This window comes from Lactuca virosa, chromosome 6 (assembly GCF_052849685.1).
Source record: "Lactuca virosa cultivar CGN04683 chromosome 6, Lactuca_virosa_CGN04683_v6, whole genome shotgun sequence".
Lineage (NCBI taxonomy): Eukaryota > Viridiplantae > Streptophyta > Magnoliopsida > Asterales > Asteraceae > Lactuca > Lactuca virosa.
The window spans coordinates 193,612,189-193,684,277 of NC_136431.1; the positions used below are offsets into that span (position 1 = coordinate 193,612,189).

At 36.9% G+C, this 72,089-nt stretch overlaps 5 protein-coding genes across 6 annotated transcripts; 3 read left to right on the top strand and 2 right to left on the bottom strand.

Annotated features, from left to right (window-relative positions):
• Window positions 1–29,152: 29,152 nt before the first annotated feature.
• LOC145120356 (phosphatidylinositol 4-kinase gamma 2-like) lies at window positions 29,153–31,936 on the top strand. 2 transcript variants are annotated; one of them, XM_079056183.1, is made up of 3 exons: window positions 29,153–29,459; window positions 29,778–31,165; window positions 31,311–31,936. In XM_079056183.1, exons 2-3 carry the CDS (start codon window positions 29,921–29,923, stop codon window positions 31,686–31,688), a joined length of 1,623 nt encoding a protein of 540 aa, XP_078912309.1. In that variant the 5' UTR covers window positions 29,153–29,459; window positions 29,778–29,920; the 3' UTR covers window positions 31,689–31,936. The 2 variants fall into 2 exon arrangements, with proteins under 2 accessions (XP_078912309.1, XP_078912308.1); XM_079056182.1 differs by having other exon boundaries at window positions 29,153–31,165.
• A 1,275-nt stretch (window positions 31,937–33,211) lies between these two features.
• LOC145120358 (Late embryogenesis abundant (LEA) hydroxyproline-rich glycoprotein family) lies at window positions 33,212–33,966 on the top strand. The gene has a single exon (XM_079056185.1). The coding sequence runs from the start codon at window positions 33,280–33,282 to the stop codon at window positions 33,859–33,861; it is 582 nt and encodes a 193-aa protein (XP_078912311.1). The 5' UTR covers window positions 33,212–33,279; the 3' UTR covers window positions 33,862–33,966.
• A 739-nt stretch (window positions 33,967–34,705) lies between these two features.
• LOC145120357 (photosystem I reaction center subunit II, chloroplastic-like) lies at window positions 34,706–35,497 on the bottom strand. Its single transcript, XM_079056184.1, has one exon. The coding sequence runs from the start codon at window positions 35,398–35,400 to the stop codon at window positions 34,792–34,794; it is 609 nt and encodes a 202-aa protein (XP_078912310.1). The 5' UTR covers window positions 35,401–35,497; the 3' UTR covers window positions 34,706–34,791.
• A 339-nt stretch (window positions 35,498–35,836) lies between these two features.
• Window positions 35,837–38,984, bottom strand: LOC145120289 (UDP-glucose 4-epimerase GEPI48-like). The gene is made up of 9 exons (XM_079056109.1): window positions 38,365–38,984; window positions 37,714–37,763; window positions 37,489–37,624; window positions 37,317–37,418; window positions 37,021–37,248; window positions 36,852–36,930; window positions 36,669–36,751; window positions 36,468–36,559; window positions 35,837–36,248 (listed from the first exon to the last, which is right to left on the bottom strand). Exons 1-9 carry the CDS (start codon window positions 38,551–38,553, stop codon window positions 36,167–36,169), a joined length of 1,041 nt encoding a protein of 346 aa, XP_078912235.1. The 5' UTR covers window positions 38,554–38,984; the 3' UTR covers window positions 35,837–36,166.
• A 23,433-nt stretch (window positions 38,985–62,417) lies between these two features.
• Window positions 62,418–64,937, top strand: LOC145122190 (uncharacterized). The gene is made up of 3 exons (XM_079057833.1): window positions 62,418–63,732; window positions 63,810–64,285; window positions 64,362–64,937. The coding sequence occupies exons 1-3, from the start codon at window positions 62,418–62,420 to the stop codon at window positions 64,935–64,937; spliced, it is 2,367 nt and encodes a 788-aa protein (XP_078913959.1).
• Window positions 64,938–72,089: the final 7,152 nt, after the last annotated feature.

Below are 72,089 nucleotides of genomic sequence, written 5' to 3' on the forward strand. Positions count from 1 at the left end.
GAGTCTCCCCAAACTACCACATACCATACAATAATATATAAAGCAACTACTGGGCCTTGCCCACTGCATCGGACCGAAGTCCGGAAACTGCATCGGACCGAAGTCCGGAACTAACCAGGGCCTTGCCCTCTGCATCAGATCGTAGTCCGGAAACTGCATCGGACCGTAGTCCGGGACTAACCAGGGCCTTGCCCTCTGCATCGGACCGAAGTCCGGAAACTGCATCGGACCGAAGTCCGGAACTAACCAGGGCCTTGCCCTCTGCATCAGACCGTAGTCCGGAAACTGCATCGGACCGAAGTCCGGAACTAACCATGGCCTTGCCCTCTGCATCGGACCGAAGTCCGGAACTGACTGAACATAGCATAGCATAATCATAACTACTAGCATAAACACATATACTGCATACTGCATCAGACCGAAGTCCGGAACACATAACACAAAGACATACTTGAATCACAAAGACATCAAGTACACTGAACTACTGCATCAGACCGAAGTCCGGAACTACTGCTAACTAAACGGGCCGGCATTGTGGCCATAGACCCGTTCCTACTGGAAGAAAACTTACCTCACACTGTTGAAGTCCCGTAGACACAATCCCATACTGCTGAAGTCCCGCAGACCCAACCCCAGCTGCTGGATGACAGATTCCCGAACTGTCAACACCAAAATAACACCCAATTAATAATTGGGTTCTAACACATAACTATAAGTGCATACTTTGGATAATTACTACATTACCCCTAGCTTGGCTTACCCAAGCCCAAGGCCCAATCCATAGGCCCAAAGTCAACTAGGGATCAAAGCCCAACATATGGCCCAACTTTCCAAATTGGGCCCAAACCTCTACATGGACTTCCCTTAAGGCCCAATTGTTCAGTCCAGTCTAACATGTCTCATTCTAAGGGCCCAATATCATACAACCATCTAGGCCCAAACTATGGCCCATCAATGGCCTAATTTTCCTAATTGGGCCCAATCCTTCATATGGGCCTTACCCTAAAGCCCAACTAATTACTCTAGTCCATTTGATTATTCTTGGATGGCCCATTAATAAACTAATTGCCAAAACCCAATCGAAAGGCCCAACTCAAGGCCCAAGCGAAACTAGGGTTTCACATAAAATGACGATTAGGGTTAAGTGTTTCTTACTTAACCCATTAAGGACTTAATCCATTAAGTCCTTTACTCTAATTTATCAAAGATATGGAGAAATTGGGCTTACTATACAATCCAATCTCAATAGCCCAAAAGTGGGTCCATTAAGTCTAAGGCCCAATTACTCACAATTAGGGTTTTCTAAACCCTAATTAGGGTTTCCACTCAAACATGGCCCAATAGGCCCAAAATTAATCTTTAAGCCCATTAGGGTTTTGGCTAGGTCCATTAGGGTTTTGCTTGAGGAGCACCACCCACTACCACCCCGGGTAGTGGTGGTCAATGGCGGCTCACAGCGGCGGCCACCACCTTATGGTGGTGGTTACTATTATTATTTTCATTATTTCATGCTATTTACAATTACAAGGCTTTTATCCAAAATACACACACTAACTAATACACACATTAACTAATACACACACACACACGGCCACACCATGGTGGCCGGCGGTGGCTCGTGGCGGCAGCCAGCGGTGGAACGGCGGCACGCAGCGGCAGCAAGCAGCGGTGGTGGATTTTTCCTTCCAGTTCCTGTCCAAAGAAGACCTACACATCAGTAACCTTATGAAAACGGCGTACACATAACCAAATCACACACACAGCCACCCTCGCATGGTGGCTGGTGGCGGCAGAAAGAACGACGTGGCGACAGAACACGGCAACAAACATTGGCAGCCACCACCGCATGGTGGTGGCGGTGGGTTCTCCGTCCAAAACTGCACCTAAGACCCCACGAATGCGGTAACCAACATGTACACTCGAACATACGCCTATACAACCACCGCCTGGGTGGCAGGCGTCGCCGGAAAGGACGAGAACCACAGCCCAATGGCCACCGACGACTGTAACGACGTCGGAGACGTCGTATCTATAGAAAAGAACGAGAGAACGAGGAAAGACGAGTTTCAGCCGGACTTACCATGCGATTCCGGTGGTTCCTGACCCTCACACGACGCACACAGAACCTCCCTCGGTCTTCAATGCATCCCTCGGTGGTTCTCGGTGTTGCTGGCAGCGGGTGGTGGTGACAGTGCTTCAACAACACGGTAGCGAGCGGCGGACGGTACATCGACATTGCGGCGACTGGGAGATACCCTACCCATGGTGGTGGCGGCTGGAGTATAGCGATTAGGGTTTTGCTATTTCATTAGAACGAGAGGGAAAAGAGATACGGGGTTAAACGCGTGTCTCATTTCAAACTTTTGTGCCTTTTTCCAAAAACAGTCCCTCCTCACAAAACCTTTTTCAATTTAAGTCCGAACTTTACCCTTTTAAGCCCAGCCATTTAAAATCTCTTCAAATGAAGTCCTAATATTACCGAATATACCCTTGCTTTTAAAATTCTTCTCAAATCAACTCCGTAACTTACTAAACAACCCTCCAGTATTAAAATTCTTCACAAATTAATCCGGGAATTACATTTATTAATTTATTTAAATAAACGGGGCGTTACAACTCTCCCCCACTTATATTAGATTTCGTCCTCGAAATCATTCCTTACCATTTCTTATACGCCAAACCACTCTAACAACATGGTCACCATCACGGGCACACCCTAGCCTTCTCAGGGTAGCCATGACCAATCTTGCAAAGCCTTAAGTTCCACTGGTGAACGGATTCCTCACAACAGTCTACATCTACTCTGTCTGATATCTGCTGCCTTGAGATGGTTTGATCCCCTGACAGACCACTCATACTAAATCATTATCGATGACACCAGCCTGCTTATCTCTCAACTGACCCCTTAACATCCTGCTAGCTCGAAATTCCCACTACAAAACAGGTTCACAAACCTAATTATCCTTGTAGATCACTTATACTTGGCCAATGCTCAGCTATTTCCATTGTGAGTGACTTTTCACTTCCCAATAAACCAGCTATCTTGTCTGTACTTGCACTTAGGGCACAATTACTAACATTGCCCAAACGCTGAAACTGCCCGAACACTGAACTGCCTGAAGCAGTATGCTGCCACATGGCTGCTCTCCAAAATCTAACGAGACCTCCCTGGTCTCAGTTCGATCACCAATTATCTGAAATATCGGGTTCCAACCCAACTATGGAGCCAAAGGACTCCCTACTTAGCCGCCTCGCACGACTTCTGAACGAAATCCTTCTATGGATCTAGTTGCTACTAACTATCTTGTCACTGTGGCCCTAACGACCTTCTGATCTAATTGATTGGTTCCATGCGTCGAATCCTGACGTCACCAAACCCAAGGCTAAAGTGATTGCTACATGACCATTGGTAGCCTCATGTCATTAATGACCTTAAGCAGTCCACTGCTTCCTTGCTTTCATCTCTGTAGTGGCGCTTCTACAATCTTATCACTGGCTTAACCAGGTCCAATCCGTCTGGGAAATTTCAAAATCCAATCTGTGGATTTCCATATCCTCACTGCTACACCCGAACTGGTGGGTACTACTGTTCTTTTCGCGTCCTAACAACGCACTCACGCTATCTACCAACCTAGTGAATGTTGCGGCTACACCCACAAACTTACATCACTCTAGCACTATCTGCTAATCTTGTGAATGCTACGGCTACACCTGCAGACTTACAACACTCTATCACTATCTGGCTGCTAGTGGATGCTACAGCTACACCAGTAGATTTACAACACTCTGATACTATCTGACTGCTAGTGAACGCTACGGCTATACCCGCAGACTTACAACACCCTATCACTATCTGGCCGCTAGTGAATGCTACGGCTACACTCGCAGACTTACAACACTCTGATGCTATCTGACTGCTAGTGAATGCTACGGCTACACCCGCAGACTTACAACACTCTAACATTATCTGGATGCTAGTGAATGCTACGGCTACACCCGCAGACTTACAACACTCTAACATTATCTGGCTGCTAGTGAATGCTACAGCTACACCCGTACACTTACAACACTTTAACACTACCTGGCTGCTAGTGAATGCTACGGCTACACCCGCAGACTTACAACACTCTAACACTACCTGGTTGCTAGTGAATGTTACGGCTACACCCGCAGACTTACAACACTCTAACACTATCTAACTGCTAGTGAATGCTACGACTATCTCAGTCGATGTTTATTAATCCGAACGCATCCGACGTCGAGCATACACGCGACCTCACCCAAAACTGAACCCATGTCCCGACTGGAATCCTTTGACTGATTCCCTAAGGCTTGCTAGCAAACATTTCGAGAACGCGATCTCATCATTGGCAAGTTTTTCCGGACTTCCATATCACACTCTCCTCGAACCATACAGCCACATGGGCTGTCTTCCTTTCAGACAAGGATGCAAAACTTATCCTAGTCTCAAAACTGCTCCCACTTCTGAATCCTTGGGCGATTCTCCCCCACTTAGCTTCAACTAACATTCCACAACACACAATACTGGAAGGATTCTCAATCCTTCTTACCACCCATGACCAATCTGGTAGAAACCACGCCTACCATTGCTAGTGTTCAAAACCCAACTAATCCAAAAGATCACACAACTTATAAAAATCCGAATAAATCTTCGGTAATAACCTGCTAGACCCAGGAAGCTCCGAACCTCAATTGGAGACCTCGGAATCTCCCACTGCATCACGGCCTCTATCTCGGCCGAATCGACTAGTACACCCTTCTGGTTGACAGGGTGCCCAAGGAATTGCACCCCGCACAACCAAAACTCACAATTGGAGAACCTTGCGAAAATTCTCTCCCTCCTAAAAGTCTCTAGCACCTCCCTCAGGTGCTTCTCGTGCTGCTCCTCAGTCTTGGAATAAACCAAGATGACGCTGTACTTTCCCAATCCCGTAATTTGGGGAATTGCTCTATCACAATTCGCTAATGCTTCTCGGCATGCAATTGGCATATGACATCTCTCGAAAATATAATTCAGACACAAACCAAGGATAACTCAGGGCTACACTTACTCAAACCCTTGAAACGAAAGGCTCCCTTATGCAGTTTCCCGCAAGTGCTACACCGAATCTGGTCCTGGTGGCCTCTCAGAAGCTGATCTGAAATCTACGGTCTCCTCCCGAGACCCCTCACTATATGCAACTGATCTGGCTCCCTCTTACCAATGTGCTCCAATACAGTATGTTCTGATAACTTACCTTCTTCATTTCCTCATCTGCTGCATACTGGGGTACCATATAAGCTCTTCCCCGAGACTTGGCAGTGATCTCTGCCACAATCTCAGTCGTCTGGTGGAGATCTAACAACTCTTGCGCCAACTGCTGCGCCTCAATCGCCTGGGCACGCTCTGCCCAGAATCTGGTTTAAAAGTCATCCCATGACATAGCATTAACCGCATCATCACTCAACTCACTACCAACCTCTTCCTATCAATCTCGTGCTCTATCCCTCAGTAGACAGGAAGTAAGTCAGATCTTGTCTCCTTTCGAGACAACGTCTGGTACGAAAAGTGTTGGCAACATCTGCCAACCATCTGTTGCTAACAATGGGGTCCCTAACCCCCATGACAATCTGAAGCTTCACAAGCTCTGAACTCCCGAAATATCAATGTACGCGTCCCTATCATGACTGCCATCTCAGTGCGGAATGCACTCTGCCTCTCATCACAAATCTCTAAACTGCTCTCCTTGATCACTGCGAAGATCATAGGAGTCTGATCAATGATACTACGCGTACTCTTAGATGGAATGAACTCCCTCATCTGATCATCAATCTGCCCGGCTCCAGAGTCCGAGCCTGATCCCTCGTCGACTCCAGAACTACCATCTGGTCTACCACGTAGCGTCACTATACTCGGTAATATACCACCACTAACATCACAATGCTCATCAAAACTCGAGGGATCTTACACACTACAAGTTTCCTGGATTCATCTCAGCCTTCCTTGATTCGAGTACAGATCCTCTGCTTTCAGTAGTACGGGCCCATACTACCTTCCACATCTATCCGTACTTTCCTCAAGTACTGCCTCGACTCCACCAAGTCACTTATACTACTACTGATCTCTGCTACTCTCATCCTAGGCTTGCCCTAGGGAAATCTCTGACTCCACCCAATCCAGTCCTCAGCTGCTGAAGGCCTCCTTGTAATGCCAATTAGCCATCACCTGAATACCATCACATGTGACGAGGCTCAGATAATCCTTCGAGTAAAAGACTCGTCCCTACAACGGTTAGACTCAAACGAGAGCTGCGCAATAGGGCCAAATCCAACACTCTGAGATTATTCAACCCTGATCACATGTGACGTGACGTATTCACCTAATGGCTAACTCCCATCACTCCGAGTCCTACAAAGCACGAAGCAAGCAGCATTCGGACACAGGAAACTACTCAAGCAAATCTATCCTCATAACGAGAAACTGTACTAGCATACAATGCTAAGCTCATACTATCAGGCATAACCTAAACAGGCTATCCTACTGCTATCTACTCAATACTAGCATGCATATCTCAATAAGCTGAAACACATATAACAGGCACATAAGGCATCCTCCTAGATCCTTAGTCCTATTCTAGCATGCTATTCTACTGAAATTGGAACTGATAATTATAACATAACATGATCTTGTATGAGTAATTTGGGAGTACTTACTTGAGCTCGGCTGATTGCATGCACCACACCCTTTTCTCCTTTTCAAAATTCTTTTCGCTTTTTCTAAAACTCTTTTCTTTATACTTTTTCTAAAATTGTTTTCTTTTCTCAAAATCCTTTTGTAAACATGGTTTTTCTTTTGAAAACTTCTTACCACTTCCTTAGTTTGAGTTCAGACACACCCAAAAGTGTGCCCGAATCCCTCAAACCAAGGCTCTGATACCAACCTAGTAACATCCCAAAAACACAGTCTGAAAATTTCGTTTAATTTAATAATAAAAACCATAGTCGATAAACATCATATAATAATCATAAGCAATGTATCTCAAAATATTATAACAATTGTCAAGTATATCAGAGTATAAACATCCCAGGCTGAACAAATGGTGTGTGTACTACAATCTTCCCGAGCTCCTCTTTTGAAAACTGAGTACCTGAAACCAAAACTGAAAACTGTAAGCACGAAGCTTAGCGAGTCTCCCCAAACTACCACATACCATACAATAACATATAAAACAACTACTGGGCCTTGCCCACTGCATCAGACCGAAGTTCGGAAACTGCATCGGACCGAAGTCCGGAACTAACCAGGGCCTTGCCCTCTGCATCAGACCGTAGTCCGGAAACTGCATCGGACCGTAGTCCGGGACTAACCAGGGCCTTGCCCTCTGCATCGGACCGAAGTCTGGAAACTGCATCGGACCGAAGTCTGGAACTAACCAGGGTCTTGCCCTCTGCATCAGACCGTAGTCCGGAAACTGCATCGGACCGAAGTCCGGAACTAACCAGGGCCTTGCCCTCTGCATCGGACCGAAGTCCGGAACTGACTGAACATAGCATAGCATAATCATAACTACTAGCATATACACATATACTGCATACTGCATCAGACCGAAGTCCGGAACACATAACACAAAGACATACTTGAATCACAAAGACATCAAGCACACTGAACTACTGCATCAGACCGAAGTCCGGAACTACTGCTAACTAAACGGGCCGGCATTGTGGCCATAGACCCATTCCTACTGGAAGAAAACTCACCTCACACTGCTGAAGTCCCGTAGACACAATTCCATACTGCTGAAGTCCCGCAGACCCAACCCCAGCTGCTGGATGACAGATTCCCGAACTGTCAACACCAAAATAACACCCAATTAATAATTGGGTTCTAACACATAACTATAAGTGCATACTTTGGATAATTACTACATTACCCCTAGCTTGGCTTACCCAAGCCCAAGGCCCAATCCATAGGCCCAAAGTCAACTAGGGATCAAAGCCCAACATATGGCCCAACTTTCCAAATTGGGCCCAAACCTCTACATGGACTTCCCTTAAGGCCCAATTGTTCAGTCCAGTCTAACATGTCTCATTCTAAGGGCCCAATATCATACAACCATCTAGGCCCAAACTATGGCCCATCAATGGCCCAATTTTCCTAATTGGGCCCAATCCTTCATATGGGCCTTACCCTAAAGCCCAACTAATTACTCTAGTCCATTTGATTATTCTTGGATGGCCCATTAATAAACCAATTACCAAAACCCAATCGAAAGGCCCAACTCAAGGCCCAAGCGAAACTAGGGTTTCACATAAAATGACGATTAGGGTTAAGTGTTTCTTACTTAACCCATTAAGGACTTAATCCATTAAGTCCTTTACTCTACTTTATCAATGATATGGAGAAATTGGGCTTACTACACAATCCAATCTCAATAGTCCAAAAGTGGGTCCAATAAGTCTAAGGCCCAATTACTCACAATTAGGGTTTTCTAAACCCTAATTAGGGTTTCCACTCAAACATGGCCCAATAGGCCCAAAATTAATCTTTAAGCCCATTAGGGTTTTGGCTAGGTCCATTAGGGTTTTGCTTGAGGGGCACCACCCACTACCACCCCGGGTAGTGGTGGTCAATGGCGGCTCACGGCGGCGGCCACCACCTTACGGTGGTGGTTACTATTATTATTTTCATTATTTCATGCTAATTACAATTACAAGGCTTTTATCCAAAATACACACACACTAACTAATACACACATTAACTAATACACACACACACGGCCACACCATGGTGGCCGGCGGTGGCTCGTGGCGGCAGCCAGCGGTGGAACGGCGACACGCAGCGGCAGCAAGCGGCGGTGGTGGATTTTTCCTTCCAGTTCCTGTCCAAAGAAGACCTACACATCAGTAACCTTATGAAAACGACATACACATAACCAATCTCACACACAGCCACCCTCGAATGGTGGCTGGTGGCGACAGAAAGAACGACGTGGCGGCAGAACATGACAACAAACATTGGCAGTCACCACCGCATGGTGGTGGCGGTGGGTTCTCCGTCCAAAGCTGCACCTAAGACCCCACGAATGCGGTAACCAACATGTACACTCGAACATACGCCTATACAACCACCGCTTGGGTAGTAGGCGTCGCCGGAAAGGACGAGAACCACAGCCCAATGGCCACCGACGACTGTAACGACGTTGGAGACGTCGTATCTATAGAAAAGAACGAGAGAACGAGGAAAGACGAGTTTCAGCCGGACTGACCATGCGATTCCGGTGGTTCCTGACCCTCACACGACGCACACAGCACCTCCCTCGGTCTTTAATGCATCCCTCGGTGGTTCTCGGTGTTGCTGGCAGCGGGTGGTGGTGACGGTGCTTCAACAGCACGGTAGCGAGCGGCGGACGGTACATCAACATTGCGGCGACTGGGAGATACCCTACCCATTGTGGTGGCGGCTGGAGTATAGCGATTAGGGTTTTGCTATTTCATTAGAACGAGAGGGAAAAGAGATACGGGGTTAAACGCGTGTTTCATTTCAAACTTTTGTGTCTTTTTCCAAAAATAGTCCCTCATCACAAAACCTTTTTCAATTTAAGTCCAAACTTTACCCTTTTAACCCCAGCCATTTAAAATCTCTTCAAATAAAGTCCTAATATTACCGAACATACCCTTGCTTCTAAAATTCTTCTCAAATCAACTCCGTAACTTACTAAACAACCCTCCACTATTAAAATTCTTCACAAATTAATCCGGGAATTACATTTATTAATTTATTTAAATAAACGGGGAGTTACAGTTTTGAGTTTGCCACTAACCTTGCCTTGTGATTATGGTTGTGACAAATTCTTATAAATGGGAACACATACACCATAAAATCTAAGTGTCATAAGGTTTCTTTCCGATTCATGAAAATGATGGTGAGGAAACACTTTCACTAAGTAAATTTTAAGCAGATAGCAATTGTGATATTTGCATTCTCAAAGTCGTTAGTGGAGCGTGTGTGGTTAACCGGCACACTAACATGGACTTGTGAGAAATGGCAAAAAGGTCTAAACATTATGATTACGACATCCCTCTTCATAATTGTTTAGACACACATGTGAGCTATCTAAGGAAAGATGTATGAGTCTGAGAAGCTTAGATAAAGTTTTGTCGAAGCATCTCGTATCAGAAGTCTGAACTGTGGTGATGAAAGTCAATAAAGAATTGATTTCTAGAAGTCGATTTCTGAGTATATGTCAAAGCTAGTGGGAGCATAATTGTTATGCTAAATAATTATTATGCTAGTGGGAGCATAATCAATTATGATAAGTATTTTTAATTATATAAAACAAAAGTTTCGCTTGGAAAAGGTTGTTTTGCTATAATTAAGGGGGAGGAGATTATACTTCATTTCAATCCTAAAAGTTTAGATTGAGATTTCAATCATCTTTAGTCAAGGATATATATATGAGTTTTATGTTGGAATGGTTCAACATAAGGGAATTCTATATATTGCGTTCTCAAATTCGATTATGATTACGACATCCCTCTTCATAGTCGATTTTTTGAAAACATGGCAAATAAAAATATTGTAGCAAAAGACTGATCTAGTATCAGGTCTTTATGTGAGACATCATGAATTGTGTCCCATATGCTTCGGGTATAGGATCGATCACATGTGCTATAATATTTATCCGTTCTAAAATTTTCAAAATGCTTAGAGCATTAAGAGGGAAAAAGGAATAGAACCGGATATGACTGAAATGATTAAGCAATTGTCGAGAACAATCTGAGGTTTACCTAAGATTGGTTTCTCATGGACAGTTGGAAGTATGATGTTAAATTCTGGAAAGGGCCATATTGACATATTCTGAAAAGAGGTTGCTCTTGTTCAGAAATGATAGTCAAAATGGGAATATGGAAATATTTTCCATATTGGGAGTTGGATTTTAAGAATCTATGATAAAGTTAGAAACTTTTATGCAAGAAGGATATTCAAAGGAATGTACTTTGAATGTGAGACTTCGTTTCCATGGAATTAATCTCCACTGGAATACTTTGTAATGTCTGTTGCCAGGTCTTTGTGACTTTTATGCATAGTCATTGCAAGATGATCAATGCATATGAGTTTAAAATCTAACAGATTACAATAAATGACAAGAATATGATATTCTTACATTTACGGTAAGGATTTGGGATTATGAAATGAGCATCATTGGAATCATGTTCAATTGATCTACTTTACAAAGTAAGGATCATATACAAACATAATTTGCATACTTGGAGTATGGCATGACTATTGTTTAGAAAACATAGTGTACATGCTTGGAGCGTGGGACAACTATTGTTTTAATTCAAGTGTTAAGTTGATAAATCGAAACAGAATAATGTGTAATCAATATGGTGATGAATAAAATGTGTTTTATTTATATTCATAAGTGCTGAGACCATATTGGATTCAATTATTCTTGTGTTTCACTTTGCATGTTTTGACTTCCATAATAACTAGGTTATTCTTTCCGAATGACTAAGTTATTCAAACTTCCATAGTCGGTTGGTTCCTGAAGTCATATCTGTAAATATAGTTATCTAAAATGGCGCTTCATGGTTCAACAGAGTTTTGAGAGCTACGATTGTCGGTTGGTTCCTGAAGTCATATATGCAAATATAGTTATTAGACTTATCCAAGTGGGAGACTGTTGGATAAGGTGTCTAAGTCCATAACAATATTTGAGATGCACTTGACCCGACTCGGCATGGTCCATTTGGGTTGCACTTCACCCGAACAATTTATATGGATAATCTTTTGAGAATAATATGTTTATGATTTGTTAATATATTATAAGTTATAACATATTAATATGAAATCATATTATTTAATTAGTAATTGATCTTAAATTAATTAAGAATTAATTTAGTGATAAAAAAGGTGACTAATTAAATATGGGCTCTTGTATTTTATATAGTGTGGGCTAATACTCATTTGGAATGGGCTAGGCTTGCATGGGAGTCCATGGATAGTCCATGGAGCTTTTAACCCATGGATCCTTGGAAAGGAAGAGTCATGGGTATTAGGGTTTACATGGATGCAACCCTAATCCACCACACTATATAAAGGAGTCCTTGGCACTTGATTTGGCACTAGTTGTGTGTGAACAAGAGTGGTAGCCAATTTCAAGAGTGTGCATTATTCTCTCAAGAGTTTTCCAAAGTTTGTGGTGATTTGTGATTTCCATTTGAGGCATCCACACTATTGGTGCTAGGCTCTCAAACTCCAAGCAATCAACCACTACTAAAAGGTATGTCATTCTACTAGTAATTTTATGATTCAAGTTCCCCATGCCATGCTAGTTAGGATGTAAACCTTGGAAATTCTTATTTGCATGTATTTTAGAGAAAAAATAGATCCAAGGTTTATAGGGTTGCATGTACACCTTAGGAGTGTTAGAATGCTCTAAACCCAACAGTTATTTGGCTTAAGTGGTGGATACGCATGTTGGAGATCAAGTTTCAGTGTCAGAGATCCCGGTTGTCAGGGAGTTAGCATATGTGTTTTCGAAGGAGTTACCCGGTGTGCCTCCTGAGAGGCAGGTCAAGTTCAGGATTGACCTCGTGCCAGGTGTGGCCCCGATTGCCAAGGTGTCATACCGCTTGGCACCACCTGAGATGCAGGAGTTGTCATCTCAACTGCAGGAGCTGCTAGGCAAGCAGTTCATTAGACATGGTACTTCTCCGTAGGGAGCGCCAATTTTGTTCGTCTAGAAGAAGGATGGTTCACACCGGATGTGTATTGATTACCAGGAGTTGAACAATCTAATAGTGAAGAACCATTATCCCCTTCCGCGGATTGATGACCTCTTTGATCAGTTGCAGGGTGCATCTTGGTTCTCCAAGATAGATCTGAGGTCCGGATATCATCAGCTCATGGTAAGAGAGGAGGACATGGAGAAGACCACGTCCTGGACTCGTTATGGGCATTACGAGTTCGTGGTGATACCATTTGGGCTCACCAATGCGTCTGCGGTAATTTATGGATTTGATGAATCGAGTATGCAGGCTAATGCTCGATCGTTCAGTTATCATATTCATTGATGATATCTTGATATATTCGAAGACCAGAGAGCAGCATGAGGAGCATCTTCGTGAGCTTCTGGGGTTTTGAGGCTGGAACGGTTTTATGCTAAGTTCTCGAAGTGCGAGTTTTGGTTACGAGAGGTTCAGTTCCTTGGACACCTCGTTAATCAGGATGAGATATTGGTCGATCCGGCCAAGATCGAGGTTGTGATGCAGTGAGAGGTTTTGAAATCTTCCTCGGATATCATGAGTTTCTTGGGTCTGGAAGGGTACTATCGTAAATTCATTCAAGATTTCTCCAAGATTGCAGTACCCCTCACTCATCTGACGAGGAAGGGGGTGGATTTCCGGTGGGGCCCTGAGCAGCAGTCAACAATTGTGACCCTTGGGCAGAGATTATGTGAGGCCCCGATTTTGACTCTCCCATTGGGAATTGAGGATTTTGTGGTATTCTGTGATGCATCCATCACTGGTTTGGGGGCGGTCCTCATGCTGAGAGGACGGGTGATAGCTTATGCTTCGCGACAACTGAAGCCGCACGAGACGAGGTATCCCACGCATGATCTGGAGTTGGGGACAATGGTTTTTTCCCTCAAGATTTGGAGGCATTATCTTTATGGGGTCTATTGTACTATCTACACGGACCACGAGAGTTTAAGACATATCATGGATCAGCCGAACGTGAACATGAGGTAGCATAGGTGGCTGGACGTAGTCAAGGATTATGACTGTGAGATCCTTTACCATTTGGTTAAAGCGAATGTGGTGGCGGATGCTTTGAGCCACAAGTCGGATGGGTCTTCAGATGGGTATCGTGTATGAGGATATTAGTGGATTCTCCGCTTTTGGTATTGATTAGAGAGGCTCAGGTCGAGGGTGTTCGGGAAGATAACTGGAAGATAGAGAGGATCAGGGGTGAGACCGCCAGATTTGTTCTGGATAGTCGTGGATTTTTAACCCGTTGTGGTCGGGTATGGGTTCCTATGTCTGGTGGGGTCAGACATATTGTGGTTGAGGAGGCTCATAAGTCTTATTTTTCAATCGATCCGGGGGCCACCAAGATGTATCAAGATATGAGATTGAGCTATTGGTGGCCGTGTATGAAGAGGGAGATCGCCTGGAACGTGGAGAGGTGCATGACCTGCAGGATGGTCAAGGCTGAGCATTAGAGGTCGCATGGCAAGCTGCAGCCTCTGGAGGTTCCTATGTTTAAATGGGAGCAGATTTCGATGGATTTCATCACCAAGTTTCTGAAGACGACAAAAGGGTTTCGATGTTATTTGGGTCATCGTAGATCGATTGACCAAGAGTGCCAACTTCCTGGCGATTCGGGAGAGTTCTTCGGCCGAGAAGTTGGCCGATGTGTATATTCGCGAGATCGTTGCTCGCCACGGGGTTCTGGTCTCCATTGTTTCAGACCATGATGTTCGGTTCACCTCCCGTTATTGGCAGAAGTTCCATGAGGAACTGGGCACGAGGTTGCATTTCAGCACAACTTATCATCCGCAGACCGACGGTCAGAGTGAGCGGACGATATAGACCCTCAAGGAAATGTTGTAGGCCTGTGTCATCGATCTTGTTGGGAGCTAAGACTCCTACCTCCCTCTTGCAGAGTTCTCCTACAACAACAGTTATCACTCCAGCATTGGTGCTCCGCCTTTTGAGCTCTTGTATAGGCGGAGATGTTGTACCCCGGTTTGCTGGGGTGAGGTTGGTAACATGGTTATGGGGGGACCGAGGTGGTCCTTCAGACTACGGAGATGATTCAGCAGATCAGGAAGAGATTACAGATTGCTCAGAGTCGGCAGAAGAGTTATGCCGACCGGCGTCGATTCGAGTTGGAGTTTCAGGTCGGCGGCATGGTGTTATTGAAAGTCTCACCTTGGAAATGTGTGATTCGCTTCAGGAAGAGGGGGAAATTGGTTCCCCGATATATTGGGCCATTTCGGGTTATTTCTAGGGTTGGCAAGGTTGCTTACAGATTAGATCTTCATAAGGAGCTCAGTCATATTCACATCACTTTCCATGTTTCGCAGCTGTGAAAGTGCGTATTGGATGAGGATGCAGTGGTTTCCCTGGATGATATTCATGTTGATGAGCGCCCGAACTATGTTGAGAGGCCAGTAGCTATCCTGGAAAAGAAGGTAAAGGTTCTGCGTACCAAGGAAGTACCTTTCGTAAAGGTATGATGGCTACATCGGAGGGGCTCCAAGTGGACCTGGGAGCCGGAGGTTGAGATGCGGGAGCATTATCCAGATTTTTTCGCGACAACAAACTTCAAGGACGAAGTTTAGTTCAAGTGGGGGAGAGTTGTAACACCCTAGTTTTCAGGTAATCTCAAATTCATCCGTTGGTTTTAAATTATGTCATTTTGGTCCTTGGATTGGAAGGAAGTAGCCCTAAGAAGCCCTAGTGGAGAAATGGTAATTTTGGGGCAGGTGGTGTACGCTAAGCGTACATGTGAGTAAGCTAAGCGTACTAGGGCGCGCCCTGGTACGCTGGGCGTACACATATGTATGTTGGGCGTACTTATGTCCGAGTGAAACTCTAATTTTTAGGGTTGTGGGGTATTTAAGCACCTTTATGGATCATTTACCCTCATCTTTTCAGCCTCCAAGCCCTTGATTCGTTTGTGGAAAACCCTAACCCCATAAGAGAGTGTTTTGAGCTAAAAGTGTGTTCTTTGTGTGCTTAAGGAAGAAGGAGTTGCATCAAGGAGCTTAGAAGTTGAAGCAATCTTGTGGATCTTGGATCATCACCTTCTTGGGAAGCTCCAGAAGGTAAAAAGTTCCCACCTTGATGTTTTGTTTGATTGGATCTCATTTTGGTAGCTTTATGATGTTCTTTTTGTCTCAAAAGTCCCATTTCAATGCATGTTTGGTTTTGGACATTTTGTGTTGTCCTTTCAGACCCTAGGAAGGGTTCTAAGCCATAAAAATGAGGTCCCTTTAGCTAGTTTGGCTCTATGCTTCTTGTAGAAGGTCTTAATGGATTAAGACCTTGCATTAAGGACTTTTTGGACGTGAAAAGTCATAAAGTTGGGAACTTTATGACCCTAGTATGCCTCTAGACCTTGGATCTGAAGTGTGAGCTCAAGTGCTAAAGCCATTAAGCACTTAATGAAGGAATTGAATATACAAGGGTACGCCCCGCGTAGACTGGTGTACGCCCTGCGTACCCGGTCAGCCACCCTGATGGTGGTTTCTGCGAAGCCTTGTGTACGCTGCGCGTACCTCCGGAGTACGCCCCGCGTACTCGTATGGATTAACCATTTTCGAGTTAACTCGGTTAGGTTGACTCGGCTGGGTTGACTCAGTGGGTTTATGGACTTTGACCAGTTGACTTTGAGTTTGACTAAGTTTGACCATGTTTGGCTATTGAGGGTATTTTGGGTATTGTTGGGATTTTGATGGAAATGGTCACTTGGTGGTTGTAAGCATTTGAGTTGAGAGCTGAGATTCAGAGTCGGGCCTTATCAGTTCTGTTCAGTTTGTGAGGTAAGTTTTCCTCACTATACTTTCGGGTCGAAGGCACCAAGGTCGGCTTATTGGTTGATAATTTGATATTGTTGATATGTTGAGTATTGAATAGATATGCATGCTAGTCTTGATATGCTAGTTTGGTAGATCTGTAGGACTACCTGTGATACTGTCTGTTTATCTGTTTATGATGTTATCTGCTATATGTCGACATATTGTGTGGGTTGGGTTGAGGTTGTACTGCTCCGTGCTGTAGCCAACAAACCCTGGAGCAAACCAGATATGAGTTGAGGGCCGGGGAGGGCATGCCAGACTTATACTAAGGGCTCATGAGCATTCCAGATATGAGCTGAGGGCCGAGAAGGGTATGCCAGACTCGTACTGAGGGCTTAGTGGTATTCAGTCCGAGGACTGATCAGGCCGGGGAACAAGCCAGACATAAGCTGTGGGACCACGGGGCAAGCCAAACTTATGATGTAGGCTCAGGGGTAATCCAGTCTGTTAGCTGTGGACCCATTGCATGCTGTTATTATTGTTGGATTAATGTCTAAGTCCATAACTATATTTGGTATGTACTTGACCCGACCTGGCATGGTCCATTTGGGTTGCACTTCACCGGCACAATTTATATGGATAGTCTTTTGAGAATAGTATATTTATGATTTATATTAATATATTATAAGTTCTAATATATTAATATGGAATCATATTATTTAATTAGTATTGATCAAGAATTAATTTAGAATTAATTAAGTGATCAAAAAGAACTAATTAAATATGGACTCTTATATATATGGAATGGGCCAAGTTCATTTAGGTTGGGCTAAGCTTTCATGGATGGTCCATGGAGCTTTTAACCCATGGATCCTATGTAAATGAAAGGTCATGGGTATTAGGGTTTACATGGATGTAACCCTAATCCTCCATAATATATAAAGGGGTCCTTGGCTCACAAAATTGGAACAAGTGTGTGAAAATAAGAGTGGGCCGATTTTAGTGTGCATACATATTCTCTCAAGTTCTTCCAATGTGTTTTGGTGATTTGTGATTCCATTTGAGGCTTCCACACTATTGGGGCTAAGCTCTTAAAGCTTGAAGACATCAAGCTACATCAAAAGGTATGTCATCTAACTAGAACTTTGTAGTATAGGTGCTTCATAATATGCTAGTTAGGATGAAACCTTGGAATAGTTAATATTTGCATGTATAATAGAAAAAACATAGATCCAAGGTTTATAAGGTTGCATGTACACCATAGGAGTGTTAAAAAAATTGATTCAAAGTTTTTATGGAGTTACAAAATTTGGTGTTAATGTTTTAAAGATTTCCATAACTTGTTCTTAAGTTATGGAACATGGAAAGTTTCATCATAAAACACCATTAATTCCATAAGTTATGGAATCCAAAGGTTTTCAAGAATTACAAAACTTGCCCTCAAGTTTTGGAATTTGAGAAAAGTTTTTTATGAAAAAAAAATTGAATTCTAAAACTCTTGGGTTCATAACTTAAACAATTAATTAAATGGTTTTAATTTTGAGTTTAATAATTGGAATTATGATGTTTTGTTGAATAGTTCAAATTAACTCTTATGGACTTTATTAATAGTTAATTAAAGCGTTTAATTAAAAGAGTATTATTAATCCATAAATATATGGTTTGAGTTTAATTAAATTAAAAGTCTAGTTTAATTAATAGATTAATCCACCAAGTATTTTAAATGTCTAAAATACACCCTTATACTATTATAATATTAAAAGTTTAATATATTATATGTATAAGAGCAAGTCGTCTTACCATTAGTAGACCTCATTCACGAAGCCGGTCTATAAGGGGGGTATAAGGTTACTGCCTATAAAATGGCAGTTTAATGGGCGTCCACTCTCACTCACCGCTTCCTTGACCGGTGGAGGGTCGTTAGCCGAACAGGTAGGACAAGGACTATAATTCTCCCTTCATTATAAGTATAATGATAAATACTAAGTAACTAAACACTTATAAATTCTCAATCTTAGTTACTTAGGAAAATGTGAATAAGGTGCTAATCCATGAAATTACACTTTGCACTTTGTTTAAGCTGTTAGTGGAGCGTGTGTGGTTAACCGGCACACTAACCTGGACTTAACAAGGTAGGAAAAGGGTAACTTAATGTTTATCATAGTATCGTTGGAGCGTGTGTGGTTAACCGGCACATCGATTGAGGGGTAAATATTAAGGGTACCACGTATATTTGCATGGTTACTTCACACCTTGTTTTGTGATCCTCGGCATCCCAGTCACAAAACCTGAAGGGCACACTCGAGATTGAAACATGCCATTGAAAAGTTCAATGAATCTCAAAAGAATCTAGGAGTTTCAAAACCAATTAAAACCTAATAATACATTTCGTTTATCTTGGTGGAAATTGGTGAATCGTCATTCACCTACCTTCAAATATTTTATAGCTTGGATTACGGCATCCCTCTTCCAAGTTATAAAATAGTTTGTTGGGTCCTAGCCTTAATATATCATATTGGGTGTTATATTAAGGACTTAAATCAACTTTACGTGAATTTCTCCCATTGTTGATGTCTGGTTTAGACAACAATGATCTTCCCAAACCAAGCTTTCCTAATGAATATGACTTCCCGAGTTTGGCTCATGGAAGTCATACTTCTCTTCCTCCACCTCCTCCAATTATTCTCCCTAACCCACAAGTTCAAGGTCACTCAAGTCCTAAGGGCAAGCAAGGTCTATGTGTGATCACATCTTAGAGATGAAGTCACATATTGACAAGCCGGGAGAGTTGGGTGTCAAAGTCTTGAGAAAGTTGGATGTTCAATCACTTTCTAAGTCACATAGTGAGTTCCTTTGGAACTACTATGAAACAGACTATGACATGAACCTTAATGATCATATCTATTTGCTTGGTGCTGCTGAATCAGCAATGATTGGGAACGATAGTAAAGCAAATTTGATTAGAAGATCAACTTCCCAAAAACTTTATGGACAGTGACAATGGTGACACTGGAAATCCAGAAAAAGCATTCTCTTCCCAATGGAAAGGGATTGGCCATAGTCAACCCGGTTGACCAAATGGTAAAGAGAAAGGCTAAGTCTGAGATAGTCCCATTACCAAAGGGTCCATATGTTTATTTTGCCAAAGGAAGGGGCGTTGATTGCAAAGCTGCCAAATTTACCTAAGGATGCTAAAGTCAATAAGTTTGACTCTACATCAGATAGAGCCCATTATCTAACTCTGTTAAGTTCTATTCTGAGATCCTCATTACATGATGTGATTGGGTCACATGTTGATGTTTTAAGAATCAAAGAATAGAGAGAAATCTTAAAGGAAGTATATGCTGATTCTGATCGCGAAGGTGGATTTCGATCGCATCAGAATTTTGAGCAGTTGCTTAAGAAGTTATGATATATTGCTAAGGAATAGATAACAACAATTTTCCATGTGGATTGTAAGGATAAGTTTTTCCGCAAAGTTTTAAAATAAAAGAAAATTGTTTAATTTTATTTATTTGAAGTATCCTTACAATGGCATTTGTGGAAAATTGTTGCTTATATGATTCCACTGACAGCAATATTGGAAAATGGATTTGATTCTTTTATTTGTAGTAGTGTCTAAATTTACCAAATCAGGAAAGTTCCTCATCCCCCAAGTTTCAATTGGACCGAAACTTGGAATCATGCAAGTTGAATAGTATGATGAATGAGAACTTTCAAGCATTGGAAAATCAAGACTAATTACTTGTTCACATGGATGTGTGAGTCAAGTGAATGACTAAAGGGATCGAGTACACATTCTTGTGCACTGGTCATGTACACATTCTTAGGCAGAAAGATAAAAGTTTCTCAAATCTGAAAAGATGGGAGAGTACTTTAGTATCATGTTTGTGATCATCTTAATGATTTAGAAATCATATCACAATTAGTCCTCTAAAAGTCATCTTAGTGCATTCTTATGACTAAGAAGAGGAGTTATGAATTGTTGAAATGGTTAGATCAGGAAGATGAGTCAGACTTCGTTCCAAAACAATTCTTAGAGTCATACTCCAAGATTGTAACTTGAGTGACATATCTTAAAGAAAGGTTTAAAACACTTGTCAAATGTAAGAGTAAAAGTGTCTTACTCTTGTACATTTGAAATTGGTAAGTTGTGATGTTTTGGATAAAACAAAGACCAACTAAGGCCAATTGTGTGAAGTGTTTGTCTTGATAAAGAATCCGCACTATCTCTTGAATATTTGGCAAGATAGTCTTATATGTCAAGAGGATAGTGGGAGTCTTAAAGATCCTAAAAAGAATTTCAAGAACTAATCAAGAATAAAACCTGAGGTTCTTCACTAGCACACGACTTGAGGTTTATAACCTATCGTGTTGACATATTTTGTGCCCATTCCAGTTAAAGTTGGCTTTGCATAAGAGTTCTGAAAGTTCTCAATTGGTTGCAGAACAACTTGGAAGCAATGGCAGGCCCTGTACTGCCAGGTGGCAAGAAGTTAAGATTGCATAAGTTCAGTCCATATGAGTTTGGATTTGTCATTATCCTTGTCTTATGACTATGGTTTTGACGATTCACATGGATAAGAACACATACACCATAAAATCTAAGGGTCATAAGGTTTCTCTCCGATTCATGAAAATGATGGTGAGGAAACACTTCCACCAAGTAGATTTGAAGCAGATGGCAAAAGGTCTAAACAATTGAGACTATGATTACAGCATCCCTTTTCATAGTTCTGAAATTGTTTAGACACACGTGCATGCTATCTAAGGAAAGGTGTATGATTTTGATAAAGTTTTATCAAAGCATCTCGTATCAGAAATCTGAACTTTGGTAAGAAAGTCAATAAAGTATTGATTTCTAGAAGTCCAGCTGATTTCTGAGTACATGTCAAAGCTAGTGGGAGCATAAGTGTTATGCTAATAATCATCATGTTAGTGGGAGCATGATAATTATTGTTAGTGTTGCAAGTTAGCAATGTTAATTATAGAAAACAAAAGTTTCAATTCGTGAGGCTGCAGGGATTGAAAAAGTTGTTTTGCTATAATTAAGGGAGAGGATATACTTCATTTCAGTTCTAAAGGCTTAAATTGAGACCTTAATCATCTTTAGTCAAGAATATATATATATGAATTTCATGTTGGATTGGTTCAACTTAAGGAAATTCTATATATTGCGTTCTCAAAATTCGATTATGATTACGACATCCCTCTTCATAGTCAAATTTTGAAAACATGGCAAATAAAAATATTGTAGCAAAAGACTGGTCTAGAATCATGTCTTTATGTGAGACATCATGAATCGTGTACCATTTGCTTTGGGTACAGGATCGATTGCATGTGCTATAATATTTGTCATTTCTAAATTTTTCCAAATGCCCAGAGGCATTAAGAAGGGAAAAGGTCTAGAATTGGATATGACTAAAATGATTAAGCAATTGTCGAGGACAATCTGAGGTTTACCAAAGATTGGTTGCTCAGGGACAGTTGGAAGTATAGTGCTAATTTTGGAAGGACCATATTGACATATTCTGAAAAGAGGCATCTCTTATTCAGAAGTGATAGTCAAAATGAGAATATGGAGTTGTCTCCATAGGTGGAAGTTATCTGTGTAAGATTAGAAAACTTAATGCAAGAAGCATGTCCAAAGCAATGTACTTTGAATATGAGACTTAGTTTCCATGGAGTTGATCTCCATTGGAATACCTTATAATGACTGTTGACAAGTCTTTGTGAATTTGTACATATTCATTACAGGAGGGTCAGTGCATATAAGTTTAAAATCTAAACAGATTTCGATAAATGATAGGAATTTGAAATTCTCACATTTTTCGATAAGGATTTGGGAGTGTGAAATTAGAATCATTGAAATTATGTTCAATTGGTTTATTTCACAAAGTAAGGATCATAGACAAACATAGAGTGCATACTTGGTGTATGGCAAAGCTATTGTTTAAGAAAAACATAGTGTACATGCTTGGAGCATGGGACAACTAGTGTTTTTAATTCAAGTATAAAGTTGATAAAACCGAAACAATGAATAATGAGTAATCAGTATGGTGATAAATAAAAGTGTTTATTTATATTCATAGGGTTTGATACCATATTTGATTCATTTATTCTTGTGTTTCACTTTGCATGTTTTGACTTCCAGAATAACTAAGTCGCTCTTCCTGAATGATTAAGTTATTCAAACCATCCACAGTCGGTCATATGTTGGAAGTAGATATGAATCAAGACTGTTATGGGTTGGTTTGTAGAGGTCCAAGTTTGTGGACAAAGTGGTGCTACAACACTCATGAGTGCTCATAAGTTCTGAGTATTGGATTCAACCCGCGCTCATTTGAATCACTTCATGGATTTTATCACGAGTGATCATGAGACGATAATATCTTATATTCTTCAAACCTAGAGATATGAGTTGTTACTATGAGTTGGTTATACATTGATTGCACGAAAACGCATTTGGTAACTCGATGTTATAAAACGTGCCTTTGTGTATGATTCAACAAGTAGTAGAACAAGCCATATGAGTCGAAGTTTATCCATTCCTTTTACCTTCGGGATAAAAGCGATATCTGTGGGCCCCTCGATGATTTAGCGATGACACATGTGAGTGCTTGGCCAAGCCAGGACTGATTTGATTTGTTCAATCAGTCAGTCATCATAAATCGAAAATCGGGAAACAACAAATGGACAGAGAGAATGATTATAATCCATGTCTCAGTCCATATGATATCTAGAATGGAGAAATATATGATCCCTTATCTAATGGACAAGTCATTGACAAGGTCAGAGTTCGACAGCGGCTTTAAGAGCTACGATTGCCAGTTAGGTTTTGAAGTCATACTCAATAATAGTTTTAGACTTATCCAAGTGGGAGACTGTTGGATTAATGTCTAAGTCCATAACTATATTTGGTATGTACTTGACCCGACCCGGTATGGTCCATTTGGGTTGCACTTCACCGACACAATTTATATGGATAGTCTTTTGAGAATAGTATATTTATGATTTATATTAATATATTATAAGTTCTAATATATTAATATGGAATCATATTATTTAATTAGTATTGATCAAGAATTAATTTAGAATTAATTAAGTGATCAAAAAGAACTAATTAAATATGGACTCTTATATATATGGAATGGGCCAAGTTCATTTAGGTTGGGCTAAGCTTTCATGGATGGTCCATGGAGCTTTTAACCCATGGATCCTATGTAAATGAAAGGTCATGGGTATTAGGGTTTACATGGATGTAACCCTAATCCTCCATAATATATAAAGGGGTCCTTGGCTCACAAAATTGGAACAAGTGTGTGAAAATAAGAGTAGGCTGATTTTAGTGTGCATACATATTCTCTCAAGTTCTTCCAAGGTGTGTTGGTGATTTGTGATTCCATTTGAGGCTTCCACACTATTGGGGCTAAGCTCTTAAAGCTTGAAGACATCAAGCTACATCAAAAGGTATGTCATCTAACTAGAACTTTGTAGCATAGGTGCTTCATAATATGCTAGTTAGGATGAAACCTTGGAATAGTTAATATTTGCATGTATAATAGAGAAAACATAGATCCAAGGTTTATAGGGTTGCATGTACACCATAGGAGTGTTAGAATGCTCAAAAACTCAACAATTATATGTATGTTATTTACTTGTGTATTGGTATTTTAGGGTAACTCACTAAGCTTTGGGCTTATAGTTTTGGATTATGTTTCAGGTACCTCAAAGTATTGCGGGAAGGCGAAGGCGTGATCGTGCACCTCCTCGAGCTTTGTTTTTATGATTTTGGGAATACTCTGATATTGAACTTGTTTTGGAAACTATTTGTAAACAATGATGATTTATGGGTGTTTTAAAAAGTTTAAATTTTCCGTGAATTTTATGGATGTTACACCTTGGGAGAACCCTACCATTAATTTTCAAGATTTGAGCCTCCCTTCTCCTCTAACATCCATTTTTGGAGTTTTTGGTGGTTTTGAAGCAATGTTTTCATGCAAGATTGATCCTTGAAGCTTGGCAATTGAAGATCTCAACTTTCATCTACCTTTCTAGACCTTTATAAGTTATAAAGTTTCAAGCTTTATTGCATTTCATCTTGGATCTAAGTGTATTTGGTGTTTTGGTCCATTTTAATGAGTTTTGAGTGAGAGTTGGGAATAAAGTTTGCAACTTTATTACTCTCCAAGGTCCCAAGAACAATGTATATTTCAGATCTAGACTCCAACATCTTTTGATTAGTTTGGGATGCTTCTTGGTCCTCATGGACTAGGAAAGTTATGATCTTTTGTCTTCCCTTTTAGTCATGCAAGTTATCTTGGTTATTTATGTCATTTTTGTGTATTAAAGTTTAGATCTTTAAAGTTTGAGACATTATTATGGATAAAGTTGGAAACTTTATCCATCTAAACATCATGTTGATTCAAATATGAAGGTTGGAGACTTGAACTTAATGGATTAAGTTGAGAAATATGCATTCTTCCCCCTTTTGAGACTTAAAGACTATATCTTGGTTGTTTGGACCATCCTAATGGATAAAGTTGAAAACTTTATCCATTATAAAGCTATTTAGGATCTAGATTTGATGTTATGGGCCTTGGTCTGAAGAGATCAGATTTGACTTTCTGACCAGAAGTCACGACGTGACGGTGCCCAGAATCACGATTGTTTTGTCCTTGCATCCTCACGACGTGACCAAGGAATGGTCATGACGTGACGTTGACATTGATTTTGATTGTTGACCTTGTGGACTTTGACCGTTAACTTTTTGACCATTTTAACTTTTGGTCAAACTTGGGTAGAATTGAGTATTTGACTAAGAATTGGTCTCGGTTTGCCTTTAGGTAGCTTGGATTGGTTGTCCTATTGTTGGGGTAGCTGTTGAGTAGTTTAGGTAAGTCTTCTCACTGTACTTGTGGTCGAAGGCACCAATGCCGACCCACTAGGTTGTGTTATGTAGAATGCTAGCTGTCTGTGTGACTCTTGCATGTATGATTGGGTTGAAATACACCCAAGGATTGGGCCCATTATTGTATGTTTGGGTTGAAATAAACCGTAGGTTTGGGCCCATTATTGCATGTTCAGGTTGAAAAAAACCCTAGGGTTGGGTCCATGATTGTATGTTGGGTTGGAATATACCAGATGGCTAGGCCTAATTGTATGTTGGGTTGGAATATACCTCAGGGTTGGGCCCAATGATTAGTATGACATGTGGTATTTTGGGGAACTCACTAAGCTTTGTGCTTACGGTTTTGTGGTTTAAACATTTCAAGTACTTCCAGTTTCAAAAGGAATAACCCGACTTGATCACACTGCATCCCCTGAAGATTTATTCTGCAATGATTGTTTATTATTTTAGTCTGATGTTTTGAGAATACTTTTACTGTGATTATCTGTTGGGATAATGAATGAATGGTTTTGTCTTATTTAAAATGAATATTTTACTCGATATTTTTGGGATGTTACACATGTGAAAATGAAATATGGTTTGTTAATCAATAACCGATTCATAAATATTTAAAATGTTTTGTGATATGTCTTAAGTAACTTTTTTGTGTATTATATATTTACATTATATTTTTTTTAAGTAAATTATGTACGTAGAAAAAAAATAATTATTGGAATAGTCTGCCCATTATAGAGTTTCTTAGCGAAAAAGTCTATTCATGGATGGGTTCTCACCACCCTCCTCTGGCACAAACATCAAACTTCTCATTGCCCTAATCTTCCATGTAGGCTCCCTGGTTCGCCAACGTTACTAGAAAGAAGCAACGAGGAAGCAAAGCTGTCTACGGAGCTTTGCATCTCCCCCTCTAGTTGTAATACTAGGTGCGTCTCTACTTTGATTATTGTTCCCCATTTTCTCTGGTTTCCGCAACCGTAACCATTTTTCCGATTATATAAACTTTTTTTTGAATAACGAGACACTCTAAAAAATGAAGGATAAACAATCATTCTAGAAGCGGTAGCTCATACGCTCTCGAATCTAACGCACGAAAAAAAGAACTAACTCAAAGAAATTGGTCGCAAAGTTTTTTTTTTTTTTTTTGGGTCAAGAAACTCTCGAAGACCCCTCGGTCCTTTCCAAAAAACCATGAAACAAACATATCGTTTAGGCTTAGTTCCCGAGTTTTAGCAAAGAAAAAAAAAGAAAGTAAGGAGATACAAGAAGAGAAATGAAAGGAAAAAAAATGTATTTTGTGTTCCTGAGTCGGAGATAAATGAAAGGAAAATTAATATTTTATTTTTTCTCTTGAATTCTTTCAAATCAAAGGAAAGTCAGGAGGAAAAATGATTTTTTCTATATTCTTGTACTTCATTTCTTTAATGAAACTCAAGAGCACATTTTTTTTTTTTTTACTTTCTTCCCTTTTTCACTTATTTTCTTTTTTTTTCTCTCGTTAAGTTGAACTCGGGAACAGAGTGTTTATAAAATTTTATTTTAAGAAACTATATTTTCAAAATAAATTTTCAAACTTTTATGTTTATAATTAAATAAAAAATATTTATCACAAACCAAGTTTCATATTAAATAATCGGTCGCTTTTTTATTATATGTTTATAATATAAATTCAAAAACAATATTTCTAAAACTATGTTTCATAAAAGTTGTACTCCTAAAAGTATGTTCATTAAAAAATGGATAAATAATATGTTTATTTTATTATTATTATTATTATATACTCTAATAAAAAGAAGGGTTATTTCCATAAAAGACCTTATATTTTGATTTTTTTTCTTTTTAGACCTAAAAGTTTTTTCTTTTCCGAAAAAGACCAAACTTTTACCTTTTACTTGTTACTTTAGACCCTAATAGGTAAATTAAGTATTTTTATTTCATAAAAGACCCAACATTTTGTACTTTTTTCCAGTTTAGACCTAAAATGTTTTTTATTTCAAGACTAGTTGTATAAAAAACGTGATTATATCCTTTAGTTTAAAAATATACATCGATTTAAACAATATAGTTATTATGCCTACATTTATTTATGATTGTAAAATTCTTTGTCCATGTATATTTATAAAAAAAAGACCCTATATTTTGTAGTTTTTTCCGTTTTAGACCTAAAATGTTTTTTTTTTCAAAATAAACTCAACTTTAAAATTGGTTATAATCTTCAAGACCAAATATATAAGGTACTTTTTTATTACGCCGAAAAAGAAAGTACACATGTATACACTAAAAAATATTATCTGATCTATTATCTTTTGAACGAATATAACCTAGAAGAATTGCAAAATTTTATTTTTGTCTAAAAGATATATCTTGGATATATATTATATCATTAAACTTGATATATTATTTATAAAAAATGTTATTATTACTGCTAATAAAAAGTTCGATGTTAATTTGATATTTTTTTGTAACATGGATAATACATGGCTAGGAAGAATCTTTTAGCATAATAACATTTTTTTTTATTTGTAGGAAATAAACATACCAGGTAATTTAACAAAACTGTATACAAAATATTTTTTTTTAGTTTGTCTATTATACTTATTTCGTGAGTTTGGACATATTTCCCTCTCTCACTTTTCTATATTATTTTTTTGGTTGAATTTTTTAATCAATTTTTTTGGAACAGTTAACAAACGAACTAACTATCATACTCCTAAACCAAAGCCATAGAATATTTTGTAGCATTAGCCCGTTATTGAATAATATGGTATAACTATATCAAATACATACATAAAAATATTAATCCTAAACATTCATAATAGTTTTGTTTAGATATATCAAATTCAAGTTTTGTTTAAAATTGCAAAATCTTATTTTGTATACAGTTTATTAAATTACATGGTATATTGTTTTTTTCTACAAATAAAAAAGTTGTTATTATGCTAAAAGATTCATCTTAGCCATGTATTGTCTATGTTACCAAAAAACATCAAATTAACATCGAACTTTTTATTAGCGGTAATAATAACATTTTTTATAAACAATATATCAAGTTTAATGATATAATATATATATATATATCCAAGATAAAGTTTAATTATATCTTTTAGAAAAAAATAAAATTTTGTAATTCTTCTAGGTTATATTCGCTCAAAAGATAATAGATCAGATAACATTTTTTTGTGTATACATGTATACTTTCTTTTTCAGTATAGTCAAGAAGTACCTTATATATTTGGTCTTGAAGATTATAACCAATTTTAAAGTTGAGTTTATTTTGAAAAAAAAACATTTTAGGTCTAAAATGGAAAAAAGTAACAAAATATAGGGTCTTTTTTTTTATAAATATACGTGGAAAAAGAATTTTCCAATCATAAATAAATGTAGGCATAATAATTACATTGTTTAAATCGATGTCTATTTTTAAACTAAAAGGATATAATCATGTTTTTATACAATTAGTCTTGAAATAAAAAACATTTTAGGTCTAGATTGGAAAAAAGTATAAAATATAGGGTCTTTTATGAAATAAAAATACTTAATTTACTTGTTAGGGTCTAAAATAACAAGTCAAAGCTAAAAGTTAGGTCTTTTTCGGAAAAGAAAAAAGTTTTAGGTCTAAAAAGAAAAAAAATCAAAATATAGGGTCTTTTATGAAAATAACCCTAAAAAGAAAAGCAAAAATTGAAAGCAAGACGCTCGAAAGTGCCGTTGATAGTTGATAATACAAAGCATCATTGTTGATGATGTTTCAGGTCAAGACAAAAACCAAACTCAACGGCTATACTTTCGCTCTCTCACTTCACCACCGATCGACATTTTCCCCGGAATCATAAATCCGACGAAACTCTCGCACAATCATTTGAACCCTAAAACCAAGTCACACCACCTCACCTCCGATGCATTTCTATTTTTGGTAACCACTTCATCAACAGATCACGTCTCAATTCATCATCATCATCATCGTCATCGATATAAGCTCATCACTTTCTTCAAATTGACCTTTGGTTCTTCCCAACCAGGTAAGAATCCACGAAAATTGTTTAAAAAAAAAATTTCATCTTTTAGAAACACGCTCCATTTCTTGATTGTCCCCCTTTGTGTCGCCGATCTCTTCGATTTTTACCACTTGATTTCTATTACAAGAGATATTGTTGATCTTATTTAAATTCTCACAGCTGAATCGTCTTTTGGAGTTAATCGAGTAAAATGCCCTTTGATACGAGGCTCTTTTGGGGGTCCTTCTGTTGAAAGGGCATTAGGGTTTTGGTTCTTTTCTTTTGTTTCTGTTTCTGAACAAAGTAATTACTTTTGTTTGTTGAAACCTTTTGATTCTTTAGGGTTCGTTTGTTGTTGTTGTAAGTGTAATACATGTTCTATTTGATTGAGATGTGACGAATATTGTTGTAACAAAAGAAGATAGTGAAGAGGAAGAAGAAGAAGAAGCCAAAAGTTTAACACTTTGTGTGATCGAATTGCTACAATGTCAGCTGTTGATGTTGCTTTGAGTCCTATTCACATAGAATCCAGTTTCATTCATAACCGGAACAAATCCATTGTCATATACCTAACTGTCGCTGATTCTGTGATTCCCATGTGTATTCTGGAATCCGATTCCATTGCTTCAGTAAAACTCAGGATTCAAACATGTAAAGGGTTTCTAGTGAAGAAACAGAAGCTAGTTTTCGAAGGAAAAGAATTATCAAGAAACAACACTCTTCTTACAGACTACGGTGTTTCAAGTGGTGATGTCCTTCATTTAATTCTCAGGGTCTCTAACCTTCTTGTAATCACTGTAGAAACCGCTTTCAGAAAAGAATTCAAATTCCAAGTTGAAAGGTTTAGAAACATAAGGCATCTGAAACAAAAGATATCAGAACAAGCAAAAGGGTTTCCATTTGTTAACGTTGATGATCAAGAAATCTTGTGTAATGGCGAAAAGCTTGATGATCAAAGACTCATTGATGACATTTGCAAGAATCAAGATGCTGTTGTTCATTTGGTTGTTCAGAAGCCTCAAGAATCTCAACCTAGAAAAGATCTTGGAAACAAAAAGATTCAAAACAAATCACTTTTGCAGCCTGTTATCATCAATCCTGATTTGAAAATTCCACCTGTCATATGGGACATGTTACATTCAGCATCAGAAGGTTTAAAAAAAATGAAAAAACCAATTAGATCATCCGAGGGGACAGGTGGCGCGTATTTTATGCAACACCCATCAGGGAAAAAATACGTTGCTATTTTCAAACCCATAGATGAAGAACCAATGGCTGTTAACAACCCTCAAGGGCTACCTCCATCAACAAATGGTGAAGGACTAAAGAGGGGGACTAAGGTAGGCGAAGGTGCACTGAGGGAAGTTGCAGCCTACATCCTTGACCATCCGTTGACCGGACCTCGGTCAACAAAAATGGAGATGGGTTTTTCGGGTGTGCCCCCAACGATCATGGTAAAGTGTTTGAATGAAGAGTTTAATCATCCACAAGGGTATGATGGTGGTGAAAAGAATATCAAGATTGGATCTTTGCAGATGTTTGTTAAGAATTGTGGTAGTTGTGAGGATTTGGGGCCTAGGGATTTTCCAGTGGAGGAGGTTCATAAGATCACGGTGTTTGATTTGAGAACCGCAAATGCCGATAGGCATGCGGGAAATATTTTGATGAACCGCGAAGGTGATCGAATTGTGTTGATTCCTATTGATCATGGATACTGCTTGCCCGAGAATGTAAGTCTCTTTATCTGCAAATCCAGTACAATCTGTTCTGTGCTGTCCTGTCATGTCCTAATCTACATTAGAGCAGTACAACCTGTTCTGTCATGTCATGTCATGTCCTGTCCGGTCTAACTTGCATTTGTTGTTTGTTTTACAGTTCGAAGATTGCACGTTTGATTGGCTCTATTGGCCACAAGCGCGTGAACCCTACTCACAAAAATCACTTGACTACATAAACTCACTAGATGCAGAGCAAGACATAGCACTTTTAAGCTCATATGGGTGGGACCTTTCACTCGCATGTGCACGTACCTTTCGCATCTCCACCATGCTTCTAAAAAAAGGTGCAAAAAAAGGGCTCTCCCCCTTCACCATAGGCAAAATCATGTGTAGAGAAACATTAAACAAAGAATCCATGATTGAAAAGATTGTTGAAAAAGCCCATGGTTTCATGATCACGGGAATGAGTGAGGCTGTGTTTCTTGAAACTGTCTCTAAGATTATGGATTCTGAGCTTGAGAATGTGTGTGTTTAGGGCTCGTATAGGATTTGGGTAATTTGTTGGGTTTTTTTTTTTTTTTTTATGAAGTATTTGCTTTGAATTTCTGTTGAGGTGATTGATGGAAGTTTGGAGCGATACGAATAAAAGTGTGATCATGATCAGCAATGGTGTTTTTTAGATCTTGTTGCTGAATTTGGGTTTGTAGTTGAATGATTTGTATTTTGTAGTTATGTAACAAAGCTTTTGTTGCTTATGATAATTGTTGTGTTAAAAAAACTTGTAAATTTGAGTATGTTTGAATTTGGTTTTATTTGTCCAAATGTAACAGTAAAAAAATATCTCGAGTTAATGTAAGAGATATATATATATATATATATATATATATATATATATATATATATATATATATATATATATATATATATATTAAAGTTGTGGAAGAAAGGAATAGTAAAGTTGGCATATTTTGTCCAGCTTTGGCCCCTTGATTTACATATTAGGTCCCTGTATTTCTTTAATTAATTTATTCATGTCTTTTGTTTGTGTTCCATTCAACTTTCCATTTTTTTTGGCAGAATTGGTCCCTGTATTATTGTTGGAAGTTAGGAATACTAAATTTGGATGTTTTTTGACAACTTTGCTCATTATTCTTTACCCATTTTGACATTTTTGGTCCTTCCAATCAATATTTTTACATTTTTTTGAAACCTTTTAATATTTAAAGTTTGGCCACAAAACTTAAACGGTTTGACAACTTTGATCCATTTTCTAAAAAGTTGCTAATTCCTACCCCTTTAATTCTTTAGCCATTTTCACACTTTTGGTCCTTGCAGTCAAAACTTTTACATTTTTTGTCCGGAACAAAGCCCGGACTTTTCATTCTTGCACTTTGTATGTCTGTCATATTTATCAATTCGGAAACAACATTGAAAGCTTCTGGCCCCCGCGTAGCGGAGGTAACCTTTCTAGTTTTATGTAAATTCTATAGATCTTAGATGGATAGAAAATGAAACTATTACAATTTTTTATTTTTTTCCTTTTAAATTTAACATCGAAGGGTTTTTAAAACTTAAATCCGGTTAAAGGAAGATTCCCCAACCCCACCACGAGTGTGACTGATGACCACCGCTACCTCCACCTTCCTCCTCCGCGCAGTTCGAGCTCCGTTTGGCCCCACTTACTCTCTCAGTCTCTCTTTTCTCTTTTCTAACTTTTGACAATTTTGCCCCACCGGGGGTCAGTAATAATTGTTGTGCTCCCTTGTGCCAGACAATTATAGCTCTGATTTATAATTTATTAAATATATTCAGTTTTTTATTAGATATATAAAAAATATATAAAATTTTATAGATTAAAATTAAATTTAAAATAAAATGTTAATTCTTTGCTGATAGAAGGGTAATTTGACTAATTTCATATCAATAATAATAGTAATTTTTATAAGAAGATAAAAACTAATTATAGTATATGTTAATTTCTCATTTTAGAATTTTCTTGATGTATATGTAAAAACTTTATATTAAAGATAGATATTTCAACTCATTGCATGATAAAAAGTAAAAGCATGCGAAATAGTAGAAGTTTTATTGCTCTTTTTTGAAAAACAGAGCCCTCTTTGACCCAAATGGGAGGCCGGAAAAAGCTATCGCCGCCGCCGTCCGGCAGGACAAATCTAGCTTCATGCATCGTAGCCACCATCTTCTTAATCTTCATAACAATCATCATCCTCATCATTTTCTTCACCTTATTCAAGCCCAAAACCCCCGCTATCGCCGTCACCGCCGTCCAACTTCCATCTTTCTCCACCACCAACACCACCGTCACCTTCACCATCTCCCACTACATCGCCGTCAACAACCCCAACCGCGGCGTTTTCACACACTACGACAGCTCTCTACAACTCCTCTACGCCGGAAACCAGGTGGGGTTCATGTTTGTTCCCTCCGGCAAGATTGAAGCCCGTCGTACGCAGTACATGGCTGCCACATTTTCCGTCAAGTCTTTTCCGTTATTGTCGGTGATTAACCGTCAGCCGGAGGGGATGAACGGGTTACGAATCGGACCTAGTTTAGAGATAGAAACTAAAATGGAGATGCCGGGTCGGGTCAGGGTTTTGCACTTCTTTACACACCATGTGGAAGCTACAGCTGAGTGTAAAGTCGTTATCGCCATTAACGGTGGATCTGTTTTAGGTTTTCGCTGCTAGTTTTGTAATAACTGTGTGTTGGATGCATTTTGAAGCTCATTTTCTCTGCAATTGTAATATTTTTCTTTTTATAAATCAACGCAATTGTATAAAAGGTTTTGATGATTAGGTTTTTGAATTCAAGTAGTTTGGTTTGTAACTTTGTATGACTAGTCTTAGATTGTTTTAGCACATGTAGTTTGAAAATTTTTTAAAAAAAAACCCTTAAACTTTTGCCTCTAAATGGCTTAATTTGGTAAATGTTGTCAATATGGCAATCAATATTATCAATTTTGGTATCAAGATTGAGATGAAAAACTCACCGACAAAGAACTCAAGAACTCTAATGAAGATGATGTGGAAAATATATGAAAAGCATGCTTTTCTAATTAAACTTCAGCGACTTTTGTTGGACATGTGTAGATCTGCATATTTATTATCCATTTATTTTTATTTTATTTTCTAACATCTTAATGTTTCATATTTTTATTAAAAGCAAAATAGCAAGATGCTACAAAAACAAAACATTGAATGGGTTTTTAAGCCAAACCGGTTTAATAACAACCTCCAGATAAAAATATTCACTTTTATGTTGATACATTGCTAGTTCATTCGTGTGTTAATCGAATTCCAAAGCTAGAAGTTTGAGCAATTATTATATCGAAGGCCATAACAGCCAAAATCGGAACTTGTGGTTCATTTTTTTCTTTTCTTATCATGCCAAAATATCTAACTTGCTAAATTCGTTAACACTAGTAAACATAACAAAAGTTGATCACATATAAATTCACAAGTCTTTTAAGATTGAAGTTAGTTCGTAATCTTTTGTTAGGTTGATTAGTTATGTTATTAAATTCACATGTACTTTGAAACTATGAAAATGTTTCTTTAAATTAATTAACTTGAAAATTACATAATCACAGTCCATCGGAAAACCATCCATGATCATATTCAAATATCATAGGGTTGTTTTCCGGTGAACTTGACTTCAATCGGACTAACATTCTTTCCGATTGACCTCATGTTCTGACCCACCCCCTGCCGGCCGGCGTTAACTTTTTCCGGGTACACTCCATCTTTGGGGTGCAAATACTGAACTTCCCCATTCGGAAACACCCTGTAAAACTGGTATTTAATCTTGTATTTTGACCTCAATCTTGTCCCAAGAGCCAAACACTGTTCTTTTCTCGCTAATTTCAACAGATTCGGTCCTTCCCTCATGATGGCGGCGCCGCCGGTGGGCATTTCGAAGATCTGTTCTTTTGGTGATTCCCATGTGATGACGTAGAACTCCTCCACCTGAGCTTTTCTGAGCAGGCCGCCGGTGCTTCCGGCGAAGATTGGAGATGGGGTGTTGGGGTCGAGTTCAGGTGGGGTGAATCCCACCGGAGCTTCTTTGGTGGGGACTTCTCCTGCCGCCGCGGCCTTGATGGTGGTGAATCGGGTGGTGGGTTTGGTTGGTTTGACGGTGGTGAAGGAGGTGAGTTGTGATTGTTTCCATGGGGAGGTTTGAGTGGGGATTGTGGGTGCGAATAGGGAAGCTTGGGTAGCCATGGCCATCGGTGGTGGTGGGTGATTGGAATCAAGAAGACGAAGAAATGGGGATTTTGTGAAGTTGGGTGGCGATGGTGGTGGGTTTTAGATGCAGGTGGTGGTGGATGTTTTTGGTTAGTGTTATTGGATAAGAAGATTTTGTGATAGCCAATGAGAGAGTAGTTTCTGATCCACCCTCATATCTTCTTCTATTGCCACGTGTAAATACAATTCTATCCAAACAAAAATCCACTTGGAAAATACCACTTTCAAGAATATATAATTCCTTTTGTGTAAATGGTAAAAATCCAACAAAACAAAAAAAAAATGTAATTTTCTATTCCATTTAAAGATCCTTTGATCAATCAAAAGAAGTAAAAATCCAACTAAACCAATTCTGTCATATCATACTCTATTTGTTGTGGATCTGATCAATTCAAAGAACATAGAGGAAAAAGGGAAAGAAATAAATAGATGCAGAATGTTGTTATATATGTAATGAAATGTAATATGTCTCTTCTTCCATTGCTACATAAACACCAGATCTCATCATATACAAGAAGCCGACTCTATATGTAAAAAGTAAAAAGTAAAAAGTAAAAAGATCCCCATACAGTTTTTAGAAAAAAAAAATAACTAAATACTATTGACTTGTTTATTTGTTTTTAACTTTCGACGTTAGCCTACCTAACACCTTCTATCAAGAAGACAAAAAGGAAACCAGGTAAACATCACTTGTATTATACTCCTATTATATCGATGACTTTGCAAATTTCCAATTTTGCCCCTTTGATTATTTGTTCTGATACCCATAAGGGTTCTTGCTGGCCCAGTTCCATTGGTCTCTGCACATCTCCTCTATCCCATTTTCTGCCCTACATTACACACAAAAAAAAGAACGATTCAATACAGAAATTCATAATTACAAATTTACCCTCGGTTGTTCTTTCCATCATTTCCCTAAGTGGACCATTAACAAGAGTCTTTCGTTTTGCTTATATTGACATATTTATAAATATCTAACAAATACTAAAAGAATGTTTATGAAAATGAAAATATTGAAAAAAAGTTTATAATTAAAATATAAAACTCACTTCCAGTTTAATTCACGCTCTGCCTTTGCTGTTGAAGCATATACAACCTCAGCATCACCAGGCCTTCGTTCAGCTATTATTAGAGGAATTTCCTGAAACAAGAAAAATAAAACTTTATAAAAATGAACTATTTTTTTATTTCTTTTATAAAATCTGGAAAAAAAAAAAAAAAAAAAAAAAAAAGATTCACAACGACTATACCTTTCCTGAAGCCTTTTCAAACGCTGCAACCATCTCCAAAACAGAAGTTCCTTTACCCGTTCCCAAATTATAAACCTCACAACCTAAAATATATATATAATCACATTATCAATAAAATCAAACACATTCAAGATTCTTAAAATATATATATAGAAAAATATATATAGAAAAAGCGACACAAACCTATTTTTGGATCAGAGAGTTTCCTCAATGCAGCCATATGCCCATTTGCTAAATCCGCAACATGAATATAATCACGTACCTGAAAATTCATATTAAAAAAAAATCAAGATTGATATTTATTTTCCAAATTAAATTAAAATTTTAAAAGAAAAAGAAAAAAAAAACATACCCCTGTTCCATCTTTGGTTAAATAATCAGTTCCAAATATTTTCAATGCAGGAATTCTTCCAACAGCAACTTGTTGAACAAAAGGCATAAGATTATTTGGTGTCCCAAGAGGATCTTCACCAATATAACCACTTGGGTGGGCCCCCACTGGATTAAAATACCTCAACATTATCATTTTCCACCCACAATCCGATGCATATATATCACGAAATATATCCTCAATCATCAGCTGTTCATAAAACACATTCAAATTATCAAAAAAACAAATCATTTTTCATTAAAAAATAAAAATCATACCTTGGTTCTTCCATACGGGTTGGCTGCAGATAAGGGAAAATCTTCTGTGCATGGCACCTCCTTTGGCCAACCATAAACAGTAGCTGATGAAGAGAACACAATCTGAAAATTTTATAAACATGTTATTTATTTGTATAAAATATTAATAATAGAATGTTAAAAAGATTATTACCTTTTTGCATCCATGGGCATTCATGACTTCTAATAGAGTTAAAGTACCAACAACATTGTTGTCATAATACATCAATGGCTTTTGAACACTTTCTCCTACAGCTTTTAGTCCAGCAAAATGTATAACTGCATCAAATCTGTTTAAAATCTTTGGTTAATTAAAATTTTCAAGTTTCATGAGAGTTTTTATGATGGAATTTAAAAGGTGTAGATATTGTAAGTTTACTTTGTAGAAGCAAAAAGCTTCTGTAATGCAGGCTTGTTCCTGATGTCCATCTGCAAGAGAAAAAAAAAAGAAGAAGAAAATAAGAAAAAGACACTAGCAATAAAATTGTTTGAACAAAATATAAAAGTGGGATTTTTTTTGTTTGTTTGTTTGTATAAAATGGGTGGTTGAAAGTTAAAACAGTTTGTCATTCTAAATTTGAAAGATTAAGAATGATGAAAAAGGAAAGATCAAAAAGTTAGCCCTCCAATAAAATTGGAAATCCTACCAACCTCCATTACTGTTCCATCAATCAATTTCTAATTGAAACATAAAAGTCACATCACTTGATAAAGATTCATCCAATAAAACTAATCAACAAATAACTACTTTAAAACAATTCAACTACTAGAAACCCAATTTCAGGGCTCCAAATCAACTGGAAACTGATAAAAAGGAAATCGAATTTAGAACTGAGAAGAAGCTTCAAGAAATCGGAAACAATGGCGAAATTGAAAGTCTCAAAAAAATTGTTTAATTAAACCCCAATTTCGAAAATCAAGCATTGAATATAAACACTTCGATTGACCAACTGATCTTAATTGCTCAAAACCTCTAACAATTTGTTAAAAATGTAAGTAAATTAAAAGGGGGAAAAAGAAGAACATTAACCTGATGAAAAACTAGGTTAGCGGCATGATCACCAGCGAGTTCTTGGACTCGATTGATAGCGATTTGTGATGAGTTGTCAAGATTATCAATCACCACGGTCTTGTAACCACCTAACAGCAGCTGTAACACGGTGTGACTACCAATGTAGCCGGCACCACCGGTGACCAATACACAATGCGGTGGCGCCATTGTAATCGTTGACAAATTGAACGTATCAAAACCAAACCGCGATCAAATCGGAATCCGATTGAACCGCAGGCGACTGAATCTACACGAATCGCGCTCTTTTTCTGTGTGTATGCATATACATGTATCTACAAAAGAATGAGATTTTTGTTATGTACAGTTTATATGGGGGATCTGCGGAAGGGAAGAGAGAATATTGGTGTGTGGTTTTGACAGATGGGAGAATTGAATGGGACAATTGTTTGGGTGTTCCATATATACATATACATGTGGTGGGGTGGTAACTGATTGAGTGGGGACAGAACAGATTGTTTAAAGTAGGGTTTTGATTAGTGTAAATTTGGCAATCCCAATTCCAATTGGGGGAAACACGAAATTTGGGGAAGATCAACTTCTTTGCGGGAATTGGTTGAAATCTTTTGAGCTGTAACCAATTTTTTTCAACTTCATGTGCCTTACATAATGGGAAAGAAAAGATAAAGTTTGGTGGAATACAACACACTTTTGGTCTTTTCCTTCTATCTTTTATTCTTTTTAAAAGAAAATGTTAATATAATCAATATAAAATACAAATATATAATGTGTTTTATCACTTGTATCCAAACATTTTTACAAAAAGTTATCTATTACTATTTTGAAAGTTTAATATTATCCGTTTTCAATAAAATATTATATTTTTTTTGTCTTTTGATTGTATTTATTTTTCATTTTCTATGTTTTTTTTGTTGAATTTTAATGAAAATATGAATTATTTTTTTCGAAATTCCAGATTTATTCATCGAATTTCGAACATTTTCTTGAAATTCCATAATAGTTTATTTTCCATTGTGTTTGTAATTTGGATTCTAGAATGTTACAAAAAAATATGTTTAATTTGACATAAGACAAAATTACAAAAATGGTCATTGTGGTTGGCAAAATTATGTGTTTTGGTCCAAAAAGTTTGGCGGTGCGTAGTGGTCCAATTTCGGATAATTTGTGTGGTTTTGGTCCCTATGGTTGGTATTTTTGTGTTGTTTTGGTCCATACCCCACCTGAAATGACTAATATGCCCTTATATATTTCATTTTTAATTTATTTTGTTTAATTATTATTTTATTTAAAAAAAAGACCCCTCCACATACAGCCCACCCAACTCTCTCTCTCTATCTCTCTGTGTGTGTGTGTGTGTGTGTCTCTCTCTCTATCTCTCAACACATACATAAACATAAAAGCACAATCTGAAAACCACCATCGTCTTGTCACTTACAGACACTACTGAAAATTTTTGACCATTCCTCCAATTCACCACATCTGATGTCCCAAACTTGATGTTTCCTGAAACCCTAGATTGCCCACTATGAGATCATGACACCATTAACAAATTTAGGCTCGAACCAGTTAAAATGTGTTGATGGAATCAAAGAATCAAGTGAAAGCTTCAACTGAAGAACACTAAAAGCCACCGTCATCGACTACCCAAAACAACGGGACTATCACCACCATCGATCATTGTCTCCTTTCCCATAGTTGCTCGATTTCTACACCGTTGTTTGATTTCAGCTCGAACTAAGAGGGGAATGCCAATCTTGGCTTGAAATCGACTTCTTATCCTCTTATTCCCATCTTGTTCGAAAGAATCAGAAGCTGATCTGGGACAAGGATGTTGGGGAAGTAGAACCCTAGCCCTCAACTCTCTTTTTCTCTGATGGATGTGCCTCCACCATCGACCTCATATGTTCCCTTCAAGCCATCTTCTGCAACATCGACCATTCGACAACAAAATTGACATCAAACCACATCCACCACATACAACGATTTTGTGGTTCAAAACCGCCGCCAGAGAAGATAGATCTGTGGTTCAACATTCATCGTCTTCTTTAAATACGTAGATTTTCTAACGATTCAAGTCTTCGTGAATGATGAGAAGACGTTAGAGATCTACGAAGCTTTTGGGTTGATTTTTCCAACGAGATTTGGGAGGGAGATGCATATGGTAGGGTTTTCTAGAAAAAATACGATGAGTAGTGGTTTGGTGGTCGGTGGTGAATAGTTCTCAGGTTACGGAATGAGAGGTGAGGGTGGGGGAGATGGAGGTGGTTGGCAGCGAATGGTGGTGGCGAATGACGATAATGGCAGGAGGAGAAAGAAAGAAAGATTGTGTTTGTTCTTAATAGGATAGTGGAGAACAACGATGATGGCAGGATGATGGTGGTGGTAAATGGCGATGATGACATGCGGTTGGTGGAGTTGAACAGTGATGGTAGTAGGCGGATCGCGGTGGTGAACGATGATGGTGAGATATGTTGGGTGTTCTTGAGAGGGTGGCGTATGGTGGGTGTTCTTAGGGGAGAGAGAGAGAGAGAGAGAGAGAGAGAGAGAGAGAGAGTTTTAATATCTTTAATCATTTAAAAACATTAATCTAAATCTAAAAAAATAAAAAATATATATATATATATATATATATATATATATTTAAAGGGTATAATAGTCATTTTAAGTATATAGGGATCAAACACACTAAAAATATCCAAAATTGGACCAATGGTGCACCACCAAACTTTTTTGGATCAAACCATATAATTTTGCCAACCATATGGACCATTTTTGTAATTTTGTCTTGACATAAAGTTAGTTCAAAAATAAATATTCCAAAAGCTCATATTTTTCCTCTATGTTCTTTTTATTAAGTCATCTATTCATAATGGTACAAGTTTGGACTAGCCCACATGGCTAACATGGAGATTCTGATCTAACTACTAACTAGGAGGCCATGGGTTTAATTCCAGACAAATGAGATATATATTTATTTGCCTTTAAAAAAAATCTATTTATAACTGTAATTTTTGAATATCCCAAAATATAATTTAATCTGTGACTAAGATGGTGTTTTTTAGAACAATTAACCCACAAACACATGTTTAATAATTTCTAAATAGTTTTTTTCCTAGAATATGTCTGGAATCTGGAATACAAAATGTTGAGCGGAATGTACTTTTTGTTAGAAAAAATATTTTTAATTTGTCGTAAATAGGGGTGTTGATCGGTTAATTTTTTCGGGTTTCGGGTAATTCGAGTTTTTCATGTTAAAAAAATACTCGTTACTCGACCCAAATTAAATTCGAGTTTGGGTAATTCGGGTAATGGGTTGGGTTTGGGTAATTCGGGTATTACCCGAAATATATAATTTTTTTAATGGCACCTGAAAATAAATTTAATGAAAAAAAATATGTCGTGTTCTATTAGTCTTGTTTATATAAACAAACGAGACATAAACAAAGTTACACAAACTTTGAACATTGATATTTTTTAGTCAATAATACCTGAGATATTAAATAATCTTTTAACAGCTTAATCTAATCTAATAAGATGTTAAAAAACAAATACTTAAAGATCTTAGTTTAAAAGTTTAAAATGTTTAAGATAATTGTAGTCATAAGTTTTTCCATTTCTGAAGTTTCGTGAAGAAAATAAGTTTGTTAGTTGCAAAAAAAACTATAATCTACAAAATAGTTAAGTTTTAAAGAACATGGCGAAATATAAACAATTGCTTTTAATATTGTTAGTGTCATAATGTCATAATAAAATAAATTCATGTTTTACATTAATAGGAGTAATAGTTATTTAAGTGTGATGAATACTTGCTACTGAGTACAAACTCTACGAAAGAAAAAAAATAAAATAATTCGGGTAATTTGTGTATACCCAAAACCCAACAAACGTACCCTATACCCAACCTGGAAAAAAATCGGGTTACCCGAATACCCGAAAAAATTAACCTGATACCAGATTAACCCGACCCGATTTACCCGATACCCGAAAAATTCAGGCGGATAATTGGGGTATCGGGTATTTTCGGTAGGGCTAGACGTAAAGTTAGTCCGGAATAGAACAAAAGTCATTTTCCCAAAAAATAAAAATATAAACTTGGTTTTTTTATTAAGTCCTTCATTCATAATAGACCTTTTTGTTTATATCCCATGATGTAATTTAATATGTCGTTAAGATAGTGTTTTAGGGCTCTTTCGAGAAAAAAAAATAGTGTTTTAGGGTGTTCGGAGTCAAACGCAAAAGCCTCTAGATGGGGGAGGTGTGTGTGGTACCACGAAATATGTGGGATGAGTGATTTTGGTAACTTGGTCTTCTCTCGTATATCCGCTTGTAAATGTGCATTAGAACTTGTATTGAAAGGTGTGAGTTAGGAGGTATTGATTTTCATGTATTGTAAGTTGAGAGGTAGAAATAGGAGGTGAAAGAAATATTGATGTGACACTTAGATGACATGGTGGGTTGGAACGGGATGGATTCTCTCGTTTCCATCCTTAGAATAGTTAACCCACACACACGTTTAATCATATACTTCTAAACTTAACCATTTGGAAAAGAGTATATTTCAAACACCCGATATCATTAGACCAATGACCATTTGATACTAAGACAATGTGTTAATTAATTAATTCGGCTGATGATAGTTCAATACATGCAAATAAATATTACTAGTATTAGACATTTATATATACATACTAACAACCAAGATTTAGTTAAATATAGACAAAATTGCAAAAATGGTCTCTGTGGTTGTCAATTTTATGTACCTTTGGTCCAAAACGAAATGTTGGTGAACCACTGGTCCAAAATTGAATATTTCTATTGTTTTTGGTCTCTATCTATGTAACGCCCCGATTCTCAGGTATTGTTTAAATATGAATTTCTTTGATTTTTAGGTCTACTCGACGAGTTGGTTGTCCTACTCGCCGAGTAGCAGCGGGTTGGGGATGCGTATTTAGTGGCCTGCTCGCCGAGTCCATGAAGGGCTCGACGAGTAGGAGCTGGCAGATGAAACCCTAAATCCCGGGGGTTTTGCACCCTATTTAAAGAAGCATAAGCCTCCTTTGGCCTCTTTGCAGTCCTTTGAGAGCTCATAAAACCCTAATTCGTGTGGTGCTTCATTCTTGTGTGTCTAAAGCTTTGGAGAGGAGATCTTTCGAGAAGAAGAGCTTGGAGGACAAAATGCTAGGGGCAAGGAAGTGTGGGAAATCAGAAATCTACCTCAGATAGCATCATTTGGAGGTATCAAGTCGTCACCTTTACTTCATTTTCCCTCTAAACCTCTTTTGGTTGAGATTTAGGGTTTTTATGGTTTGGTTGAGATGATAATGTGGGATATGAGCTAGATCTGAAGTTGTAGCTTCAGATCTGGACCCTTCTTGGGTTCTAGAGTCATAAAGCTCCGAATTTGGTCATGTATGAAGCCTCTTTGAGCATGAAACCCCATTGTGAGCTTGGATTTGACATTAAGAGCCTTTGTAGCTATGCATGCACGTAAAGTTTGCAACTTTACGTGAAAAGCATGCCTTAGAAGCTTGGATCAGTAATTTAGAGCCACTGCATGGCTTAAAAGAGTCTGTATGGCTTAAGGACTGAAGGAACTCGGCGAGTCGCAAAGTTGACTCGGCGAGTCACATGAAGATGAGCCTGGACCCGACGAGTTGGATGAACAACTCGGCGAGTCCGATGAAGATTGTCGTAGACTCGACGAGTTGCATGAACAACTCGGCGAGTCGGTTGAGGTTTCCCCAATTTATGTATGCGTGTGTAAGCGTCGAGTTGCAAGAAGGAAACTCGACGAGTGGCCTTAGGGTTTCGATCATAAACCGAAGGAACTCGACGAGTCACTCCGGTGACTCGGCAAGTAGGCAAGTACTTCAAGGAACTCGGCAAGTAGCTGAGGGTACTCGGCGAGTTAGGGTCAACATGGACTGTTGACCTTGACTGATGACTTTGACTTTGACCAGGGTTGATTAGTTGGCTTATGGGGTACCTTGAAAGGTTTGGGAACTTATGGGTATGATTATACTATGGTAATAGGTGGTGGAGTTTGTGGCAGTGATCCGAGGGTTGAGGTTTATCTACCAAGTCGACATCTGCAAGGTGAGTTATCCTCACTATATCAATAGGGTCTAAGGCACCAAGGCCGGCCCTTTAGTTGTTATTGTTATGGTATGCTACATATGGTTATGATCTGTTAGATCGGAATCAGGATAGACAGTATGTTATGCTCTTATGATCCGTAGGGATTGATATGTTAGTGACCTGCTAGGTCGGTGCTCTAGTTATGAGAGATTGCTATGATTGATGATCAGTGAGATAGTTATGTTGAAGTTTGTATATGCCAGTATATGTTAGTTATGTGCACATGGTTATTTGCTTGTTGCTGGGGTTGAGGCGGTCCTGCTTTGTGCTGAAGGCCAACACACCCTATGAGCGGTCCGAGGAGACTGTAGGCCCACGTGGCGGTCCAGTTATGCCGAAGGCTCAGGACATATTCAGATAGACTGTAGGCCCTGCAGGGCGGTCCAGTCAGGCCGATGGCCCAGTATGCATGTTGTTGATTGTCTGTTGCTGATATGGTATTATCGGTGTGGTATTGGTATTTTGGGGGGTAGCTCACTAAGCCCTTGGGGTTACAGTTTTCAGTTTAATGTTTCAGGTACTTCAGGAGATCATGGCAAGGCGAAGGCGTGACCGTACCGCTCCTCATCCTTATGATATGGTTATTGGGACACTCTGATGAATAATGATTTGAAAACATTTTTGTAAACAAATACTATTTGGCTTTATCTATGATTGGAAAAGTTTAAATTTGGCGTAAATTTTTTGGATGTTACAAGTTGGTATCAGAGCCTTGATTTGAGTGAATTGGGGGAAACACACGTGTGAACCCAGTCTCAAATCAAGGGAATTTTCGGAATAAATTCTAAAATGGTTTTCAAAATAAAGGATGGAGGATGCAGAGGGTACGATCAGTCGGAGCCTGTAAGTAAACCCCAAAATACCATACAGTTATTTGATATTATGATATGATAGAACAACATGCTAGTGCTAGGCTAGGAATCTTCAGGAATCGCATGATAGACTTTCCTGATTATATGATACTTACTAGCCTAAGGTTTCTTGTATATGGAATTGACATCATAACTGTATGTGTTTAGTGTATACATCACGGCTGTGTATAATCAAGATCTTATAGCCTGAGAATGTCTGATTCGACCTTAGTGTAGGATTGGATATTCGAAAGTCTATCGGGTCCATCGTTATGTGTGGCTAGCATACACTAGTGCTGCAGGGTTGGTGAAAGTTTCATGGACGTGTGGGTTGTAGGATGCTGTGAGACCAGTGGCGAGATAGTCGATATTCCCCTAGGAGTGAGGGTTGAGCGCATATTATGTTGGTGATAGTATTAGGGCGTTGTGGCGATACTTGAGACAAATATGAGTAGGTGCGGAAGGTAGTATGGGCCCGTACTACTGGAAGCACATGACCCATACGCGTAGCAAGGAAGTCACAACCCCTATGGTTGTGGGAATTGGCCTCCCGATATATGTTGTTTATCTGACGTCTTGGTTATATTTTCAGTATGGTGGTGACGAGACGTTTTACTACTGGATCCGGACCAGGATCAGGATCAGGATCAGGATCGGGAGACGGAGGGTCGGAGGTGCCGGTAGCACCTGAGCCCGTGGTACAGATAGGGACAGAGGAGTTGGATGCCAGGATCCGGGAGATTCTACACGATGAGATTACTGCTGCGTTCCGAGCGCAGCTGCCAGAGATGTTTGGGTCGATTAAGACCACGATGGTTGAGTACTTTGATGAGCGATATGCAGCTCTAGCAGAGACAGCTGCCGCTGCATCCACTTCGGCTGTAACCGCGGCAGGGGTTGGAGGAGGAGCCGGCAGGGTTTTCTAGTACCGGGACTTCGATAACACGAAGCCCCCGACATTTGATGGTACACAGGATGCGATCAGGGCCATGAGGTGGTTATCTGACGTGGAGGGTTGTTTCTTCACGTGTTCATGTCCTGCTGACCAGAAGGTCAGGTGTGCCCTGAACCTGCTGAGGCTTGGGGCAAAGGACTGGTGGAGATTGACGACAGGGTCGTACACTGATTGATCAGCGAGCTGTTGTTACTTGGGAGCAGTTCCGGGATATGTTCCGCACCCGCTACGTTCCACGCGTGGAGCGGGAGCGGCTTGCTCAGGAGTTTTTGACATTGAGGCAGGATGGGGAGTCAGTGATGGAGATCACTCGTATGTTCACGGAGAGGGCTATGTTTTGCCCGGAGTTTGCTTCAGAGCAGTCTCAGATGACTCGCTATCTGAGTATGCTCAAGACTGATATTCGACAGTTTTTTGCTACGCAACGTTGTGAGACTCTCTTGGATTTTCAGGAAGTCGCGAGGCGGCGTGAGTTGGAGTTAGAGCTGCAGTTGAAGGAGCAGCGTCAGGTTCCGGCACAGTCTCAGCCGGCACCTAAGCGGTCCAAGACCGCTGATACTCGGACCGGGGGTCAGCAGAGCCGCACTTGCGGAAAGTGTGGCAGGGGTCATTCTGGGGTTTGTCGAGCAGGAGGTGGTTGCCACAAATGTGGCAAGGAGGGGCACTATGCCAGGGACTGTCGCCAGTCGACCCCTCCAGCAGATATGAGGATTTGTTACCAGTGTCATCAGGTTGGTCACGTGAAGACCAACTGCCCGCAGCTCGCCGGCAAGCCGGCGCAGGGATCCGCACCGGCTACTTTGAGGATTGGGGATGGGAGGCCAGTCAAGGTGGAGCCTCCGAAGGCTCAGGGGCGCGCCTTCCAGCTCACTGCCGAGGAGGCCAAGGCAGCACCGGATATGGTTGCTGGTATGTTTCTATTTTCTGTTTCAGTTATTGTATCCGTGTTATGCTTATCGGTGGTACCTGTGTTTAGGTACGTTTTTAGTAAACTCTTTTCATGCTTTGGTTTTATTCGACTCGGGGGCGAGTCGGTCGTTTGTATCTCAGACTTTCAGTAGAGAGTTCAGTGTGTCGGTAGATGAGCTTGAGTGTCCGTTGCGAGTTTCGATCGCCAACGAGCACATGATTTCTGCTTCTTCGGTTTATCGGGGATGCGAGCTGGAGATTTTCGGGGTATTATTCCCGATAGATTTGATTCCTATTCCCATGGGGGAAGTATGTGTGATCGTAGGGATGGATTGGCTCAGCCGGTTTGGCGCCATGATCGACCGTGAGGGACAACGAGTGGTAGTTCGAACCCTAAGTGGGGGAGAACTGGTAGTGTATGGTGAGGGCACCAGAGTGGGACCAGGGTTTTGTTCAGCCGCCAAGACTCGGCGGTTCATTCAACATGGGTGTGCCGGTTATCTAGCATATGTGATAGATACACAGATTGAGTATCATACTTCAGTTTCAGAGGTTCCAGTGGTTAGGGAGTTTGCTGATGTGTTTCCAGAGGAGTTACCTGGAGTGCCTCCGGAGAGGCAGGTAGAGTTCTGGATTGATCTAGTGCCGGGTGCGGCCCCTATCGCTAAGGCGTCGTACCGTCTGGCACCGCCAGAGATGCAGGAGTTAGCATCTCAGTTGCAGGAGCTACTGGGTAACCAGTTTATTCGCCCGAGTAGTTCACCCTGGGGAGCACCGATCCTCTTCGTCAGGAAGAAGGACGGTTCGCACAGGATGAGCATTGACTATAGGGAGTTGAACAAGTTAATGGTGAAGTACCGTTATCCTCTCCCAAGGATAGATGATATTTTCGATCAGCTGCAGGGTGCATCTTGGTTTTCCAAGATCGATTTGAGATCCGGATATCACCAGGTCAGGGTGAGGGAGGAAGACATGGAGAAGACCGCGTTTCGGACTCGTTAGGGTCATTACGAGTTCGTGGTAATGCCGTTTGGGCTCACCAACGCGCTGACAGTGTTTATGGATTTGATGAATCGGGTCTGCAGACCGATGCTCGATCGCTCGGTCATTGTGTTCATAGATGATATCTTGGTGTATTCCAAGACCCGAGAGCAGCACGAGGAGCACCTCAGGGAGCTGCTGGAGGTTCTGCGGCGAGAACGGCTGTATGCCAAGTTCTCGAAGTGTGAGTTTTGGTTACGAGAGGTCCAGTTCCTCGGACATCTCGTTAATCAGGAGGGGATTTTGGTCGACCCGGCCAAAGTCGAGGCGGTCATGCAGTGGGAGATTCTGAAATCTCCCTCAGATATCAGGAGTTTCTTGGGATTAGCAGGGTACTACCGGAGATTCATTCGAGATTTCTCCAAGATTGCAATACCCCTCACTCGTCTAACGAGGAATGGGGTAGATTTCCGGTGGGGCCCTGAGTAGCAGAGGGCGTTTGAGACCCTCTGGCGGTGTTTATGTGAGGCGCCAGTGTTGATGCTCCCCGAGGGAGTTGAGGATTTTATAGTATTTTGTGATGCATCCATCACAGGCTTGGGGGCAGTCCTCATGTAGAGGGGACGAGTGATAGCCTATGCATCGCGGCAGCTGAAGCCGCATGAGACGAGGTACCCTACGCATGATCTTGAGTTGGGAGCGGTGGTATTCGCTCTCAAGATTTGGAGGCATTATCTGTACGGGGTCCGTTGTACTATATACACGGATCACAAGAGTTTGAGGCACATCATGGATCAGCCGAACCTGAACATGAGGCAGCGCAGGTGGCTGGATGTAGTCAAGGACTATGATTGTGAGATCCTTTACCATCCTGGTAAAGCGAATGTGGTTGCGGACGCTTTGAGCCGCAAGTCAGCTGGGTCTTCTATCCCAGCAAGGTGTATGAGGATAGCGGTGGATTCCCCGCTTGTGAGCTTGATTAGGGATGCTCAGGTTGAGGGCATGAGACCAGGGAACTGGAAGTTGGAGCGGATTAAGGGCGAGAGCGCCCGGTTTGTTCAGGATAGCCGCGGATTATTGACCCGACACGGTCGGGTTTGGGTTCCGATGTCCGGAGGGGTCCGGCAGACAGTGATGGAGGAGGCTCCTAAGTCTTACTTTTCTATAAATCCGGGGGCCACCAAGATGTACCGCGATCTGAGTTTGAGTTATTGGTGGCCCGGTATGAAGCGAGAAATTGCTTGGTATGTTGAGAGGTGCCTGACCTGTAGGATGGTCAAGGCCGAGCATCAGAGGCCGCATGGTAAGCTGCAGCCTCTGGAGGTTCCCATGTGGAAATGGGAACAGATCACGATGGACTTCATTACGAAGTTGCCAAGGACGGCGAAGGGGTTCGATGCTATTTGGGTCATCGTGGATCGATTGACCAAGAGTGCCCATTTCTTGGTCATACGGGAGAGTTCGTCGGCCGAGAAATTGGTCGACATGTACGTCAGCGAGATTGTCTCTCACCATGGGGTTCCAGTCTCCATCGTTTCCGATCGGGATGTCAGGTTACTTCCCGTTTTTGGCAGAAGTTCCATAAGGAACTGGGTACACGGCTGCACTTTAGTACAACGTTCCATCCGCAGACCGATGGACAGAGTGAGCGAACTATTCAGACCCTCGAAGATATGTTGAGGGCGTGCGCCATTGAATTCGGTAGGAGTTGGGATTCCCACCTACCGCTTGCAGAGTTCGCCTACAACAACAACTATCATTCCAGTATTGGCGCCCCGCCTTTTGAGCTGTTGTATGGTCGGAGATGTAGAACCCCGGTCTGTTGGGGTGAGGTTGGACACAGAGTGATGGGTCGGACGGAGGTAGTCTTGCAGACTACCGAAAAGATCCAGCAGATCAGACAGCGGCTGCAGACCGCTCAGAGTCGGCAAAAGAGTTACGCTGATAAACGCCGATCGGATTTAGAGTTTCAGGTTGGTGACATGGTACTTCTGAAGGTCTCGCCCTGGAAGGGTGTGATCCGCTTCAGAAAGAGGGGAAAATTGGGTCCCCGTTATATTGGACCATTCAGGATCATTGCCAGGGTTGGCAAAGTGGCTTATAGGCTTGAGCTACCGGATTCACAACATGTTCCATGTTTCGCAATTGCGAAAGTGTCTTATGAATCAGGAGGCAGTAGTATCGTTGGATGATATTCAGGTCGATGAGCACCTGAATTACGTAGAGAGGCTTGTGGCCATCTTGGAAAGGAAGAAGAAGATTTTGCGGAACAAAGAAATACCTTTGGTGAAAGTGCAATGGGAACATTGGAGGGGATCCGAGTGGACATGGGAGCCGGAGGCGAAAATGCGAGAGCATTACCCGGCGTTGTTTATTCCAGCAGACTTCGAAGGCGAAGTCTAGTTCAAGTGGGGGAGAATTGTAACGCCCCGATTCTCAGGTATTGTTTAAATATGAATTTCTTTGATTTTTAGGTCTACTCGACGAGTTGGTTGTCCTACTCGCCGAGTAGCAGCGGGTTGGGGACGCGTATTTAGTGGCCTACTCGCCGAGTCTATGAAGGGACTCGACGAGTAGGAGCTGGCAGATGAAACCCTAATTCCCGGGGTTTTGCACCCTATTTAAAGAAGCATAAGCCTTCCTTGGCCTCTTTGCAGTCCTTTGAGAGCTCAAAAAACCCTAATTCGTGTGGTGCTTCATTCTTGTGTGTCTAAAGCTTTGGAGAGGAGATCTTTCGAGAAGAAGAGCTTGGAGGACAAAAGGCTAGGGGAAAGGAAGTGTGGGAAATCAGAAATCTACCTCAGATAGCATCATTTGGAGGTATCAAGTCGTCACCTTTATTTCATTTTCCCTCTAAACCTCTTTTTGTTGAGTTTTAGGATTTTTATGGTTTGGTTGAGATGATAATGTGGGATATGAGCTAGATCTGAAGTTGTAACTTCAGATCTGGACCCTTCTTGGGTTCTAGAGTCATAAAGCTCCGAATTTGGTCATGTATGAAGCCTCTTTGAGCATGAAACCCCATTGTGAGCTTGGATTTGACATTAAGAGCCTTTGTAGCTATGCATTCACGTAAAGTTTGCAACTTTACGTGAAAAGCATGCCTTAGAAGCTTGGATCTGTAATTTGGAGCCACTGCATAGCTTAAAAGAGTCTGTATGGCTTAAGGACTGAAGGAACTCGGCGAGTCGCAAAGTTGACTCGGCGAGTCACATGAAGATGAGCCTGGACCCGACGAGTTGGATGAACAACTCGACGAGTCCGATGAAGATTGTCGTAGACTCGACGAGTTGCATGAACAACTCGGCGAGTCGGTTGAGGTTTCCCCAATTTATGTATGCGTGTGTAACCGTCGAGTTGTAAGAAGGAAACTCGACGAGTGGCCTTAGGGTTTCGATCATAAACCGAAGGAACTCGACGAGTCACTCCGGTGACTCGGCGAGTAGGGAAGTACTTCAAGGAACTCGGCGAGTAGCTGAGGGTACTCGGCGAGTTAGGGTCAACATGGACTGTTGACCTTGACTGATGACTTTGACTTTGACCAGGGTTGATTAGTTGGCTTATGGGGTACCTTGAAAGGTTTGGGAACTTATGGGTATGATTATACTATGGTAATAGGTGGTGGAGTTTGTGGCAGTGATCCGAGGGTTGAGGTTTATCTACCAAGTCGACATCTGCAAGGTGAGTTATCCTCACTATATCAATAGGGTCTAAGGCACCAAGGCCGGCCCTTTAGTTGTTATTTTTATGGTATGCTACATATGGTTATGATCTGTTAGATCGGAATCAGGATAGACAGTATGTTATGCTCTTATGATCCGTAAGGATTGATATGTTAGTGACCTGCTAGGTCGGTGCTCTAGTTATGAGAGATTGCTATGATTGATGATCAGTGAGATAGTTATGTTGAAGTTTGTATATGCCAGTATATGTTAGTTATGTGCACATGGTTATTTGCTTGTTGCTGGGGTTGAGGCGGTCCTGCTTTGTGCTGAAGGACAACACACCCTATGAGCGGTCCGGGGAGACTGTAGGCCCACGTGGCGGTCCAGTTATGCCGAAGGCTCAGGACAGATTCAGATAGACTGTAGGCCCTGCAGGGCGGTCCAGTCAGGCCGATGGCCCAGTATGCATGTTGTTGATTGTCTGTTGCTGATATGGTATTATCGGTGTGGTATTGGTATTTTGGGGGGTAGCTCACTAAGCCCTTGGGTAATGTTTCAGGTACTTCAGGAGATCATGACAAGGCGAAGGCGTGACCGTACCGCTCCTCATCCTTATGATCTGGTTATTGGGACACTCTGATGAATAATGATTTGAAAACATTTTTGTAAACAAATACTATTTGGTTTTATCTATGATTGGAAAAGTTTAAATTTGGCGTAAAATTTTTGGATGTTACAATCTACTTAAAAAGACCATTATGCCCTTATAATTTGTTTTTCCGTTTTTTTATTATCTATTTTTATTCAAAATAAAAAAAACCCACCGTCATCCTCTCTCTCTGTCTCTCTAAATCTTCATCTGGTTTCTTATCTTCTTAAACAAACACACACACAAAATACACAAAATTATGAAGATCCTCGTCCAATGGAGAAAAAGAAATACAAACGGGAACGGCCCCAAGGTCGATCGATGGTCCATTGGTCCAGCTCTTGTGCTCTTCTGTCTCGGAAGAAGGATGCGAAGGAAGGGGGCTCGGTGTGGCTAGGGGTTTCGAAGGGAAGTGAACCGGGTGGGTGACATCGGGTGGTGATGGCTGAAGATAACGACGATAGCAACGGGGGTGGTGGCATCGGGTGGTGATGGTGGAGCTGTGATGGCAGCGGGTTGCTCCGCCGCTTCCTCTCTCTTCTGTTAGGTAGCTTTACAAGGAAGAGATAAAAGGCAGTAGCGGCGTTGGGGTGTTTGATGGTGGTGGATTACGACAGGGGGAGGCGGAGGAGCTGCCACAGTTGACTGTGGTGGCTCTCTTCGTCGGAGAAGTGAGAAACGTGGGAGAGAGACGAGTTGGAGATGAAAGGGAGGTCGGGGAAGGGATTTCGACGGCATCAGTTATGGTCGATGGTGGTGGTTTGCATCGGCGATGGGTGGCAGTCGACTTTTGGTTTTCTTGCTTGCTCTAGTGATTCACAACGGGGAAGGGGAAGTAGCGGCTGGTGGGAGGTGTTGGTCATTTATGGTGGAGCAAGGTGGCCAGAAGGATCATTGAGGTGGGCAATAGAGTGGTGTAGCTTCTTCCTGCTCTTTTTCCGGCACTACAATGGAAGAGATGAGGGGTCGGTATTTTAAGAGTTGGGTAGAGAGAGAGAGGTGGGTTTATTTTATTTTTGTTTTTCATTTTATTTTAAGAATAAGAAAATAAATAAAAGAAATTAAAATATAATTATTTAAGGGGCATATTAGTCATTTTAGGTGGGATGTGGACCAAAAACACAAGAAAATATAACCTTAGGGACCAAAACCACACAAGATATCTAAAATTGGACTAGTGGTACACCAACATTTCGTTTTGAACCAAAACTACAGAATTTTGCCAACCATAAGGACCATTTTTGCAATTTTGTCTTAAATATACATAGTAACAATATATCATAAACCAAGATTTTGTTTAGGTAATACTTTTTATATTTATAGGGGTAACACGTCAATTTTTACCATTGTGCACGATATAAAAACATTAATGCTTTAGGTATTTTAGTTATTACATTGTATAAAAGTTTGATGGTCAAACGAGTTTTAATAGCTACGTGTTCAATGGACGAAATTTTGGTTTTAAAGGGTTTCTAACCCAACGGTATCCGGTGTTGTCCTCCCTTCTTGATGTCGAGGGTTCAAGTCCCACTGTGGACATAGGTGGAATAATTTAGAAATAGTTTAGTATATATTTGTATTTGCCATTAAAAAAAATAGACAAAAATTAAATTATATGTTTTGTATTAAAAAAACATTACATTAAAATAGTTAATGAGAGCGTAGTCTTTGCAACAAATCTTTTTGTAACAATATCCAAGGACGTCTTTGGGGGTGTACGAGAGGGCGACATGACCCGTGTTGTAAAGGAGGGAGGGGGGAGGGGGCAATTTTACATATGGTTTAGCCTGGTGTTCGAAAATTATCAATTGGGAATAAGTTAATGTAAAGACAAAAACCTATGTTTTGTTCTAATTCTAAAAGCTCATGCTAAAATACCATACAGTGAATTTGGTTAACAAAAAATTTCAATCAAACAACATGCTTTTCGATCTTATTATTGAAGAAATAAATATGTTGATTGAGTTCTTCACAAATTTAAAGAAACATGATTGATGATGTTTATGAACTTTCGATTGAAATGAATATTGATTTGGTATTCCTCTAAAGTGTTCCATTCATAGAAAAATAATTTTATGAGAATTCAAGTAATCAAGATGTCGTACTTTCCACTGATGACAATTTTAAAGTTAATTATTTTTTGCATATTGTTGATCAAACGATGACTTTTCTTAAAACAAGATTTGAACAATTCGAAGAATATGAAAATAAAAAATTGGTTTTTTGTTTCCAAATTTTTTTAAAAGAATTTAATGACACATATATTAAGTTGTAGCCAACCAGAACCCAGAACCCACATTTAAAAATGGTGAATGATCAATATCTTGATGCCACTGAATTTTATTTGGTGCTAAAGTTGTTCGACGAGTTTTTACCGACAACTCCACAAATGTTTTAAAAATATTAAAAAATAATAATTTTTTTCTAAATGCAATTATTACATATAAAGTCTTGCTGACTATTTTAGTAAAAATAGTGTCCGCAAAATTAAGTTTCTCAAACTAAAATTGTTAAAGACTTACTTATGTTTCACATTGTCACAAGAAAAACTGGATTGACGATAATAGTTATTGAGATTGGTATATAAAAGAATATTGATTATGAAGAGTTGGTGACCAACTTTGTTTATAATAATAAGAGCCGCACGATTCATGTAACTATGTAAAATTATATCTATCATATTATCGTTTTTTGGTTTTGATTGTTTTTATAATATTTGTCGATTTATCGTAGTATTAACGAAATTTTGCATATATATATATATATATATATATATATATATATATATATATATATATATATATATATATATATATATATATATATATATAGGGTTGAGATCGGTTGAAAACTCATAGTTTTCCGAGAACCCGAGAACTAAAAGTGGAGCGTTGGATCAAAAGTAATTCATTAAGGACATGATCGTCATCTTACCAATCTCATTTAATGTTTAATTTTTTTGTGTTATTTAACATATTAATATAAATGTCTAAAAATTTACATCATAAATCAAATTTTCATATTTTTTTAAAAATAGTATTTTTCGTTTTTTTTTAAATGCAGATTTTTAATTTTTTTATAGAAAACATGAATTTTTGCAAAAAAATGAAAAAATATTTTTTTAAAAAATTGCAATTTTTTCAAAAAACTGCAATTTTTTTTAAAAAAATTGCATTTTTTTTTTCAAAAAAACTGCATTTTTTTTCAAAAAAACTGCATTTTTTTCAAAAAAAACTGCATTTTTTAAAAAAAACTGCATTTTTAAATAAAAAACTATAATTTTTTCAAAAAAACTGTAAGTTTTTTTAAATAAAGTTACATTTTTTTTCAGAAAAAAATTGTATTTAAAAAAAAACTGCAATTTTTTTTAAAAAAACTGCCTTTTTTTAAAAAAAAATTAAATTTTTCGGTGCATATGTACATATTTTTTCAAATGCACATATGTACATTTCTTATACTATAATATTCGTAAGTAAATCACAACAAATCTCATATTTATTAATTAATCTATAAACATAATAGTATAAGTATTTTATTCGATACAAAATAAAATATAAAAAATAAAAAATGCTACAAATTTCAAAGCGTTTTCATGTCTTTGTGTCAATATTTCCATATTTTCTTCAATTTATCGTTTTTCACCTCTTCAATATTCACCACAATTTCTTTCAAATCTACAAGAAAAATAAAAAAAAAATCGGTTGATGCAAAAACACTAATAAAAATACATATGTGATTTACATGTGAATCACATCTAATTCATATATGAATTATATCTGATTCATATGTGAATAGCATGTGATTTACATGTGCATCACATGTAATTCATATGTGAATAACATGTGATTTACATGTGAATAACATGTGATTTACATGTGAATCACATCTAATTCATATATGATTTACATGTGATTCATATGTGAATAACATGTGATTTACATGTGAATAACATGTAATTCATATGTAAATAACATGTGATTTACATGTGAATCACATGTAATTCATATATGAATAACATGTGATTTACATGTGAATAACATGTGATTTGCATGTAATTCATATGTTAATTACATGTGTATCACATGTGATTTACATGTGAATCACATGTAATTTACTTAATAAGGTTCGAAAAAAAAATCAAGAAGAGAAGAAAAAAAGTTACACAAGGGATTTTCTAGAAGGTTGTCATTGTTGGTTCCAACTATCATGATAGGAATAACCTGTTACAATAAAAAAAAGGAAAAAGATATATGTTTGCAAGTGAGAAAATTTTGAAATATGTATATATTGAGATAGATAATGTGCAAACATTACCCTTAATGTGTAATACAAGGAAGTACATACCAAAGTGAATGGCCCGCAATAATCAATACTTTACCATAATCTCACTAAATAACTCCTTAGGTGCTGCAGTTGCAAAGTATAATTAATAATAAAAAAGGAAAAGGAAAAGAAAAAGTATGAAATATCATATAATTTAAAATTTTAAAAATCTTACCTGGTAACCCTGTAAATCTTTCATATTGTTCTTAAGCCTGCCCTATAAACATTTCCACCTCTGTAACAATTTTGGCTCCACATTCTCCTGCTTCCCTAAGTAATCTGGTAATTTTAGGTGTGTAAACAACATCAAATACCAATGCATACTTTTTTGACCAGTGGACTGTACCACTCTACGCATATATGATCCTTATATAAAGTACACCAAATTACATCATGCTTGAGGGAGGAAATGGAAATAAAATTAAATTTGTAAAAAGTTTTTTAAGTGATTTTGTATGTGGTAGATGGTCTTTTTGGAAATGGCATAAAAACATATAATACCAAAAACTAAAAAAAGAGCCATAAACACAAACAATATAACAATATATCATTTTGAACAGATTACTCACTTGCAAAGATCATCAGTTTCTACTATTTCAGAAAGATTAAGAGAATTGGCTTTAGCAGCAGAAAGTTTTGGGCCTCCAAGATCACCAAACCCTAACATTTTAGCAAAATTAAATCCATTTTGTGCTCAAGCAGTTCTTTCTCATTGTTCCTTACGCCTTTGATCAAGATCTTTAATTATAAACATAAAAGCAGGATCTAAATACTCGATCGAGACTCTTAAGCTGAAAGAAAAGATAGCTTGCATATGCCAAATTCAACAGCATGATCATTTGCTTCAATATCAAACATTATGTCATGCATAAGAAATTTCACCAAAAAAAACGTTAGGGTAAAAATGTTGTTGTAAACTTAAATGCTTTTGTATAAATTTCCCTATTGAAATATATGTAGTGTAATGTGTATTATTTATCAAATAGACGAATTGATATTGATTCTCATTTATAATCATCATGGGTAAAAGTTGAATGTTAACCAAAAAGAAAATGCCAATCATTTGCTTATGTATCGTGTAATAAATTGAAAAATATACATTTGTAATCAGGGCCAAAGAAAAGAACAAAAGCATACATCAAAATCTAAACATTCAAAATAATCTGATGCCTTCACTACAATGTTAACTTTGGAACTTATAATCTACATTTAACATTCATCTTTGTTATGTTCTCGTATAAGCTGAAACACACGATCTAAAAGCTTCAAGTCTTCAGGTTACCATAAGAACTGCTAAGTGCATTCATATATACGACCATACAAATGACTAAATGAGTGATTCCGGAGATCTAAATTCCACCATACAAAGGAATGGAATCAGATTCCAAAATGGTGAATTGCCTGGTTGAAACGTTGAACTGTTGGATAATGCACAATGCCACCAGTAAAAAAAGCACAACCAATAACTAACAACATGTTTGATAAGGTGGATCCTAACAATGATTGTTGAACAACCTTATTTGTAATAAAACCTTATCTGGTCACTCAAAGAAACCTTTAACTTATGAGAAGAACATAAATACAGAAATACACATTCAGAAAATGAGATTAATGATTTACCTGACTGTAGTTGTAGGCACTTGATTGTCGGAGTTTTCATTTCGATTTATTGGTGGTTATATGTGGTATAGATCCGGTTTGGTCGATTTGGCAATAGATGCTTGTACAATCAAATACTTGATCGGCATAGGATCGTCTTCTCTAATCAAAGGCCGATTTGGCAGTGGAAGCTTCTCTAATCAAATACTCGATCGATCGTCCGAAATACAGTGGAGATGCGAATTTCGTTTCGTTTTTTATAGAGAAGTCTGCAAACCTGGATTCATCAATATGAAGACGATGAGTGAATACATTTAACTCCTTCTCAGACTTCATCGATAACCAGATACAAACACAATAAGATCTATTCCGGGAGGTGATTACAGTGTAGGTTTTAATGGAGGCATATATGGTGTAGGTTTAGGAGGAGACGATGGTGGTGATGTTGTTTTTAGGGAAGATCAACGTACTCGATTCTCTCCATTGTTATCCTGATCAAATGAATCGTCGTCTCGAAGGCATAAAGATGTGTGTGTGTATGTGTGTGTGTTTGTGTTTGTGAGGGAGAAAGAAAGTGGGGAGACGATGAGGAAGCCGATCAATTGATGGGGGTGACGATTATCGTAGGCAGCCATGGATTTGAAACGGTGGCTTCATCCAACAATCAATGATGAAGATGTGATGTAGGTGTAGAGAGAGAGAGAGAGAGAGAGAGAGAGAGAGAGATAGGGGCAAAGTTAACGTGATTAAATCTAAAAAGGGGGAATTAATTACATTGTCCCAAAAATACCCCTGATTCTTTTTAATAAGATGCCCCCGTCCATTTTTATTTTCACATATTTACAAATATACCACAAAGCATCCTAACCCTCTATTATTTTAATCTAACGATCATTTTTTTGGGATAGGAATCAATGTAGGATAAAGATGGATGTTTGGATTTGTTTTTGACAGAAATTGATAGAGAGGAACAGAAGAACAATGAAAATTCCTTTTTCTTTGTTTGTTTTGACACAAACTGATGAAGGAATGGATATTTGGTGTTGATGTTTTACAATGAATTGATGGGTGTTTCTTGATCATCCATATCTCACAAAAAGTTTTTATCCTTGTATATATTATTTTAGAATGGAGTGTTGATTTTATTTGAGTTTAATCTTTTATTAAGTGTTCAGGAGGTAGAATGGCTGCAATGGAAGGACCAATAGGAGAAACAGAATTTGAGTGTGATTTTGGTCATAGTGAAACTTGGAATAATTCTATGCTTTAGCTGTTATATTTTACTTGATTAGCTGCTACATTTTTTTTTATTTTTTTTATTGTTTGAACAGAAATCATTGGGAGGAATTGGTGTTTGATTTTGATTTTTGACAGGAAAATATAGAGGGAAGAGGGGACATCGAATGGGTTATTCTACGGGATGAAGATGAACAAGGACCACCAATCTTCCAAAAAGAATGGATTATTCTAGCAGAATAATAGTATATTCTGGTAGAATAATAGTATATTCTGGTAGAATGATTTATATATTTGTATTTCGTTGTTATTAATAAGTGAAACATTCTCATAGAATAGTATATAATTTTTTTTCTTTTCTAAGAATGTAATGAAATTTTTTTTAACTTGTATCCAAAATTTTGTTATTCTTCAAGAAGTTCATTAAATCAAAATATATATTATATCAGAATGTGTATTCTTGTATGGTTCAATAATTTTTGTTATTTTTCTATATATTGATAAACATATTCCGTCAGAATTTCCGAATTAGGAGAATTATCATCCATACAATCAGATTTTTAAAATTAATAGAATCTATTTTCCCTTAAAATATGCAATTTTCCTTAAAATATGCAAACTTCCTTTATTAAATCTATATTAACTGACTAAAATACCATTCTAGTTAAATTAGATGATAATTTTCAATTATATTTAATTCAATAATATGTAATAACCACTTTCTTAAAATAAATAAAATGATTGACCCACAATCATTCATACAATAACACAATAATTAGTTAGAATAGAATAACCTAGATATATATATATATATATATATATATATATATATATATATATATATATATATATATATATATATATATATATATATATATATATATATATATACACGGTCTATTTTTATATTTCTCAAATGGTCATCAAAATCAATGGAACGCCTAACAACATCTACTAACATGGAATTGCATTTTCATATAAAGATCGAGCTGATGAACAATACGAGGAACTGGTTTATGATTGTTTATATTAAAAAACACATTACTTTAGCAATTTTCAAATATAGAAATTTTGTTGAGAAAGTTTACAAAAACTTAATTTATACTCTTAATATTCGTTAGAACTTTGTTATTTCTAATGATATATTTGCCACCAGACAGAAAACTCCGTATCTCAATGGAATCGTTATTACCGATTGAAAAATTAAGATTTCAAGTCTAGTCGAAAAACGTAGGAATGTGTGTTCGGTTATTATTGTACTTAAAATAAACTTATTGTGTGTGTGTGCGTGCATATATATATATATATATATATATATATATATATATATATATATATATATATATATATATATATATATATATATATATATATATATATATATGGAAAAGTTATTTGGAAAACAAAAAAACCCTAAAAAAACCCTAAAAATCATAAAAATACATAAAAAAATACTTAGAGATCACAAAACTTTTTTTTGAATTTTTTTATGAAAAAATCGCAACTTTTTTTAATAAAATCGCTGAAAAAAAATAAAAAATCAATTTTTTTTTATATAAAAAAAAGTTTATTTTTTCAAAAAAAATTTCAGCGATTTTGTATTAAAAGCAACGATTTTTTCATAAAAAAATTCAAAAAAAAGTTTTGTGATCTCTAAGTATTTTTTTTATGCATTTTTATGATTTTTAGGGTTTTTTGTTTTTCATAGAACCTAAACCTATATATACATGGCGAATTTACCTTTATACAAAGGGTGTCCATGGACACCCCTAAATTTGAAATTTTATTTACAATATATATCATAAATTTTAGAGGACACCCGTTGGAAAAATAAAATGGACACCCTTTAGATGTGATATGGATGTAATAACACAGAAGATATAACAATAAATTGAATGTTTACATTTTGACAATGGTAATCGATTCTAAATTATTAATGCTTACAAAAAGATCAGAAGCATAAATTTAGGAGTTAAACAAACAAAATATTTTTCAAAAATATAATAACAAAATCTTTCAAATATAATATTTTTGGCAGAAATTTACTGAAGGAAAACTAAAAACATAAAAAACAAATTACGATTTTTCTGGATCCGTTGCCAAACCCTTCGTCTTCTCAACACTGAATTCCCGTCGGCCGCAAGCAATTATTTAGTCTCGCCGACGAGCACAATTGTGGCCCTTTGCGATCTCCGGCGACCGCAATCTGCCTTGAACCGTTGTTGGACTCTTGTTTGAACGTTCTTGACTTCTGGTTCTGCATCTCTGATTTATCAACTGCTACATACGTTCGCATTTCTTACCATCTCCGTCTTCAGTTGCAACTTGAAAGGGCTTCTCTTGTACTTGATTTATTTTTTAGGTAAAATTGTTTCTCTTTTTTTAGAACTCTAGTATATTGAATTTAGCTATTTGGTGTGGTGTAAAAGCATCCAACGAGTGTTATGTATATGAAGTATATGAAAGTCAAAGTCTATAAAACTAGAAAAGTCATACTCTACACCTACAATTACTTTTGTGATGATATATGTCAGACACTAGAGACTAGAGTCTTGGAAGTTGGTATAATAAATAATAAACAATTACTCTATTAGAACCTAATTTACCTTTCCTGATTCTATTTTGATTTACATACAATTTATTTTGACGATTTATTTCTATTATAGTCATATAAATTTCATTTTGTTTCATATATAATTTGTTTTTTATTTTATATATAATCTGTTTTGATGATTTATTTAGGCATAATGCTAAAGTTTTTTAAAAGAAAAGGTGAGACAAGCTCCTTATCTCATGATCATGATAATCCACGACCAAACGATGAACGAACACCTTCTTCAAAGTATACGAGAGTTGATTTAAATACACTTCCCGCGGACCCCGGAGAAAGGCCAAGTATGGAAGTGTATCATGTAAATCAACGAGATGAGATTAGAAGAGCCTACTTGCAAAAAGGACCTTATCAACCTTGTGCTCATTCTTTCCAACAAAGAGAGATTGGAGGTAAACTTCGTAGATTTAGTTCCTCTTGGTTTGATGATCATAAATACTGGCTAGAGTATAGTATTAAACTAGAAGCCGCATTTTGTTTATGTTGTTATCTATTTAAATTTGAGATAAAAAACAAAGGTGGATCAGATCATTTTGTAAAAAATGGATTTAATACTTGGAACAAGAGAACAAATCTAGATCTTCACAATGATGGAAGCCCACATAATATGGCAATCCAAAAGTGTCAAAATCTGATGAACCAAAGACAATCCATAGCTACTGCTTTTGACAAGCAAACTGATTTGATGAAGACCAACCAACGCATTAGATTAAATGCTTCTATAGATTGTGCTAGATTCTTAGTGCGACAAGCGTTACCTTTTCGGGGTCATGATGAAAGTGAGGACTCGAATAATAGAGGTAACTTTCTTGAACTTCTTCAATTCTATGCTGATCGAAATGATAAAGTGGGTAGTGTTGTGTTGAAGAATGCTCCAAAGAATTCACAAATGACATGTAGTTCAATTCAAAAGGACATTGTACATGCTGCAGCTAAGGAAACTATTAAGGCTATTGTGAAAGATATTGGAGATGAGCTCTTTGCAATTCTAGTAGATGAATCACGTGATGTGTCTTGTAAAGAGCAAATGGCATTGGTTTTGCGGTTCGTGAATAGTCATGGAGTTGTTGTAGAGAGGTTTATTGGCATAAAACATGTCAGTGACACTTCGGCTTTGTGTCTAAAGGCGACTATTTATTCTTTTTTGACAGAATGTGGATTAAGTCCACATAGGATTCGAGGACAAGGTTATGATGGAGTTAGTAACATGAGCGGTGCATTTAATGGATTAAAGACACTAATTATGAAAGAAGTGAAATCTGCACATTATATTCATTGTTTTGCTCATCAGTTACAGTTAGCACTTGTGTTTGTTGCAAAGAATCATCCTGACATCAATGACTTTTTTGATTTGATTTCTCGTTTGTTAAACATGCTTGGTTCTTCCTATAAACGTCGAGACAACTTAAGAGAGAAACAAGCAACAAAAGTGGTGGAAGCATTGGCTGCAGGTTTCTTTTATTCTATCTTCTTTTTATTTTATGGTGTTTATGTTTTTTTGCTAATTTATTTTTTATGTTAATTTTAGGTGAAATTCAAAGTGGTACAGGGTTGAATCAAGAAGTCGGTATCAAACGACCTTGTGATACTCGTTGGGGTTCTCATTTTGGTTCACTCTTAAATATCAAGAGAACATATTCTTCAATTTGTGAAGTACTTGAAGACATTAAAGTTAATGGTTACTGTCAAGATCATAGAGGGGAAGCACGTCGTCTCTTGAGGTCATTAAAAACGTTTGATTTTATTTTTTGCCTACACTTGATGGTTGATATCTTAGGGGTCACAAATGATTTGAACATAACGTTGCAAAAAAAAAAGGACCAAAATATTGTAAATGCGATGCATCAAGTGAGATCCTCTAAGGCCAGACTCATACAAATGAGAAATGAAGGATGGGAACTACTTTCAAATGATGTTACTTTGTTCTGTGAAAAATGTGAAATTCATATTTTGAATATGGAAGATCCATATTACAATGGAACAAGTCGTCGCAAAGGTTCACAGGTTAGAAACTATAAAGTTGTTTATTTTTTCAAGTTTCTAAATTAATCATTAACACATTTTTCTATTTAATTCACAGATTAACTACTTACACCACTATAAGATTGATGTATTTATTGCGGCCATAGATATGCAATCTCAAGAGCTTAACAATCGATTTAATGAAGTAAACACATCATTACTTGTTTCTATGGCTTCTTTGTGTCCAAGTAACTCTTTTCAAGCGTTTAATGTGGATGAACTACTCAAGATGGCTATGTTTTATTCTAACGAGTTCCCAGAACGTGACATTGGAGCACTTAGAGCAAGTCTTCAAAATTATATTGTGGATGTACGTGGAGATGCAAGGTTTAATAACTTGAAGGGAATTAGAAACTTGGCAAAGATGATGGTTGAAACAAACAAGCATACAATATATCCAATGGTATATCTTCTACTAAAATTAGCATTGATATTGTCTGTTGCAACATCCACAGTGGAACGTGCATTTTCTGCGATGAAGTTGATAAAGAACGATTTGCGTAATAAGATGAGTGATCAATTTATGAATGATTGTCTAGTGTCATATATTGAGAAAGATGTGTTAGATGGTATTAGCAACGATGTACTTATAGATTTTTTTAAAAATATGTCAACGCGTCGTGAACAATTGTAAGACATTTGTGAGTATTTTTTAAATTTATTTTGATCTTTCTTATTAAAGTTAATAATATATTTGACTAACATGATATTATTAACAAATCGACCCGATAACCAAATTTTTTGACCCATTTATTTTATCATTTCGTTTAAGTGGGACACATGTGAGTTTAAATCCTAGATTCGCCACTGTGTATATTTATATATATATATATATATATATATATATATATATATATATATATATATATATATATATATATATATATATATGGTTAGGTTATAATGTGGATGGACAACTATTGTGTGGACGTGTGGATAATGCTATTTATGAAAATTATTAAGAGAATATATTGTTTAGTAATGTGAATACGTTCAATCTCACAGAACTATTGTTATTTTAATGGATTCTCACCAATTCTAATTCATTTTTGTTCTCATTCATCGTTTTTTATTTATTTTAAATTTTACAGAATACGACTCAATAAACATCCTGATAACATTATGACAGAATGAAAATCATTAAAAAAAAGTGTATAATAATCTTATAGACGATTTAATTAGTGAAAATGCTTAATAATTAAAATAATTATATAAGATTGAACGTATTCATATTATCAAACAACATATTTTCTTTGTAATTCTCACAGAATAGCATTATCCACACGTCCACACAATAGATGTTAATCCACGTTTGAACCTATATATATATATATATATATATATATATATATATATATATATATATATATATATATATATATATATATATATATATATATATATATATATATGCTGGATTTCACATGGTAGTATGCATACTTGGCCCACAAATAATGAATCAAAGTGTTCTCTTGCAACTTTAGTTTCAAAACTTTGATATAAAAATATGTAATTGTTATTTAAATACTACACGGCTTTTAAGTATCTTGTACAATACTTAAAGCAAATATAGTTAAAACAGTTAATAGATATTTAGAAGTTACTAAGTGTGAAATAACAATACAATAATTAATTTATAACTATTTAAGCAAAAGTAAATTATACGAATGATTATTATGGTTTGGAGTAATTTGTGTGTTTGGTCCCTAACTTATTTTTTTAATTCAGAAGGTCCCTAATATTTTTTTTTGGTACGCGCTTGGTCACTATTATTTTTATTTTGTTACGTGCTTGGTCCCCGTCTTACTTAAAAAGACTATTATTTAAATAGTAAAAAATTATGGATAGGTAAGGTAAGGTGATGAGGTGTAATGGTTTTTGGGGATCCTATGTTATGTACCGGAGACAATTCAATTTTTATAATATAGTTTTTTTAAATGGTTTTCGTTTAGAAACGCTAATGCGTCCAAAAACTTAAATGTATGGTTGCAATTTTCAGTTCTTCATTGATTGTATTTTTTGTTGCTAGTTTTTAGCTACTTTTTTAGTATATGGTTCCAGTTCTAAAAAATGGTGACGGAAATAGGGAGTCTTCTTTATTCTCTATGCGAGGAAGTGGAGGAAGATGGTTTCACTTTTTTTGGAAAATAAATAATAAACAATGTAGACTTATTTTATTTTTTGTAATTATTAAGAAAAGATAAATTAGAAAATGCGTAGATATGAACAATATAATTGTTTTATGTCTGGTGGATAAAAACGAAGTAACACAAACTTATAAAAGTCATACAAATGACAAGAAAAATAAAACCAAAAATTGTAATTTACCGCAAAACACGTTTGTAATTTATTTATTTTTTCTGTTTTCTATATATAATTGAACTAGTTGTAAGACCCGTATATTATACGAGTTTATTAAAAACCATAAAGATCTACAAATTTAAAAAGTTTAAATTTATAAAGAAAGAAAGAAAAATATTGAATTGTTAAAATGTTATTTTTAATTTGTTATTTTTAACTTTTTTTTTTTATTTTTTTAAATTAAAACAAATAATTTATAAAAATAAACAAATAAAATAATTAGATTAGTTTTAGAAAGTTAGAAATTAAAAATAAGTTATATTAATTAAATTGATATGAATTTTTATTATATTTATTATAATTATTGTATTTAAATATAATATAAAATTTAAAAAAAATAGAAAAAATCATAAAATGATAAGTGGAAAAACAATAAATCAAAAAATCTTGGAAAATAAAATGTATCAAATACTATGACATTTAGCAAAAATAATTTTTATTTATTACAATAGAAGAGGTGCTTTGCAATCTAATTTCGTTATAGTGAACAAACTTAGACTAAACTTGCACCTAACGTGGCATCTTACCAATTATAGTCAACTATATGCAACATAAAAAAGTCAATGCACCGCCACCTTTTTGCTCCTTAAAGAAATTGACCACCTAAGTTATAATCAAAAGGTTGGTTTCACTAAATGATACTTTTAATATATATATATATATATATATATATATATATATATATATATATATATATATATATATATATATATATATATATATATAGAGGTAGGTTCAAATATTTCTCACATCTATTGTGTGCTAAAATGCACCAATAAGAATTTAATATTAATTATATGTATATTAAATGCTATCCATATTTATAATTAATTTTTATGGAAACTAATTAAATTCTTCATTAATGTCAACAATAATATTCTTTCAGAATGAATTCATATCTAGAAGAATGAATGTCTTCTAGAAGAATGAATGTCCTCCAGCAGAATTAGAGTGTATTATAGTAGAATACACTCTCGTTCTTCATATTCCATGCAACTTTATTGTATTTTAAGTGAGCGAGTCCTGGAAAAAATACGAACTCATATATAAAAACCTAGATGCGAATTTATTCTGAAAGAATGTTATTTCTGACATTAATGACGGATTTAATTAGTTTCCATAAAAATAGAATTATAATTATGGATATCATTTAATATCTATATTTATTTAATTAAATAATAATTTAATTTACTAAATTACTATTGGTGCATTCTAGCACACAATAAATGTAAAAAAACAAAATAACCTAGCCCTATATATATATATATATATATATATATATATATATATATATATATATACTAGTTGTGAGACCCATGTATTATATGGGTTAATTAAAAAAAAAGTTAAATATGAAGGTCTAAATAATTGAGAACTTTGAATTTATAAGAAAATAAGAAAAATAATTAATTATTAAAATTGAAATGTTTTTTATCTTTTAAATTTAAATAAATAAACAAAAGAAACTAATAAACTTTAATTTAAATTTTTTGAAATTAGAAGGTAGACTCATTAATGAAATTGATATACATTTATTACTATATTTATTGTAATTATTATATTAAAATATAAAATTTAATAAAATAGAAAAATCATTAAATGACATGTGGAAAAAAAAAGTAATTCAAAATTACCACAAATTGACATTTGTCAAATTGAAAAAGAGCATGCCATGTGGCAAAAAGTTCTTTATTTATTAGGGAGGATATATATATATATATATATATATATATATATATATATATATATATATATATATATATATATATATATAAAATAACCGTTTACCCGCGGGAAGCGATGAGTGTGAATTGTTTTTTCAAAAATTAGTTTGTAGAGGTGATTAGTTTTTTTGTGAAAATAGTTTACTATATCTAAATAGTTATCAATATTGTCATCCTAGCAGAAACGTAATCAATAGAACTAAAAATGAAAAGTTATGATTCTTTACAAATATACATTAAAACATGATTGATTGTGAATTTTAATCGTACGATATTTCTTTATACACCACATTTGATCTATAGATTTCACTGCTGTTGAAATGAGAAAACCGATTCTGAAAGATAAATACCTACTTAATTTCATAAGTTAATAATGTGATAAATAATTTGTTATTTATTATTTTATTTTAGAGTTGAAGGGTCTTGAGTACTCAAATAAACGTGTTGGATGATAAAGAAGATTAGGACATGATCATCATTTTATATGTACTTAACCCTCTAATATTTATGTTGGGTAAATAAGCAGAGAGCCATCAAAATTTATTTATAACTTAAAAAATAAATAATGATATTTCACAAAATTATTGACTTTTACTTTGGCAATATTGTTTTGTAATAATATGTAATATATTAAAAGTATTAAGTACAATTAAAAATTATCAAATCTGTAAAGCAAATTTGGCATGACCCAATTTGACATGAGTTTTTAGGTCAATAAGTCGCCTTTTTAAAATAAATTTTAATTAGTTTTTATGTTACTTCGTATGATATAATTAGAAATTTCATTAAGAAGGTTAATATAAAACATACATAAAATTAAAACAAAATAATCGTCATTACATAAAGCCCAATGAAACTACAGGGCGTACAACTACATGTGTCCTCAACATTTGATAAAAAAAACTTATGTTAGAAACATTAGGCTTATCGCTTATATCTTTATACTACTAATATTTTGACCAGTTGTTGCAGCTGGGTGAATCCCTAGTCAACTCTTTGAGTATGAATTGCATGAATTAGGTAAGTACCGAAATGTTTACCAGGTTCCTTGCTAAACAAAATGCAACTGTTATAAAATTTAATTGCCATACACATAGGGGTGTCAAAAAAACCCGATCCGACCCTAACCTGAATAAGGTAATTAGGGTCGGGTTCAATAGGGTTAGAATTCCAAATCGGGTTATTCGGGTTAACCCGATAAACCCGATTTGTAGTTAGGTCGGGTTTAGGGTTGATTTTTACAAAAAAATCGAGTTTTGGGTCAACCTGAATAACCCGGTTAGGATTTCACAACCTTTACATATTCCACTGCTCTCTACTTGAACTATACAAAAAGACTACAAATCCTTTGAAAATGTAAATTTTTGTGACTCTAGAAGCATATGAGGGTCAAGTAACTCTCATTTGTGAAGTTGAAGTCCAAAAAGATATAAAACCTCCACATCTCAAAAGTACTGGAACGACTGAGAAAGTAAAGATTTTATTTTGATAGTTATTTCTACTTTAAACTAACTATAAACATGAATAAACTACATGGTGTTGATCGTTAACTAGAGATTGAAAGTTCATCTATTTAATATTTATAATGGAAGAACTCTTTTAGCTATTGTAGTATGCATGCTTTCTCGTATGTTGTAATAACCATGAGGTCCATGATCTTTTATTTTTAATTTATTTCAATTTGTATTCATTCTTGATGTTAAGAAAAGAGTAAAAAAATGGTTTGGATTTATATCAGATTGCACTCTTGAAAAAACCATATATATTATGTTTAAATTTAGTGTTTAGTGTATTAACCCGACTAACCCGGCTAACCCGACCCTATTAACCCGAAACTCGATTAACCCGAACCCGACCAACCCATACCTTAATAGGGTCGGGTGCTGGGTTTAAATTATTTTTTGTGAAAACCCGACTAACCCGATCCGTTTAACCCGAAACCCAATCGGGTTAACCCGATTAACAACCCTACATACACATACCAAACAATAACAACGTAGTTTCAAAGTACCATTTGTAAAGTTAAAAATGCTATAATTGGGTATTCAAAAAGATAAATACGATTATTTGAAGATTTTTGCATTTATTTACAATTATTTCATTTTTCTTATTCAAGCATTGTTATTTGAAGTATAGGGCTATAATTGGGTATAAAAAAATGAAAAGTACGTTGCTGTTATAGAATTTAGCCTAAATAAAAAGAGAAAATGGAAGAAATGGTAATGTACCTGTAGATCTTTACCCAAAAAAATTGTATAACTTGTGCACCAAAGCTGGAAAATAAATATAAGCAGTCATAGCCTATACACAAAGTTGCCTTGCTTCTTCATTATCGTTTATCTACTCAATAGAACTTAAATTAAAAAGAAAGACCACCACCCATTAACAACCAAGTAGAACATAACACAAAAAAAAAAACAATGATTTCATAAGCATCATATATTGTGGTAGTTTTTCAGAAATGAAGGCGACAATGACTAATAATCACCAAATTTTATATTTTAAAAAGTTTAAAATAATAATCAGTAAATAAAAAATCCAAATAGGTGCACAATTTTAGTAGTTGAGTTTAATTTATCAACAAATATATAATACCATCAAAATACAAAGTCTTAATTACCATTCTGCCCTCTTGTGATGAGTGCTCATCAAATTCTATCTACCTTGCATCAAAACATACAATACTCAAACCCGGGTCTTTATTTCCAGATGTAAATACAAACAAAATCAAACTGGTCTATATAGATGATTAAGATCAGAAAGAGCAAGAAAAAAAATGCAAAAATAAACATGTGAACCACTTCTAAGAGCAAATTCTCTAGAAAATAACCCATATTTTCACAAAAATACCACTTGCTTGCCTTCTGCTTATGAGGAACTGGTTTATGATTGTTTATATTGAAAACACATTACTTGAGCAATTTTCAAATGTAGAAATTTTGTTAAGAAATTTTACAAAAACTTAATTTATAATCTTAATATGTGTTAGAACTTTGTTATTTCTAATGATATATTTGACACCAGACAGAAAACACCGTATCTCGATGGAATCGTTATCACCGATTGAAAAATTAAGATTTCAAGTCTAGTCGAAAAACGTAGGAATGTGTGTTTGGTTATTATTATACTTAATATAAACTTATTGTAACAATATATATTATTAATATATGTATGCTGGATTTCACATGGTAGTATGCATACTTGGCCCACAAATAATGAATCAAAGTGCTCTCTTGCGACTTTAGTTTCAAAACTTTGATATAAAAATATGTAATTGATATTTAAATACTACAAGGCTTTTAAGTATCTTGTACAATACTTAAAGCAAATATAGCCAAAACAGTTAATAGATATTTAGAAGTTAATAAGTGTGAAATAACCATACAATAATTAATTTATAACAACTTAAACAAATAACCTCGAATTCTCTTGTTATATGTAACATCCCATTTTCAAATCAAAATTTTTCATTTTTAATTAAGGTAAAACTTTACATATATAGAATCCAATTTAAGAAAATCATTTGTTCTAAAGTACATTGTTTAAAGATCAGAGCAATATAGTAAACGTGGAGTCCCCAATGCTTCTGATGAATGTGTATAGTCACGTCTTTGTCTTCCCACGATCACCACTGGTAGCTGAAAAACATAATCAACTGGGTAAGCACACGAAACTTAGTGAGTTTCTCCTAAAATACCTCA

Excerpts from the sequence above, each read along its gene's own strand:
- LOC145120358 (XM_079056185.1), top strand. The coding sequence starts at position 33,280 with ATGGGAGGCCGGAAAAAGCTATCGCCGCCGCCGTCCGGCAGGACAAAT.
- LOC145120356 (XM_079056182.1), top strand. The coding sequence starts at position 29,921 with ATGTCAGCTGTTGATGTTGCTTTGAGTCCTATTCACATAGAATCCAGT. Across the intron at positions 31,166-31,310 it reads GATACTGCTTGCCCGAGAAT|TTCGAAGATTGCACGTTTGA; the intron begins GTAAGTCTCTTT and ends TTTGTTTTACAG.
- LOC145122190 (XM_079057833.1), top strand. The coding sequence starts at position 62,418 with ATGCTAAAGTTTTTTAAAAGAAAAGGTGAGACAAGCTCCTTATCTCAT. Across the intron at positions 63,733-63,809 it reads GGTGGAAGCATTGGCTGCAG|GTGAAATTCAAAGTGGTACA; the intron begins GTTTCTTTTATT and ends TGTTAATTTTAG. Across the intron at positions 64,286-64,361 it reads GTCGTCGCAAAGGTTCACAG|ATTAACTACTTACACCACTA; the intron begins GTTAGAAACTAT and ends TTTAATTCACAG.
- LOC145120289 (XM_079056109.1), bottom strand. The coding sequence starts at position 38,553 with ATGGCGCCACCGCATTGTGTATTGGTCACCGGTGGTGCCGGCTACATT. Across the intron at positions 37,625-37,713 it reads AAGCTTTTTGCTTCTACAAA|ATTTGATGCAGTTATACATT; the intron begins GTAAACTTACAA and ends GATTTTAAACAG. Across the intron at positions 36,752-36,851 it reads ACTCTCTGATCCAAAAATAG|GTTGTGAGGTTTATAATTTG; the intron begins GTTTGTGTCGCT and ends TATATATTTTAG.
- LOC145120357 (XM_079056184.1), bottom strand. The coding sequence starts at position 35,400 with ATGGCCATGGCTACCCAAGCTTCCCTATTCGCACCCACAATCCCCACT.